Source organism: Pteronotus mesoamericanus, unplaced genomic scaffold (assembly GCF_021234165.1).
Source record: "Pteronotus mesoamericanus isolate MK-2021 breed Mesoamerican mustached bat unplaced genomic scaffold, CSHL_Meso_final contig_436, whole genome shotgun sequence".
Classification (NCBI taxonomy): domain Eukaryota; kingdom Metazoa; phylum Chordata; class Mammalia; order Chiroptera; family Mormoopidae; genus Pteronotus; species Pteronotus mesoamericanus.
Genome location: NW_026555164.1, coordinates 1,001,335 through 1,067,262, shown reverse-complemented (window position 1 = coordinate 1,067,262; position 65,928 = coordinate 1,001,335). Strand labels below are relative to the sequence as shown.

Sequence of the window (65,928 nt, the reverse complement as noted above, 5' to 3'; positions counted from 1 at the left end):
CGCTGACCTGCGGGCGTCTGCGCCGACAGCCGGGAGGGGCGGTTCAAACCGGGTCTAGAAAACCGTTTTCTAGACGACACACCGGCCCTCAGGTGTACAGCGTGCACCTCACAGGCGGTCCAGCCGCCGCTCAGACAGGAGGCCGGTGCTCCCGCAGCCTCACCCTGCGCCGCCTGCCGCCTGCCGCCTGCCGCCTGCCGCTGGGCCTCTCGTGGTGTCGCTCTTTCACCACCGAGAGCCAAGTCCGTGCTCAGACGCACAGGCCGCCACGCTGTTCCTGCTAGGGACGCCTTTGATGCGCTCGCGGAGCTCCGTTACCCCCCGGGCCACCAGGAGGTGACAGGCCTCGTCCCAGTTCAGCCCTGGGCCACCTTGGGGCCGGCAGCCAGGTGGCAGCCCAACGCGGCGTTTGCCACGCTGGCGCACTCTGGCGGCTGCACAGGCCACTGCTGTGCCCCGGGCCCTTTGGCGGAGGTCCCAGCTCTGGGTGGGTGGGTGTGGTCGAGAGCGCAGCCCCGGTCTGGACCGCGTCTCGGTCGGGGGAGCGTGGAGGGAGGCCCCTCAGCGTGGGCAGGACGTGCTTCTGGACGGTGCCGCCGGCTAGTGGCAGTCAGACCCCGAGGCGCGTCCTTTCTCGGTGCCCGCACTCCCGGGAGGAGAGCCGCGCCCGCCGCCAGCCCTGTGCCCTGCCCGTGGGGGCCCCAGCGCGGGAGCTGCGCAAGGGGGGTGGGCGCGCAGAGGCAGGAGGCCCGGCCCGCCCTCAGACGGCAGGCAGCTGGGCCCAGGCGGGCGCCCCGCCCAGCCCGGGGCTCGGCGCCGCGCCCCCGCGCCCCACCCGCCCGCTCTGTCTTCCAGGACGCCGGCTCCGAGCAGGCCGACGGCGACGCGGGGGACACCGTGCCGGAGGCTCCGGACGCTGTGCAGGTCATTCCCGGCAGCAAGCTGCTCTGGAGGGTCAACAGCCGGCCCCCCAACTCTGCCCAGGTCCGTGCGCCCCTCCCTGGCAGTGCCCCCCGTGAGCCCTGTCCCCTCGGCCGCCCGCCCGCCCAGAGCAGACAGGGCCTCGTCACCCGGTTGGGCTGAGCTGCAGGGCGGCCCTGGGGGTCCTGTCCCCTGAGCCACACCCAGCCAGCCGGCGACACAGGCTGTGCTCTGTCCTCACGGGTCCTGGTGACACGGACATGGCTGACGCGCATGTCTGAACATGGGGCAGCGTCCCAGCTGCCCCGGGCGGCGGGCAGAGGCGGCCTGGACACGGGGCCCTGGGAGGGCTGTGCCCGGCGCCCTGCTGAGCCGCTTGTGCGGACGCTGGTTGTGGTTTGTCCCTGCAGACACGTTGCAGTATTTAGTTTTGAAAAGTAAACATGCAGTTTGTATTACATACAGTTATTATAGTAACATTAATAATTGTATAATCACAACATAAGTCATTTTTCATGCTTTTAAGTCATACATTATCTGTACGTGGAACACACACGACGTGTTATAACTTTCCACGGTGCTGTCAGGCCCTACGACACAGCAAGTGTGAGCGCGCAGACCACTCAGCCCGGCAGTGCTGGGAGGCAGGCCCCCGGGCGGGCGTCGAGGGGACCTGGGGGTGCCGGGGCAGGCCAGGGAAGGCCCCTGCGCCGCCTGGCCTGGAGGGGGCGTCTCCTGGCGCAGAACCCCCGCTCGCGAGCGGGACGCGCCCAGGAGCGCACACGTGACAGGGGCGGCTCCGTTGGCCCTAGATGTACAACTTCACCAGCTTCACCGTGACCCTCAACGAGCTGCAGCCGGGCATGGAGCAGACCCTGGCGCCCACCGACTGCCGCCTGCGCCCCGACATCCGGAGCATGGAGAACGGCGACATGGGTGCGTGCCTGCGCAGGGCGGGGGGCCCGGCCCGGGACCCACACCTGGGCCGCCGCAGTGCCGGGACCTCACGGGCCGCGACACCTGCCCGAGGCCGCGCCCCAGGGTGCGGGTCCCTGAGGGCAGCGCATGCTCCGCGGGGTCCGGGGAGGGCGGCCCCTCACGGAGACTGTGTGCTGGCCTAGACCTGGCGAGCCAGGAGAAGGAGCGGCTGGAGGAGAAGCAGAGGGCGGCCCGGCGGGAGCGCGCCAAGGGGGACGCGGAGTGGCGGACGAGGTGGGGCCCGCCGCGGGGGGGTGGTTGGGAGGGCGGGGGGTGGCGTCCCCCTGGGGACGGGAGGAGGACCCCCCCACGCGCGCCTGTGGCTGAGCAGACGCAGTCCCTGCGTGGCAGTACGATGGCGGCGGCAGCCCCGTGCCCGGCGCTGGGCCTGCCAGGCAGATGGGCCGAGGCCCTCGGACGTGGGCGTCCGCCTGCTGGTGGGGGGCAGGCCAGCTGAGACCGGGCCCCCCACCCTGGCCCCTGCGCATTGGACCCTGAGCACTTTCTCAAATGTGGCAAATTTAAAGAAACGGAGCCAAAGGAAGGTGGCGACCGAGGGAGGGCGGTGCTCGGGGACGAGGCGCGGCTGTCAGGAGCCCCCAGGAGCCGCCGAGGGTCGCCTGCTGTCCCCGCCCGTCCGGCTCCTGACACAGCCGCCGCCCCAGAGGCCTCGGCCACGTCCTGCCTGCGCCTGCGGGAACGGGTGTCTCGTGGGTGTCCCTTGTTCTCTAATGGCTGTCATGTGACAGCAGCTCGTTTAGTGAGGGTTTGACCCATCAAGGGCTGCAAGTCTTCAGTGTAACTTTAAAAACTAGATGTAAGTTAAAACTACTCTCAGGAATTTCTGGGTGGTTTTGAGCAATGTGTCAGCGTGCTCCTTCCTGTCACCGTTTTCAGGGCCTGGTGGGGTCCCCTGTGGCTGTCACGTGGCTGTGGTGTCTGAAACCAGCTTCTGGTGGCTGAGCTTCCAATTTCATTTAACATTTTACTCCTCATAGAGTTTCATGAGTGGAATTTGCTTTGTTCCAGCAAGAGATAGCTTGAAACTAGTTAATGTTCCTTCATTGTTTTTTAAGCGATTTAAAAAAATATCATGAAAATACGGACACTTTGTCCCGAGGAGACAGTTACCTCTACTTTGTGAGTCCCCCACACCCGCTCCCTGGTCAGCTGTGAGTGTCCGTCGCTGTTACCACGTCAGGAAGCAGAGAGGCTGCGGGCAGGTGGCCGTGTGCGGGGGCCCGTGACAGGGACCCCGCCCCTCCCGGGTCGCAGCCTGTGACCCTCCTCCCGGGGGGGGCGCCGGGCCCAGGCCCCTCGTCTGGTGGCGGCCGGCCAGCCGCTGTGCTGTGAGGCCCGCGGTGCTGATGGGGGCGGGGGGGTGCGGCTGTGCTGCCGCCTGAGGGGACGCTCCCTGACCCCTCTGTGTTGCAGGTGGTTTCGCCAGGGCAGGAACCCACACACTGGGGCCCCCGACTGGCTGTACGCAGGGGGCTACTTCGAGCGGGATTTCTCCGGCTGCCCAGACATCTACTGAGGGCCCAGGGCGGCCCAGGACACAGACGGCTGCCAGGCCGGGCCCCGCCCGCGGCTCCTGCGAGCTCCGGGCCGGCAGGACCAGCCTCTCCGAGGGCCGTGTTCACGGAGAACGGGGCCCGGCCGAGCACGTGACCCCGATTACCTTTGATTGCCTAACAGTTACACTGTCACGGCCTCTTCATAAAGCTTCCCTTGGGATCATCATGTTTGAATTGAGGTTTGAGAAGGAAAGTTCTTTAACTCCTTTATGTGACAAGCGTCAGCGGGGGCGTGGTAGCTGGCAGCACCCCGATGAATTTGTCACTAGAGGAAGACGCAGGAAGGGGGCTGTGTGCCTCCTGAGGAGGCAGGGTCCCGGATGTCTGGAGGCCTTTAAGCTGGAGCCAGTGGCGGGACAGGGCGGGTCTGGAACGCAGCCCCGCAGAGCACCTCCCGGGCCGGCTGGAGCGAGCCTTTCCCGGCGCCGGACCGGGCGAAACGAGTGGGCGTCAGCCTGTGTGTGTGGCCAGCCTTCAATAATGTAAAGATGACTTCTAAAATATTTAAGTTAAAAGTACTTGACCAGGATTTGCTAAAGAGCGAGATACGCATTAATCGCCAGCTGTGTACGTCTGGAAGAGGCATTGCCGCGCCTGCCCGTGACCGTGGCCTCCGGGGTGGCACTGCCGTCGCTGAGGGAGTCCTGGACGGCTCTGGCCGCGGCTGCCCCCTATCGCCAGGGCCCCACGCCGCTGTGGGCCACGCCCGTGTCACAAGGCGGGAGCCACTCGTGAGCACGTGCGGCCTGTACCCGCAGCCCGGTGTCCTGGCTGTCCCAGCACGTGTGTCTGAAGTACAGGGGCCCAGGCGGGGACCCCCATGGCAGGCGCTGGGGGTCGGAGCAGAGGCTCCGTCCAGGTGCGTGCGGGCCGTGCAGCAGCAGCCGGTGAGCGTCGGCCCAGTGCGCGCCCTCCCTGGCGCTTCCTCTGCAGGGGTGCCCGCTCTTAGGGCAGGGCCCCGCTCCCCGGACGGACGGCGGCCTGCTGCGTGCGGGCGCACCTGCAGCTGTGCACACACGAGCACACAGGTGCACGCGTGCAGTGCAGGTACGCGCACACGCACGCCTGTACCTGTGTGCATGGCACAACCCAAACATGCATGTGTGCGCACATGTGCCCACACGTGCCCCCCGCACATCCCCCCCAGGGGCCCTTGGGGGGCGTGGCCATCATGTTTAGGCTTCAGCACCACGTTTGTGATTAAAACACTTCTGAAAGCGGAGACTTGCCCGGAAGACATGACTGCGTCGCCTCAGCCGCCAGCGGCCACCGGGCGGGGACAGTGCTGCGCACCACCAGGTGGCCACGGACCCAGGCCCGTGTGTCCATGAGCCCCTGGGAGGCAGCGTGTTCTATGTCAGATGTCATGTCATGGGACCCACGGGTGCCGACCAGAGCGAGCAGGCCGCCTGGTGTTGGGGACAGCAGTCGCCTCTGGGTGGCTGGGCCGGCACAGCTCTGTCCCCGAGGGGTGCTGTCCCTCCAGGCAGGGTCAGGTCTGGGGGTCACCAGCCTCTCTGGCTTCTTGCCAGGGTGTGGCCCTACGCACGAAAAGGTCTCGTAAAAGCAGGCCCTGGTCCCTCATGGACGTCACAGCATCTGGCCACTCGTCGCAGCGTCCGCTTCTCCGCGGACACATGCTCAGCTGGGACGCACTATGCGAGACCGAGCCATCACAGCCCCCTGCAGAATGGAAGTGGCCCGGGCAAGGCCCCCTGGTTGTCCTGGCCACTGTGCCCCTCTCAGACCGTCCCCAAGGCTCGGCTGCTAGTGCTTGAGGAGGGGTCAGCCCAAGACTGGCCGCACCCGCGACCTGGTCAGACCCCGGCCAGGGCTGGAGGTGGCCTAGCACAGCCGTGTGGCCTTGGAGATGTCCCATTCGGGAGGCGCTTGCTGAATGTAAAGAGGACAGGCCACCTGCCTGCTGGGTCCGCACCAGGTCACAAGGACAGGAGGAAACGCCGCTGGGAGCCCCCCCGCAGGCCCCGCCTCGGCTCCTCCCGGCTGCGCCCTGGGGAAGGTCTCCACGGGCAGGGGCTCTCGGCCTCGGGCCTCATGTGCGCACCTGAGGGGCCGGAAGGGGAGGTCGTTAACACGCTAACGAGGCCCAGACTCAGCGGCGCCGACAGCCCGCACCCTGGGCACGGGGAGCTGTGTCCTGCGTGGCCGGCCGGCCCCGGAGAGGGTCGGCGGGTCTCCTCGGGCTGCTGTCTGCTGCCTCGGTGCTCAGGCTCCCAGACGTCCCCCGGATGCTGCTGTGCCCGCCGTGGGTGCCCGGTGGGTCCCGGTGAGAGCGCGTGTAACCGGGGCCAGGCTTGAGCGTGGTGTGTCCCTGGCGGTGTCATCGCCGCACGTCTCCTCCCTGGGGGGATGGGGTCCTGCAGAGTGACAGCTCAGATGTGTGACGGCGGTTAGCACCCGTCCGCACAAACAGCCGTCCCTCAGAGCTTTTTGAGAACTGTACCGGCCTGAGAAGATCGGGGCTTAACCAGCTCTGAACCAAGGCCCCTCAGGAACGGTGGCAACGGGCGGGCGGGCGGCTCTGAGCAGTTCTCACCGTCTCAGCTGCTCCGGCCTCTGGGAGCGGGCGCAAGTCAGACCAGCACTCGCCCCGTGGACGAGGGAGCCGGGGACGCTGTGGGCCCCGGGATGGATGGGGTCTGGGTTTTCTGGGCATCGGAAGACGCGCTGGACAGCGTCTCCTCTCCCCAGGGACCAGGCCTGTGGCCGGAGGCAGCGCAATGCCCAGAACCCTGCTAGCGTCCAGCCTGGCCCTCGGCGCTGGTGGCTGCGTGCTTCCCGGGAGGGTGAGCTGGGTGGGGGCGCTCACCCCGACGGCCGCCGCGGCTCCGGCAGGGGACCGCCTCCAGGTCTGAGTGCTCTCCGAGAGCTCTGGTTCCCACGCGGCTGCTGCCCGGAGCCACCACGTGAGGCCCTGGGCCCTGGCGCCAGGCTGCTCGCTCCCCACAGCTGGCGCCCCGCCCCACCCCAGCGGCAGCGGCGGTGGGGACAGGCAGGGAGAGGCGCCACGTGTGCCGCTGACAGACTCATGCCGTTCTGTAGCTGCCGCCGCATCACCCGCTGGCGCCGGGAAGGCTGGGCGCCCACAGGCAGGACTCGCGCCTGTGCCCGCCCTGACGTGAGGCCCGAAACCCTCAGGCTCTCAGAGGAAAACACAGGGCACCAGCTTCGCGACGCTGGATTTGGCGGTGACTTCTTGGGGGTGTCACCAAGGGTCCGGGCAGTAACAGAGTAGAAAGGCGACCCGCCGAGTGGGAGGAGGAGACATCTGAAAAGTCCCACACCTGGTAACATTGAGACCGAGAATGCAGAGAGCGCTTCTAAAACTCGACGACATAAAAACTGCCAACTGGCTTCCAGCCCCAATGGCGCAGGCAGGCACGGCTCGCCGCCTCGCACAACCACCTCTAAGTTACAACTGAGATGTAGAACCACTGGGGACCCTCCGAAATCGAGTTGAATGAAGTCTGACAACTATGGGATTAAAGAAACCACACCCATCCAGCCTGGTAGGAGGGGCACAGATGCGGAACGCGCTGGTCCCTCACCCACGTGTGGTGGGTAAAAACTCGAGAGGGCTACCCCAGGAGCGAGGAGCCCCAGCCCCACACCAGGCCCCCAGCCCAGGGTTCCAGTGCCAGAAGGTAAGTCCTCACAACTCCTGGCTGCAAAAACCGGCGGGGACTGAGTGGGTGGAAGAACCCTTTGGAGCCCCGAGCAGGTCCTCTTAAAGAGCCCACCCACGGGCCCGGCGGCTCAGACTCACGCCCTCCGAGCTCCAGCGCCGGGGGCAGCCTGAAGGGCACCCGTGGCGTGTCGGGGAGGCTGACGTGTCTGGCATCAGAGCGGGCAGAGGCCGGTGTCCCTTTTCTGAGCCCGCCCCCTACAGGGCCACGGAGCTGGCAGGTGGGCGCCATCCACCGAACCTGTTTGCTCCGCCCTGGAGACCCCCAGACGCCCCGCCCCACCCAGCTCACGGCCCACCCCCGCTGCTTCTCCACAGGAATGGCTGGTCTTGGCGCCTAAATCCTCTCCAACAAGCAGGAGCCAGCCTCTCTGAGCCCCAGGCTGCGCATCAGCCGCAGCCAGATGAGCGTCACAGCTTGGCTTCACCTGGGAACCTCCAAGCCCAGCACAAGCAGCAGCCGTCTCAGGTTGCTTTACAGCTCAGGAAGGGTGGCCTGGGCCTGCACCGCCCGGGAACCCCAGGGTCTGTGCACCCAGTGGGCAGCCACGGACCACGTCGGAGCCCCGCCACCTGCCCCTGCATGGCTGACCTGCCACGGGGGGCGCAGGGTGCTGGTCAGTGCTTGACCACAGCCGGTCCGTGCAGCTGACTGGCCCGGGTAAGCCCCTCCCATTGGCCTGCCAACAGCAATCAAGGCTCAACTACAAGAGGCAGGTGTATTCAGCCCACACGGAGGGCGCACCTCGGGTACTGAGCTTGGGTGTTAGGGGAGGCTGTGCCACTGGACCCTACAGGACACCTACTATGTTAGGCCACACGACCAAGACACGGAGGCAACGCAGCTCTGCCTAATACACAGAAACAAACACAGGGAGGCTGCCACAATGAGGAGACAAAGAAACATGGCCCAAATGAAAGCACAGAACAAAACTCCAGAAAAAGCTAAACAAAATGGAGACAAGCAACCTATCAGATGCAGAGTTCAAAACACTGGTTATCAGGGTGCTCCAGGAGATTAGTGAGGACCTCAACAGCATAGAGAAACCTAGTCAAGAACGAAGGATACACTAATGGAAATGACACTTTACAGGGAAACAGTAGAGTGGGTGAAGCTAAAAAACAAATCCATAATTTGGAACATGAGGAAGCCAAAAAACAAAACAAAACAAAAACAACAACAACAACAAAAAAACAACCACTCAGAAGAAGAAGAAAAAAAGAATAAAAGAATAAAACAAAATAAAACCCCAACGATAGTGTAAGGAGCCTCTGGGACAACGTCAAGAGGTCCAACATTTGCATCATAGGGGTGATAGAAGAAGAGAAAAAGCAAGGAATTGGAAATGTGTTTGAAAAAATAATGAAAGAAAAGTCCCCTAACTTGGTGAAGGGAATAGACACACGAGTCCAGGAAGCACTGAGAGTCCCACACAAGATGGATGCAAAGAGGCTCCCTCCAAGGCACATCGTAATTAAAATGCTGAAGATTAAAGAGAGAACCTTAAAAGCAGCAAGAGAAAAGCAGAGAGTTACCTACAAAGGAGTGCCTGTAAGGCTATAAACTGATTTCTCAAAAGAAACTGCGCAGGCTAGAAGGGGCTGGCAGGAAGTATTCAAAGCAGGGACCCACAGCGAAGATCACTCTACCCAGCAAAGCTCTCATTCAGAATTGAAGGGCAGATAAAGTGCTTCTCAGACAAGAGAAAACTAAAGGAGTTCAATATCACCAAACCATTATTATGTGAAATGTTAAAGGGACTTATTTAAGAAAAAGAGGATCAAAACTATGAACAATAAAAGGGCAAAAATACAAATCAACAACTGAACCTAAAAAACAAACTAAGGAGAAGAAGGACAGAGATAGAATCCTGGATACGGAGCGTTTTGCTGGTTGCTGCGTGGGGGAGGGGTGGGGGAGGGTGGGGGAGGAGGGGAGGGGGCTGAGAACTCCCAACAGGCAGTTACAGAACCGCCACTGGATGCCAAGTGCCGCACAGGAAGCGGAGCGGCCAGAGAGCTTGTACGCATGGCCCACGGGCACGCACCACAGTGGGGGGTTGCCTGAGAGGGTGGGGGGCGCAGGGTGGAGGGGGCAAAGGGGGAAAAGTCAGGGCACAGCATAACCAATAAAGTATAATTTTAAAAAATGACCAAAAAAACTCCAATGTGATTCAGAAATGGACAAAGGGCTTGAATAGACATTTCCTTTCACCGAAGAGGATCCGCAACTGGCCGATCGGCAGCGAGAAGGTGCTCGGCCTCACTAGTCCCCAGGGAAATGAAAACGGAGGCTGCAGTGAGCCCTGGCCTGCGAGGCGTGGATGGTTGGGTGTCGTCCCGCACAGCAGAAAAGATCGCCAACTCAGTTCCTGGTCAGGACACGCGCCTGGGTTGCAGGCCAGGTCCCCGGCCAGGGTGCGTGCGAGAGGCAACTGGCGGATGTCTCTCTCTCACGTCGAAGTTTCTCTCCCTCTCTTTCTCCCTCCCTCCTCCTCTCTCTAAAGTAAAATGAGTTGAAAAGAAACCCCCTAGAATGAAATACCACCTTGCCCATTAGGAAGGCTGCTATATAAAACAACAACAAATAAACGAAAACAGGAAACAGCAAGCACTGGGGAAGACGTGGAGAAACAGGAGCCCTCGGTCACTGTTCATGGGAGCGTAAGACGGTGCAGCCGCCGTGGAAGGCAGCATGGAGTCCTCAGAAACTTAAAAATGGAACTGCCGTGTGAGCCAGCGATTCCATGTCTAGAAACACACCCAGGAGTTGAAAGCAGGGTCTGGAAGGGACTTCCGTTCATGGCGCTCACAGCAGCTAAGACGTGCAAGCAGCCCCAGAGCCGGCTGAGGACGTGTAGATGAGCAAAGACTCGCTCAGCCTTTTCCGTCTTTGCTTGAACCCCGCATCTCAGTGCCCCTCTCCCGGAACTCAGGGACCAGACAGCCGTGTGTGGGTCGCCGGGGGCGGGGGTGGGCAGGGAGGAGGGTAGAAGGGGGATAAATGGCAATAGAAAAAAAAATCCAAAAATCTATTAAAAAATAAAAAACGAGTAGAAACCATTTCTACACTTTAAAAAATCGTTCATCCTTAAAAAGGGAAGGAAACCCTGCCCTCGGTGCGGCTCACTCGGTCGGATCGTCGGTCTCTAGCCGCGAAGGTGGCAGGTTCGATGCCTGGTCCTGGCGCCTGGGCGCGCGCTGGAGGCCAGCTGTCGCCGCTCCTCTCGCACATCCGCGTTTCTCTCTCTCCCTCTAAAAGCAATGAAAATATGTCCTTGGGTGAAGATAAAAATTTTAAAAATTAAAAAAATAAGAAAAAAAGGAAAACCTGACCCGGGCACGACACGGAGGGACGTCGCGGACATTACACTCAGCGGTATGAACCCGTCACTAAAGGACTGTGTGTGTGTGTGTGTGTGTGTGTAATTTAAACCAAGTGTGTGTGTGTGTGTGTGTGTGTGTGTGTGTAATTTAAACCAAGAAATATAAAAACGCTAACCAATCAGAAATAACAAGCCCATTCCCTTAGGAACACCTACGAGACTTCCGGTGAGAAGAGGCTCTACGTTTGGAAGCAAAACAGCCTGCGACCCTATCCCGGGACAGTGGCGGAAGCCGCAGGTCGAGGTGGCACGGGCCGGGGAACGGGCGCCTTAAACCCGCAGGGACTAAGAGCGCTTTTCACTTCCCTGCCGGTTACAAAAAGCCGCAAAACACGCTCGACGTGCGCACGCATCTCCGGCCAGGCACGCATCTCCGGCCAGCCGGCGCGGGGCGCCGCGGGGCGCGCGTATCCCTGGGACGGCCCAGTCGGCCTCCCTGGAGCACGGCGGCCGCCAGTCTGTTCCCACCCCACGCCGGCCGCTGGGGACGCGAGCTGCCGACGGGGACTGAAGGGAGGCGGCCAGTCAGCACCGACACCGCGGGGTGGAGGCACCGCGCGGGGACCACGCGCTCTCACGACCCTCCGCGGGGCCGACGGGAGTGCGGTTCAGTCGTTCCCTGAGGACGTGAAGCCAGACACGATGGCCTGGTACCCCCACCCCTGACCCGGTGACGACCCCTTACGGCTTGGGACCTAGCACTCCTCTCCGACGGTGACCCTGAGAGACGCCTCCTCGCGCCCCGCAGGTGCCCCCGCCGTCGGGCGCCTGTCCGAGGGTCCAGTGCCCCCAGGGCTCCCTGCGCCCGCTCGTCATTCCCGGCGCTGCCGCCAGGGGCCGCCGCCGCACCCCTATGACACAGCAACAATAGGAGCCGCTCTGGCCCGCGGTTCGCTTGCCAGCGCTTCCACCGGAAAAGGCCGGGGCGGGGTGATGGACGGCCGACCTCGCCAATCGCCCGCGGGTCAGTGTCGGCCCCAGCTTCTGACGGGGACCAATCGGCGGCGACAGCTGCGGGCAGGGCGGGGCGGTCGGGAGCTTCCGGCGGGGCCCGGCAGGCGCCGAGGAGGAAGAGCGAACCCAGACGGCACCTCTCGGCTGCGTCTCCGTGCGGGCCAGGTGAGTGGGGTGGCCGGGGGCGGGGACGGCCGCGGGGACCGCTGGGGGCGGGGCCTGCGTCGTCTGGGACCCCGAGCTGGGCGCCGGGCCCGCGGAAGCCGGAGGGGCCGGGGGGCCGGGGCAGAGGGGCCTGAGGGCCTGGGAGCCGGGGTCCGAGAGTGTGCCGGCGCTCTCGGAGGTTGGGGGGCCCTGGGAGGGTGGCGTGCGCGAGGCGAGGACCTTTGGGGTCGGGGACCGGGTAGGCGGCTCTCGGGCCAGCCCAGGCCGCCGCCCTGCTGCATGCCGCCCCTGAGCCAGCTCGGAGCCGAGGCCGTCGGCTGTCAGGAGTGCGGGGTGGGGGCGGGCCGTGCGCACGGCAGAGGCTCCCCCCGAGTGCTCACCGGTTTCGAAGGGGGCTCCCTGCAGCCCCACAGGCGTGGGGCCAAAATCTTGTGTCCCGTTCGGTGTGGTCGCGGCGCCCCCTCCCAGCCCAGGCTTTCAGATTCTCGGGGCCCAACCTTAGAAACAAGTTTTCAAGTGAGAGCGGCCGCGGGCAGCGAGGCCGCGCAGATGCAGAGGGTGATTTCGTTCTTTGAGAAACGTGAGAAGCTGCGGGCCAGTTCCATTGCTCCGGTGCCCGGAGACTCGGCCCGCCCCCCCCTCCGTCCCCGCCTGCGGTGCTTTGAGCGGGTGTTGGGCAGCTTTCGGGGGCTCCCTTGTGCCCAGCGCAGCAGCAGCCCCCGGCTCAGCCTGGGTCGGGGCCACCCGGGGCCCAGCCGCGCCTGAGCAGCAAGTCGGCATTTCCGAGAGTGACGGGTCTGCCTGCCGGTCCCCCTTCCAGGATGACGACCTCAGGCGCTCTGTTTCCCAGCCTGGTGCCAGGCTCCCGTGGGTCCTCCAACAAGTATTTGGTGGAGTTTCGGGCAGGAAAAATGTCGTTGAAAGGAACTACCGTCACCCCTGATAAAAGGAAAGGGCTCGTGTACATCCAGCAGACCGATGACTCCCTCATTCACTTCTGCTGGAAGGACAGGACTTCTGGGAACGTGGAAGACGTGAGTGTCCGCGCGGCTCTGCCCGCGAGGGCTGCACCTGGCCGCTGGGGCGCCGGCGGCCTGCCCTTCCTCTGGGGGGACAGCCGCGTGGCGCCCGTGCGGGCCTCAGAGGGTGTGGGGGGTGGGTTTGCCGGTGTCCTGCCCCCAGGCGCTGCTCAGGGGTTGCTCCTGGGTCGCCTCAGCCCCGCCGAGCGTCTCGGTTTCTCCCGGCACTGCAGGCCCCTTAAGCTCTGAGGGTTGGTTAGGGCTCAGAACTGCAGCCGCCTTGCAAACGTGCTGACCCGCCACCCAGACGGCCGCCTCCAGGGGTCAGCTGACCCGGTGTCCTTTATCCTCCAGACTGAGTTGCTCTGGGTTCAACGGCAGGTCACAGTTGGCTTCTTGACTTATCTTGGAACGCTGTTCCCGCCATGTCTCTAATAACAAGTCCTTCCAAGAGTCGAAGGTCCCCTTTCCCCAGCTCAGTGTGAGGCCCCGTGACTGGCCCTCACGCCCTTTGCTGGGGCCTCTGACCCTGGCTCGGCCGCCCTGTGGGGGCCCTGCTGGTGAGGAGCTCGGTCCTGTGGGCCCCTGCTGCCGCTGTGCTGCACGTGGAGACAGGCCCAGCGTGTACCCTGGGAGGCCCTGGGACCCAAGGACGTGTTTCTGTGACACTGACTCCTTCCCCCCCGTGGCTGCTGCAGGATTTGATCATCTTCCCTGATGACTGTGAGTTCAAGCGCGTCCCGCAGTGCCCCAGTGGGCGCGTCTACGTGCTCAAGTTCAAGGCGGGGTCCAAACGACTCTTCTTCTGGATGCAGGTGTGTAGGAGGTTTTGTTTGCATTTTGTTTTTTCTGGTTGCTGTGAAATGAGGTCAGAGACCTGCTCGTCAGGTGGCAGAATTGGCTTTTATAACTGGCTGGCGCGGACTGACCGGGCCTGTGTGCCACCTCAGAGGTCCCTGTGTGGCCCTCGTGGGGGCAAGGGGGGCCCCTTCCAGAGCCTGACAGGTGTGGCCGGGCCTGAGTGCCCTTCCAGGCGGGGGATGCCCTGGCAGGCAGACACGGGCTTCCAGGCTGGGCCCCACCTCCGGGCCTCGAAGGGCACGTGGCCTCTGGCTCGCTTGTCTCCTGGTGCCCCTCGAGGGTCATGGGGACCCCAGGGCCGAAGCAGGGGCGGCTGCTTGTGGTCTCCGCGCTGCGCCTCTGACGGAAGCACGGCGTCCTGTGCAGGGCGTCCAGGGAGGTGGCAGGCAGCCTCCCGCCCAGCTGAGCTGCTGCCGTACTTCTGCCAGCGGCCGGCTGTTGGCCGGTCCCAGTCCTTCCGTGACAGGCAGCGGCGTGAAGGGGGACCCCGCGCTAGGGCTGCCTCCGTGTGTGAGCGCAGCCTGTGGGGTAGACCGTGGGCGTGGCTTTACGAGCAGCGGGCACGCGTGGCGTGCAGCGTGACAGGTGCTGCCGCGACCCCTCCCAGAGGCTGAGCTGGCAGGAAGGGTTTGGTCTCGGGGCCTGTGCGGAGGCGGCGGGACGTGGCTGTGTCCGGACGGGGGCGCCTGGGGCAGCCGCCGGGGTGGGGCTCGTTTCCCAGTTTTGCCAAGAAATCCCCCAGACGGTCGCAGTGCTGGCCTGGCCGGTCCTCCCAGTCTGGCTCGCGTGGCGGCTCCCCTCCCGCTGCCCGCCTGTCCTGTGTCCGTGTCCCCAACATGTGCTCAGCGACTGCTGGACCAATGAGCTCTGGGCGCTTTGCCTCGCAATTCTGGGCGCTGAGGGGGCGCTGCCCGGCCACCCCCGAAACCCCAGGGACTCCTTGTTGTGCCTGCTTGCCCCGCGGGCTGTGGGCAGCGCCCTCCCGTGGCATCTGAGGAAGGCTCAAGGTCGCCGGCGGCCACGTGGGGCCCCTGGCCCTGCAGGACGGGGCCTTGCCCTGGTGTGCCGCGCACGCTTAGCCTTTGGTCTGTAGAACGCGGTCCGTGGTGCGGGACTGCTGGGCCTGCGCTGGGCGCCGTGGGACCGTGGACGGGCGACGTCGCCTGCCCGCGCCCAGGCCCCTCACCTGGAAGCCCGTGCCGTGGAGGGCGGGCTGCTCAGCCGGGGTGCTGTCCCGCCCCCCGCAGGAGCCCAAGACGGACCAGGACGAGGAGCACTGCCGGAAGGTGAACGAGTGCCTGAACAACCCACCGATGCCCGGCGCGCTGGGGGCCGGCGGGGGCGGCGGCCACGAGCTGTCTGCGCTGGGCGGTATGCTCCCTCCCCAGCGGGCCGGGGGCTGCGTCCGGGGGGCGCTGGGCGCGTGGTGCCCCGAGGGTGTGGACCGTGGTTTGCACATGGAAACGAGGGGGCCGCGCGAGAAGCCCTCCCCCCAGTTCCCGGTCCGTCCCCACTGCCGCTCTCACAGGAGAGGACAGGGCCCCACCACGGGGTTCACTTCAGGCGACAGCCCTGGAGGGGCGGCCAGGGCCCCAGCGCCCCATCTGAGCGCGCCCCCTGCCCCTGCCCTGCTCTTGCAGGCGAGGGCGGCCTGCAGAGCCTGCTGGGGAACATGAGCCACAGCCAGCTCATGCAGCTCATCGGACCGGCCGGCCTCGGAGGACTGGGTAATGCCCGCGGCCCCGCGGCCCTGCCTGAAGCCCGGGGGGTCTCTGGTGGGGGCTGCTTTCGCGTGCGCGCACCTGCTCCTCAAGTTTCCAGTTGGCTCTGACTGGCGTCCGGGAGGCTGTCCTCGCGGAGGGCCTGCGCGGCGGCAGCCGGGCGGGCAGGCCTTCCAGGGCTCCCGGGGAGCACAGCTGGCTGCGGAGGGGCCTGCGGGCACACGCTCCACTGGGGGCTCCGCCCCGCCACCGGCCGCGGGGGTCTCGGTGGCTGCGCCCCCGGGCAGTGGGGCGCACGCGCTGCTTTGTGCTGGACTCGCACCGCCTTCACGCTGGCCCCTGGGGAGCGAATGGAGTGGGCTGCCCGGCTGAGCGGCCCCTGCCCCTCGGCTCCCGTGCCAGCCTTTCCGCTCCGGGGGCGGGGGAGGCAGACCCCCAGGCGCGTGCAGCCAGTGAGCATGCCCCTTGCTCCTCGTAGGTGGGCTGGGCGCCCTGACCGGGCCGGGCCTGGCCAGCTTGCTGGGGAGCGGAGGGCCTCCAGCGAGCAGCTCTTCGTCCAGGTGAGCGCCCCCCCAAGCCCCCGCGCCCCCTTGGTGCCACCAGGGGCTCCTTCCCCAGGGAGCCTGGACGTAGGAGACGCGGGACAAGACAGGTGTTGCAAGGGTCCTCCCACGGCCCAGGTTCTTCCCAGACCCCCGCACCGCAAAGGCCTTTGGGGCAGGGCCAGCGTGGTGTGGGGCCTGTGGGGGTGCCCGGTGGCTCCAGCTGCCCTGCTCTTCCCAGCTCCCGGAGCCAGTCGGCAGCGGTCACCCCATCCTCCACCACCTCCTCCGCCCGCGCCACCCCAGCCCCTTCTGCTCCAGCAGCCGCCTCGGCAACCAGCCCGAGCCCCGCGCCCAGTTCAGGTAATGGAACCAGCACGGCAGCCAGCCCGACCCAGCCCATCCAGCTGAGCGACCTCCAGAGCATCCTTGCCACCATGAACGTGCCGGCCGGGCCAGGAGGCGGCCAGCAAGGTACCGCGTGCTCCTCAGCTCAGAGGGTGAAGGTGCCCGCCGCCCCCGCTCGCTCGCGCGCACTGGCTCTCCGAGGCCCAGCCTCTGCGCCCCTGCCCCGCCCCCGCGTCTCACCCCACCCTCGGCCTCAGCCTCTGATGGGTGCGGGGCCCGCCCCCAGCCCCTGACAGCCGCGTGCCCACTCCCTAGTGGACCTGGCCAGTGTCCTGACGCCTGAGATCATGGCGCCTATCCTTGCCAACGCGGACGTCCAGGAGCGCCTTCTGCCCTACCTGCCCTCCGGGGAGTCGCTGCCGCAGACCGCGGAGGAGATCCAGAACACACTGACCTCCCCGCAGTTCCAGCAGGTGTGCCGCCGTGGGATGCTCGTGGCCGGTGGCGCCTGTGCCCGCTGCGGCCCGGGCCCTCAGTGCCTCTGGGCCCTGCCCAAGTGGGTGCCCCCCTCCCCTGGGCTTGCTCAGAGGTGTTGGCTCTTCCTTGCAGGCCCTGGGCATGTTCAGCGCGGCCTTGGCCTCGGGGCAGCTGGGCCCCCTCATGTGCCAGTTCGGTCTGCCCGCAGAGGCTGTGGAGGCCGCCAACAAAGGGGGTAAGTGCCTGCCCGGCCGCCTGCGGCGCAGCCCATCCCCCGCCCCCGGCGGTTGAAGAGCCCCGCTCCTCTGCCCCTGGCATGTGTGTTGCGTGGGCTGGCTGTCCCTACGGCCTCGGTCGGCGTGTGTGGGCTGGGGCCCAGGAAGGCGGCCTCACGCCCTCCCCGCCTTGTAGATGTGGAAGCATTTGCCAAAGCGATGCAGAGCGGCGCCAGGTCGGAGCCGGAGGGCGACGGGAAGGACAAGAAGGACGAGGAGGAGGACATGAGCTTAGACTAAGTTATTCGCCGTCTTTTACGGGGCGGGGCTCTCCGCCGTGCGGGTGAGCGGTGTCTGCGGCCCCTCACGTGCCCTCACGCCCTGCCCCGACTTGCTGATAAATAAAGGTCTTGTCTTTTATCTGACAACTCTGGCTCCTCTGCGCCCGGGGGTTGCTGTGCCAGCCCCATCCCCTTGCTGGACGGGCGCGCGCTGGTGCTTCTGGGTCTGGCTAAAGGGTAGAAGGCCTGGGGCGGTTGTGCCCGTGGCCCGGCTGGCAGCGCGCTCTTAAACCTAGTCAGCACTCAGTTAACTGAGTTCCTTTTTAGTTTATGTTTTAAGAAAAGAGGCCAGTGACTTACAGACTTCTCAAACTATTAAAAATCGGTTGAAGGAAAATCTCAATTATAAGCAAAGATAAAAGGTATAAAACCCCAATTTTATTTTACCATCTTTAAAAAGACATAACTTAAACCACTTCCAGGAACACGGTCACCCACAGAGTCTAGAGAAACCCGCACACACTTCATCTACGGAACTGGCTGGGGGTGGCGTCAGCAGCCGGCTGCTCGGGGGTGCGGGTTCTCCGAGAGGCAGGGCCCCGCCCGCGTGCTCGGTGTGAATGCCCTGAAGGCCCGCCCGCCCGGCTGGCGTCCCTGAGGGGCAGCTGTGCCGGGCAGCCAGCAGCCCCCACTGCACCCTGGACACCCACGGAGCGAGGCAAGGTGACGAAGGACCGGTTCACCGTCAGATTCCTCATGCAGCCCTGGAAGGCCGGAGGCCACGGGTGTGGCGGCGTGGGGGGCCCGTCCTGGGTGTCCTTGAGCTCTGGGGTGCGGGGGAGGGGGGAGGGGGTTGGAGCATGGACGGGTCTCCCACGGGCGTCCCACGACGGGAGCGTGGGCGGAGAGCAGGGCGACCCCGTGCCTGGTCCCCGAGGGGCACCCCCCCCCCCAGGCAAGGCCTCACTCACCAGGCAGGCCCCCAAGGCGCAGGGGCACCGGGGTGCGGTGTGAGGCCGCCGGCGCGGGACCCAGGGTCTGGCTGCTCTGGGAGTCCACCTCCAACCGCAGGGCGCGCCCGCCTTTGGTCACTGCGGGCACAGGCAGCCGGTGGCTGATCGGGGAGGGCCCTGGCCTCCCAGCCTCCCCCTCCCAGGCCCCGCCGCTGGGCTCAAGGGCGTCTCTGGTCACGGGGCGGGGCGGGGGGGGGAACGGCCTACCCGCCAGCTGGTGCCACTGCCCGTCACACAGCGCCCCGGGGAGCGTCACCGCCGTGGAGAAGGCGCCCGCTCCGTCGTCCGCCCACAGCAGCACCTGCGGTCGGGGGCCGTCACTGGGGGCCCTGCCAGCCCCCTCGGCCCCTTGGGCACAGCCCCCCGGCTTACCTGCTTCTCCTGCACCTGCGCCTGCAGGTAGGGGGGTGTCCAGAGGCGGCCCAGGTGGAAGATGAGGCCCGTGGCCGCCTGGGGCCGCACCTCCAGCTTCAGGCTCACGTTGGGCAGGGCCGTCTCCAGGGTGTCTGCAGGGAGGGGCTGTGAGGCGGGAGGGGCCGCCCCGGCCCCTCCCCCGTGGCCCTGGCTCCCCACACCCCGCCCAGGGCATGCAGGGAGTGGGGCCAGCCGACAGACCTAGAGTGAGGGCTCCCCTGCCGCCGGTGAAGAAGAGGCCCGGCTCCCAGGGCTCCGAGAGGCAGGGCGTGACCCCCACCGTCGCGCTGGGGGTCCTCAGGAGCTGCCCGCCCAGCACCAGCCTCTTCACACAGCCGCTGAACCGGGAGCGGCTCGCACCCACCTGAGGGGTGCAGGCGGGTCACCTGGGGTCAGGATCGGGGGCTGCCGGGGAGGGTGGGTTGGTCTGGCTGCGCTGGGGACCGGGTGGGGAGGCTCGCTGGGGGGACCATCCTCACCGGGAGCTTGTGGCTGTGCTGGCTGCTGCGAGGAAGACCCCCCACAAAGAGGGTGTGGGGCTGGGGGGCCTCCGCCCCCTGGGGCTGCTTGCCGGGCTCCTCTCGGCTCCGGACCCAGACCCCGTTCACGCCCAGCTGGATCTGGGTCCTGTCCCACCGCACGGACACCTGGGGGCGGGCAGAGGCACGTGAGGCGGGGAGCTCCCTGAGCCCCGCCCAGATCCTTTCCCTCCGGGCCTTTACCTCGTGCCACCGGTCAGCCTGCCAACGCCGGCGGCTCTGGACCCGGAGCTGGGGCCCAGGGCCGCCTTCTGTCTGGGCCACAAAGTACCGGTGGCTCAGGGAGAGAGCCAGGGCGGGGCTGCCAGGCGTCAGGGGCACAGCGAGGGCCAGGAGTCCGCTTCGCGAGCGGGGACGCACTAGCATCGAGAGGTGGAACCTGGAAGCCAAGCAGGGTGTCAGCTCGGGTGGCCCCCCCGCACGCGCCCCACCTGGCCTGGCCTTACCGGTTGCTAGAGGGCGCGGGGATGTCTGTAAACTCCAGGTAACTGGACAAGGGTCCCCCAAACTGGTAGGTGCCCCGGATGATCCCGAGGGGCTGTGGCGTGCAGGCTGGGTCCTGGGCAGGCTGCCGGCTGCGCCGGGAGGCCTGCGGGGTCAGATGGGGATGCAGGGGTGCTCGGCGGCTGCCTTTGGCCCACCCCCAGCTCCACCCACCCCACCCCCACCCCCGGTGCCCACCTTCCGAGCCGCCAGGGCCAGCAGCCCCTGAGATGCAAGTCCTGTCTGGGTGCTGGAGGCCGGGGCGCAGCCCGAGCTCACGTTGACGGCCCCCAGGTTCTCCTGCAGGTCGAACACTCGCTGGGGCCCCTCGAGCCTGGGGAGGGCGGGGGAGGGCAGTCAGCGGCGGAGGAGGCGCCCGGCGGGGCGGCAGCACCTGCCTCCCCGCACCCCACGCAGCTCACCGCTGCACGAACACGTTGCTGATGCAGCCGCTGAAGTTACGGAAGGTGTCCACCTCCGGCAGGCCTCCCAGGAGGAGCTGGCGGGGCTCCTCGGGCCGGGCCGGGGGCCGGGGGGGCGGCCCCCGGTGGGGCACCATCTGTTGAAGCTGGTCGTCCACGTAGAGCCAGACCCTGTGGGGAGAGCCGTGTCTCCTCACCCTGCCCCCCACGCCCGGCCCGCCCGCAGCAGGCCGGCCCCCGGTCCCCCGCCCCGTGCCCGGCTCACCCTGTGGCGTTGCTGTAGAAGGTGACATAATGGGGGGCTCCGTCAGCAAAGCCCCCTGGTGTCCTCACCTCCGTCCTCAAAAACTGGAGGGTCACGTGGCCCTGCTGCAGGGACACGTAGCACGGCCCATCCTGGGGACAGTGGCCAGGTCAGCAGACCAAGCCAGGGCCCCAGGCTTACTCCCTCCAGCCACAGGGCCCCAGGCTGTGGCTGCTGCAGGTCACACCCGTGGGGGCGGGGCCGGGCAGAGGTGGGGAGGAGCTGGCGGGCAGCTGGAGGTGGGGGGAGCGGGACGCACCGGGGACAGCCTGTGGTAGAGCAGGCCGCTCTCCTGGGCGCTGCGGAAGCCGAAGCCAGAGTAGACGGAGTCGGTGAGGGGCGGGACGTCGGGGAGCCTCAGGGGCAGGAAGCCGTGGCCGTGGAATGTCATGGCCCGCTCCACCTGCAGATGGGCTACAGTGAGCACCAGGCGGCCCTGGGCGGGCGCGCGTGGGCGGGCGCGGGGCGGGGCTCGGCTCACCAGCAGGTCCCGGGTGCAGCTGGCGCTGATGCCTGTGGTGTTCACCCGCTTGAGATCCACGTACTTGCCTAGCGCTTTGATGCCCTTGACGCAGCCACGCACCGAGCCCCCGGAGGGGAAGAGCCGCCGCAGGCTGCGGGCAAGCGAGTGTTGGGGCCTGGCCCTGGGGCGGGGAGGGGTGCCCCCTGCCTGCCCTGCACGCGCTCACCTCGGGGGCAGCTGCTCCGGTGGCGCGCCCCCCAAGTAGTAGGTGTCGGCCAGCTCCAGCGCGTTCTCCTGGTCCAGGTTGAACACGGTGACCCTCTCCAGGCGCACGAGCACGCGCTTGCGGCCGCCTCCCAGCAGTAACACTTGGATCTGGACGGCAGGGCCCGCGGCTTCAGAGCCTGCGGCGTCCTTGGCCGGCCCGGCCCCATCCCGCCCCGCCGGCTCCAGCCTTACCGCCTTGCTGGCCGAGGTCAGGAGCGGCAGGGGATGCAGCGGGACAGCCTCCTTCAGGCCCTCGCCGAAGTCATAGAGGAGCTGGAGGCGACTGTCCATCACCGCCAGGCACAGGAACTGGTCCTGTGGGGTGGGCGGGCTCAGCGCAGGGCGGTGCAGGCCCGCAGGGTGGGCAGGGCGGGCGGGGTCGACAAATTGGGCGGGGTCAGCCCAGGACGGGGCGGGGCCAGCAGGGGGGCGGGCGAGATGAACTGGGCGGGGCCTGCGGGCCTGCCTGGTGCTGCAGGAAGAAAATGATCCCTTTGGAAGACACCAGCCTCAGCTCCTGCTCGAAGCGCTTGGTGTTGCTGGCCGGACTATCCATCCTGATGCGGGCAAAGCCGGTGCCCTCCAGGTAGGAGCCATCCGTGAGCCACGGGTCGCCAGTCGACTTGGCGCTGCGGGCCAGAGGTCGCAGGGGTCAGCGGAGGGCGGTCCGGGTTGGGGGCGGGAGGGGCGGGGCGAGGGGAGGACGGGGCCGCGCCTACCGCGGACAGGGCTTATCCACGGCCGTGTCGAGCTGGAAGGTCCTCTCGAAGTTGTAGAGGCTGACCACCTCCTCGTTGAGTGTGCCCATCTCAATGCAGCCGTTGTAGCCGGGGAAGCGCAGCGGCTCTGGGGGCTGCGGGCACAGTGCGCGCTCAGCACCCCCCGCCCGGGCCAGGCCCAAGGGGAGCAGCACGGGCCGAAGCCAGGCCCCAGCAGGGCTCGCGGGGACAAGCGCGTGGCGGGGCGGCTGCGGCCCGGACCCGGCCAGGCTCACCGTGAAGCTGCTGGGGTAGCCGCCCACGTAGAAGACGAAGTCGTCGGGCCTCAGGTTGAGCAGCCCCTCGGCCCCAGGGGCCACTGTGTCGCCCTTGGTCTCGTGGACCATCCGGTTCTCCACTGTGACAGACATGTGGCCAAACTGGAGGGTCCTGAGGGCAGAGCCAAGGGGTTTGCGTGGACCCGCGGTCCCGGCAGGGGCGGGGGAAGCAACGGGGCGGGCGGGTTCCCACCTGTCAATGCTGATGGCTGCGAACTGCTCCCCGATGCTCTCGTCGACGCTGAGGTTGGCGGGGCCTGCGCCTCCCAGGCGGTACACCCAGTGCACCTTCTGGTCACGCAGAGCCACACCCAGGTAGTCGCCCGTGGCCTGTGTGGGTGGGAGGCCCGGTGGGACAGGGGCCCGGCAGGGCCAGCCTGCCCGCTCCCGTCAGACGCCAGCCTCCAGCCCGCCCCCCGCACCGCCTGGTACCTGGCGGCTGCCCATGTACAGCACGAACTGGTTCTTGTAGGCCTGGCTTGGCTCCGGCTCCGGGCTCTGGAGATAGAACTTGAGCGCGGTGTAGGCAGCGAGGTCGGCGAGGTCCCGGGGGGCGCGCACCTGCACCCCCGAGTTCCCATTGAACTTCATGGACACCTTGACCTGTGTGGAGGGTGCACGGTGAGTGCTGTGTGGACGGTCGGCACCCACCGGCCGCCTCCCAGGCGCCCTGCCGCGCCCCGCTCTCGTGCCCACCTTGCTGGCAGCGCCCCGGGCCTGGGCGATGAGCTCCCGCACGCGGCCGATGCTGGCGGACAGGGCCAGGCTGGCGTTGTGCACCCCACGGTTCTCCAGGAGGCTCAGCTTGGCCAGCAGCTGCGGCAGCGTCTTCTCCAGCGTGGACACTGCAGGGAGGGGAGTGGGCCCTGAGACCTGTGCTTCCTGCTGCTCGCCCGCCCGCCCGCCCGCCCGCGGGGACCTGGCATGCGGGAAGGGGGGCGCAGGGAGGCAGGGGCCCACCTGAGCGGCCGGCATCGAGCACCGCCTGGCCCAGGTCCTGGCTCTGCAGGTCCCCGTATTGGCCCTGCCACTGCTCCAGGTTCCTCTGCATGTCCCGAAGTCGCGACTGCACGCGGGCGGCCGTGTCCTGAGCTTCAGCGGCCACAGCCTTGGCATGGGCGATCTTCTTGCTGGTCTCGTCTGTGGGGGCCAGTGGGCAGGCTTGGCAGGGCGCAGTGAAGGCCGCGCTAGCCTCGTCTCCCACCGGGGCGACGGCTGAGGACCCCCCGCGACGACCAGCAATGGGGACACTGAGAACACGGATGCCCGCGCCCTATCCTGCCTCCCCCGGGGTGGCTCCTATGGCGCCGAACTCTTGGACCCGAGCGGGGTCACCCTGAGGCCTCAGCTCAGCCAGGTCTCCCCGCAGTGCCCCTGCCATCTCTCCCGTGGCCCTGCCAGAGTCCCCGCGGCCCCCACGCCCAGGCTTGCCCAGTTTCCCACGCTGGAGCGGGCAGCCACACGGGGCCGGACGTGCTGCTCCTCCGCTCCGAGCCGCCTCGGCCCCTCCCCGCGTGCCCACCCCGCCTCCGGACCGGCCCCCCACGCCCAGTGTCCTCTCCAAAGCGCTGGGTCTCCCTTCCGGTTTCCACTTGCTACGTGGGTCTGTTTTGTCGGCGTTTATCTCCCGACCAGCGGCAGGTCCCCAGGGAGCCGGGGCTGCCCACCTCGGGATTCCCTCCGCCCACCCTGGTCGCCATTTCGGACGGCGCAGGTGGGGGCGGGTCCCCCACCAGAGCCCCCCGCCGGGCCGCTGGCTGCAGCAACGCTCCTGTGGGGCAGGTGCCTGTTCGCTGGGGGGACGAGCAGTCAGGGCAAGAGCCGGGGGGCTCCGCTTACCTGTGTCCATGGCCAGCATGGCCTGCACCTCCCGGACCCGGGCTGCCAGCTGCTCCTTCCTGGCCCGGGCATCGCTGAGCTGGGTCCCGGTGCCCTGGAGGGTGGCCCACACTGCGGGGGAGGCAGCCTCAGTCCCTAGGAGCCCCTGCCCGCAGCACCTGGGTGCAGCCCCCCTTGGCCCTCCTGACCGGGGGGACCGGGGCTGACATGCACAGAGACATACAGGGAAGTCTGCACCTGGGCCTCCTGGTCCCACAGCAAAATGGAGCCGCCCCCATTTCACGGTTGAACCCCCGAGGCTCAGGGAAGCCCAGCCATTGGCCACGATTCCAGCAACAGCCCCGCCCCACCGCCGGCCAGCCCTTTCTCGCGCGGCAGCCTGCCCCCCGCCCACGGCCCCTGAGCCAGGACGGCAACAGGGACCACCAGCTGGTCCCCGTCCTCTGGCTCGGGCGCTTCCACCGTCCGAGGGTCTCCTCACAAAGCCAGGGCTCCCAGGGGTGGGCACACTGAGCCAGTGGAGGGCAGCCACCTCCGTGACCATGCACGAACCCCCACGCGTGTGCCCAGAGACTGAGAGGTGCCTGCCGAGCCCCGGCGCAGCCGGCACTCACCGCGGCCCAGCCTCCGCTGCTCCCCGAGAACGGCCTCCCCCAGGGCACTGCTGTTGGCCCGCAGCTCCCGGGCGCGGGAAGCCAGGCCCTGCTGTACCACCTTCTGCAGACAGAGGAACAGGACCGAGGTCACACCCGTGCAGTGGGAGCTGGGAGGGGGACGCAGGGCCCCCCGGGTGGGGGCGGGGCGTGGGGGGCCTCACCGCCCAGGTGCGGCTGGCCTGCTCCAGCGCCTGGCCCGCGGCGCCCTCGGCAGCCTGCACGGCTCTCAGGATGCTGCTGTGGGCGTTGGCGGCCTCGATGGCGCGCTGGATGAAGCGGTCCTGGTTAACCCCGCGGATGATGCTGTGGTGGGGCAGGGGAGGGTCCAAGCGCGTTAGGTCGGGGCCAGAGACCCTCAGGCCTCCCCCCGGAAGGACGACGGCTCCTCCCTCTGGGGCCCGCCAGCTGAGGGTGCCCCCGTCAAGGCCTGGGCCGCCCCCGGCCGGCCCTGCACCTGGAGAGGTTGTGCGCCAGCTGGTCCAGCCGCTGCGCGTGGGCCTCGGCGGCCTCTACCAGGTCCACCTTGCTGTCGATGGAGGCGAAGGTGCGGATCTTCTCCAGCAGCGGCGCCCGAGCCCCGTCCAGGCTGGCGGCCAGGCGCTCCTGCTCCTGGGGGCGGAGGGGCTCGGTGGAAGCCCCGCCCCGCCCCTCCCTGCTCAGCTGGGGCTGCGTGCGGAGGGCATCCCACCCGCCCCGGACGCAGCCCTGGGCTCGGTGCTCACCTCCTTGGCCCGGTCCATGCCCTGCAGAAGCTCAGAGACCAGGGCCAGGGTCTCCCTGGCGGCCTGCATGCTGTCCCTCAGGGTGGCATTGTCGCGGGACAGCTCCTGCTTCCGAAGCTGGAGGGGATGCGGAGAGCACAGGAGAAGACAAAAGCAGAGACAGGATGGGGCGAGGGGGTGGGCGGCTGGGGTGGAGGCGTGACGGGGGTGAGGCGGGGCCGCGGGGCAGGGAGGCGGGAGGGGCGGGGGGGCGGGGGGCGCACCAGGGCCTCCTGCAGGCGCTCCTGGTTGCGGCTGTTGAGCTCTTCGGCCTCACGCGTGGTGCCCACCGCCCGGTTCAGGGCCTCGCGCAGGTCCATGAGGCCGGCCTCGTACTGGGCCAGCTGCTCTCGGGTGTGGGCCACCAGAGCCCGGTTCCCCTCCCAGCGGCTGGTCAGCTGCTCCTGCACGCGGGTCAGCACTGGCGGAGACCCGGCATGGGGTCAGTCACTTGGGCGGTGCCTCCTGGTGCCCACCTCAGCCCCAGGGCTGCCGGCCAAGCCCCCGCCCCTCCCACCGCGGCCCTGCGGGCCAAAGCCCCCACTCACGTCTCTGGGCCTCGCCCAGCTCGGCCTCGGCTGCTGCCCGTGGGGCCCCCAGGTTGCGGGCCCGCATCTCCCGGAGGAGCTGCTCCACCTTGGCCAGTGTCCGGCGCAGCTGCTCGCCTGATGGGGCCGTGGCATTGGCTGGCGACAGGTGGTCTGTCACAAGTTCTGTGGGTTTAAGGAGGGGCCGTGACGCCCAGGGCCGGCCTCAGCCTGCCAGCTTCCGGCCGAAGACCCCGCCCGAGCGAGCACGTTCAGCACAGCCCAGGCGGCTCCAGGCCGGCCCCTCCTCTTGCCCGCACAGCCCCACCCCGACAGCCCGCTGTCGGCCTGCTCCGCGTGCTCCCCCGGCCCCTCGCCCGGGCCACCCCAGCTCCGGTCCGGAGCGCGGCTGAATGCGCTTCTTCCCAGGCCCTTGGGCTGGGCCGGGTCCCCTCTGATCTCTGGGTGACGCATTCCCGTTTGTAATTAAGGTGCTCACCAGCGAGTTTCCCCAGGGAGATAGGGTGCCTGCTGGGTGGGCACCAGCCCACCTCCCAGGGTCCTCCCGCCCTCCTGCTCGGGCCACACCGGCCGCCCCTCCCGCCTCGGCCTCCGCCCTCGCCCCGTTCAAACACCCAAGCCCGGCCAGGTCTTCAAGGCCAAGCCCCCGGAGGCAGCCCCCACTCCGAGCCCGGAGCTTTGTTCCCGGCACCCCCGGACCAGCCCCTACCGCTCAGGGTCCGGTTCAGAGCCTGGATGGTGGCCAGCAGCGTCCGTGCCCGGCCCAGCGTGGCCTCCGTGCTGTCCAGCAGCTGGCCGGCCTGCGCGCGGGCCCCTGCGGCCTGTGGACACAGCACCCCATCAGCCCACGGCCTCTGCTGGCTGCAGGGTATGGGGAGAGGCTGGGGGCCTGGGCAGTGGCCTTAGGCCTGAGCGGATGGTTAGGAGAGAGATGCATGGTTTGGGGCCCAGGGGAGGAGTCCGCTGAGGGACAGGGGCCCCCCCGGGTCCTGGGGTCCTGCCTGTCCGTCCAGCCGCTGCGCGTCCTGCCTGAGGCTCTCGCCCCGCCTCTCCAGTGTGTCCAGCTGCTGCGCGGCCTCGTGGCGGGGGCTGGTGGGGCTCCGGAGCTGGCTCTGTGGGGAGGGGACCGTGAGGGCCTGCAGCCTGCGCCGGGGAGGCCGGGGGGCCGCCACCCCTTACCTTCAGGTCCGCGATGGAGGCGTTCAGCCTGTGCAGCCGGGCCCAGGCTGCGGAGCTGGTGTTGATGCTGCGCAGCTGTTCGTGGATGGCGGGCAGGAGGCCGCCGAGCCGCTCCAGGTCGTCCAAAAGCAGGACCACGCAGTGGTCACACACTGGGCGGGTCGGGCGGGTGAGGCCGGTGAGCCGGGGGTGAGGGGGGCGGGGGGTCCGCCCGGGGTCATGGCGCTGGGATGGGGGCACTAGGCTGGGCTAAGGTGAGGGTCAGGGGTCAGCACGGGGGATCCGGGGCGCAGTGTAACAAGGACAGGAATGGCGTCCCTTGGAAAACCGAGAGGGAGAGTTGGGGCCGCAGGACTCCTCTGAAAGCTGAGGTTAACGCAGGGCCGCCGGGACAGTGGGGGCCGGTGGGCGAGGTCAGTGGGCAGGGGAGGGGCGGGGACGAACCTTCGCAGTGCACGCCCGGGCTCCCAGGCCCGCCCGGCACCAGCACCTGGTGCTGCTGGCTGCAGGCGTCGCAGCGGTCCCCGCTGAGCCCCGGCGGGCACGTGCAGCGGCCTGTGTACACGTCGCAGTGGCCCCCCTGGCACTGGCAGCCTGGGGCGCGGGAGGGCGGGGTCAGGTGGGGGGGCTGGCAGAGGGCCCCTGGGCACTCGCCTCCCCGGGGCCCCACCCCCCGGGGCCCCGCCAGCCGCACTCACGCCTGCAGCCCTGTTCGGGGCGCCCCCAGTGGCCGGCGGCACACTCTCGGCACTGGAGCCCCCCAGCCCCTGGCCGGCAGTGGCATTGTCCACTCTGGGGGTGGCACGCAGAGCCCTCAGCGGCTGGTCCACAGGCGCACGGGCGGCAACCCCTGCAGCCCTCGAAGCCGAAGTGTCCTTCCTGTGGGCGCAGGTGTGGTCAAAGCTCCCGCCAGCCCTCCCGACTCTGCTTCTTCCACGCCTTCAATCCTATGTTTCCAGCCCCGCTCACCAGGGCCCCGCCCCTCCAGCCCAGGCCCCGCCCCTCCAGCCCAGGCCCCGCCCCTCCCAGGCAGCCCTACCTGACAGCGGTCACAGCGAGGCCCCGTCACGCCGGCCTTGCACAAACACCGCCCGCTGTGGGGGTCACAGGCCTCCGTCCCACAGGGGGAGCAGTCGCACCCTGGAGGAGGCGGGGCTGTGACCGCAGCCCTCCCCCCGCCCCAGCCTCTCCTGCGGCCCACAGACGGGGAGGGAGCTCCTGCTTCCCCTCCCCCGCCCCGGCCACCCGCCCCATCTCCACCTGTCCCCAGGGAAGCCCCGAGCCCCTCACTGTTACCCCCGTCCCCGGCCCCAGGCCGGCCCAGAGTTAGCACCTCCCACGCCACGACATGCTGCGCCCCCGGTGCCCCCTCACTGTCTGCCCGTCAGAGGGAGGGGCCACAGCCCTCCGGGGACCACCCAGCAGAGGCCAGCCCCGCAGCGGCCCGTGGTCTGACGGGGCGGGGGGCCCCACCGCTCCCAGGGACCCCCACCTCCCCGCCAGGCCGCCCCCCGGGGGCGCGGCGCCTACGGGTGCAGTTGCCGGGCAGCAGGGCGTTGCCGTAGAAGCCGGGCGCGCAGGTCTCGCAGTGCGGCCCGGCGGTGTGGTGCAGGCAGGTGCGGCAGGCGCCCGTCAGGGGGTCGCAGTCATTGAAGAGCAGGTTGGGGTCCCCGTTGCCGCTGCAGTTGCAGGGCTGACAGGAGCTGCCCAGCACCAGCGGGTTCCCGAAGAAGCCGGGGGCGCACCTGGGGCATGGGCGGGCTGGCGGGTCAGCGGCCCGAGTGGCTGTGCCCGCCGCGCCCCCCCGCCCCCACACCACCCGCCAGGCTCACCGCTCGCAGGAGGCTCCCGCGTAGCCGGGTTTGCACAGACACTGCGCGCGGCCCCCGGTGAAGACGCAGCCCACTGCGAAGCTGCGGGGACAGAGGCGGCCGTCAGGTGCCCGCACCCCCCGCGGGGGCGCCCGTGTACCCGGCTGGGCCGGCCTCCAGGAGGCAGCGGTGTCCCTGCCTCAGGCGCCCACCCAGCCGCCCCGGCCAGCTCACTTGTTGGAAGGCGCCGACACGGGGCAGGGGCAGCTGACGCAGGGGGCCGCGGGGTCCGCGGACCCATTGCGCACGAAGCCGGCCTGGCAGCGCTCGCAGTGGTCGCCCTCGGTGTTGTGCTGGCAGCCCTGCGGTGGAGGGGACGGGTCAGCGCAGAGGGCGCCGGCTTCCCACCAGCGGGGTCCGGTCCACGCCCCCCCAACCCCACTGGGACTCTGCCCAGGCGCCTCCCACGCCGGCATGTGTCCGTGACCACTGACCCGCAGGTCCCTCGTGGGTGCCTTGGTGGCTGCCCTCCCTCCGCCAGGCCCCACTCACCAGGCAGGTGCCCACGCCGGGGACGCAGAGGTCTGAGTGGCCGTAGCACTGACAGGGGACGCAGCGGCCCAGAAAGAGCCCTTTGGCGTCCCGGTAGGAGCCGGGGGCGCATTCCTGGGGGCGGCACCCGAGATCAGGAAGAGAGGCGGGGCCAGCGCGATCCCGGGCCAACCGGGGACCGGGCTCACAGGCCCGCCTCGCGGGCCAGTGGGCAGACGGAGGGGCAGAGCATGGACCGAGGGCCGGCAGGGACACGGGGTGACAGTGCGTTGGCTGGTCGGTGGGCCAAGCAGCTGGCTGGGCCTCCGGCGGGAAGGTCGGGCTGCTGGGAGGGTGACACCCAGCGGGTGCAAGAGAAAAATGGGGTGGCACTAGCAGGGGCGGAAGGCAAGAGCGGGCGCTGGGGGAGGGCGGACGCGCACGCGAGAGGCACGCGTGCCGCAGCCCCTGCCCCGCCTCACCTGGCAGGAGTCCCCGAGGTAGTTGGCCGGGCACATGCACAGCTCCACGTTGCTGGCCGGAGGCCCCCGACCCCTCTCGCTGGCCACCTCCAGCGCCACCCTGCGCAGGGAGACGGCCGAGGAGACCTTGGAGAAGAGGGCGCGGATCTGCAGCTGCTGCAGGCCGGCCAGCACCATCATGAGCTCCTCGCGGGACACGCCGCTGTGGGTCTCCGCATGCCGGAAGTTACCCTGTGGGGCCGCCACAGGGCCTCAGCGCGACAGAGCCGGCGCCCAGAACAGACCCTCCCACGGGGACGGGGACACTCAGGTCCCATGGGGCAGGAGGGGGCTACCCTCGGGGTGGAACAACCTGTCACGGAGGCGGGTAAAGCGGCGCCGGGGTCCCCCGCCCCCCGTGGCGCACAAAACCCAGCTGTGTGTGGCAGGGCGTCAAACAGATGACGCGCTTGCGCTCTTAGAAAAAAACGAGCGTGAGTATTTCCTGATCTCGGAGGAACCGCCACTGTCGCAGAGGAAGCTCAGAAATGCTAAACTGCCAGTGACAAGTCCATACACTTGGGAACAGGGACCGTAAGGACTTCCGCTAGTCCGACGCCGTCTGAGAGGGGACAGAGGAGCTACGAACCGGGAAGGGTGGCCACTTCTCCGGCGTTGGGCGGGGGTACGTGTCAGGAATGACACTGAACCCTCTCAAGGAACAGACCAGCAGCAGAAAGTGGAATGGGGCAAAGACACGGGCAGGTCCCAGCGCGGGGAGCCACGGGCCCGCCAGGGAGCAGGGACCAGAAGCCAGCCCGGGCCGGGGGCATCGCCCCCAGGCAACCAGAGAGGCGCGGCCAGGTGACCGTGGGGCCGCTGTCCGGCGTGAGCGGGCAGAACCGTCGTGGGCCCCTGTGGCCTTTCCCGGGCCACGCTGGGGCCTCGAGGGACACGGGCCCCCGGCCAGCGCCACCCACCTCCACCAGCTGCAGCTGTCCACGGTGCCCCTGGCCGGGCCCCGGGTACACCGGCTCCAGGAACATGATGCTCATCTGGTTGCCCTGGGGAGGCAGGCACGTGCGTGGTCAGGGCTGCCCGCTGTCCCGCTCCGCCATGCCCGCCCACCTGCCCAGCTGCGACCCCCGCCCCCAGTGGTCACCTGCAGCACCACATCCGGCCTGCTCCCCGTGGGGAGGAACACGTCTCCCCGCGGGATCTCCGAGTGCAGTTCGTAGCGGAGGATCCCCCCGTAGGATGACACCTGGGGACCGGACAGGGGAATGTGACCTGGCCAGGCCCTGCCCACGCGCCGAGTCACCGCGGTGGCCCTGAGCACCCTCACGGAGCCCCCGCCCCCACAGCCCGATGCGCCCGCTCACCCGGTCCCCCAGGTAGGAGGGCGGCGCCTGCCAGTACAGCTCGGAGAGGCCCTCGGGCACGCGCCGCAGGTCCGCGTGGAGCAGGCTGCCCTCCTCCCGCAGCTCGTGGGGCACGACCTGCCGGTCACTGCTCACCAGCGTCCAGCCGTCCATGTCCACGAACTGCGGGGCGCGCGGGAGGGAGCCTCGGTGAGCGCCCCGAGCGTCCCCGGGCCCGCCCCCCCCAGCGAGCACCGCGGGCTGGGGAGCCCCGCGGCCGCCCGCGCGGCGGGGCCCTGCCCACGCACCTCCTGGCGGGAGTGGATGGAGCTCCGGCAGCGCTCCGTGGCCCCGAAGCAAAAGCAGCGCGTGCAGCCCTTCGGGTTGGCCGCGTCCAGGGAGAAGGTCCCGACGCGGCACTGGTCGCACCTGGGGCCCTGAACGTTCTCCTGGGGGCAGAGGTCAGGGCGAGGCGGTTGGCCGGCCCCGTGCAGCCCCCCCGCCTCGTCTCCCTGTCACCCCGTCGCCAACGGGCGGTCGTCCCCGGTCTCCCCGGGAGCCCCAGCCGCCCCCAGGAGGAGCTGCAGCGGCGGAGGGGGCGGGGGGCAGGCCCTGGCCCCACCTTGCAGCGGCACTGGCCCGTGAGGGGGTCGCACACGCTGGGCGCAGAGCCGGCGCGGTGGCAGTCACAGGGGCGGCAGCGGGGGAAGCCGTAGAAGCCTGGAGCGCAGGTGTCGCAGCGCCGTCCTGCCACGTGGGGTCGGCACCTGCGGGCGGGAGGGCGCGGTTCAGAAGCCGCTGCACCTCCCCTCCACCCAGACCCCTCACGCTGAAGCGAGAGACGGCAGGCGGCCCCCGGCCCCCCGAACTGAAGGGGAGCACGCTGCGGCACCCAGGAGCAACCATGGGGGGGGGGTGGGCTCAGGACCCTCGGACCCCAGCACCGCCACCCGGACCCCAGGCCCCCGGGAGGCCACCCGCCCCGGCCCCGGCTCTCACCGGCACTGGCCGCTGTCCTTGTCGCAGACGGGGTCTGTGAGCTCCTGCACCCCGGGCCCCGAGCAGTTACACTCCTCGCAGCCGACCAGGGGGTGGCAGCCGAAGGTCTGGGGCTGGCAGACGGTGCAGTCGGGGGGGACGGTGCGCGGCGGGCAGATGCAGCGGCCGGTCAGCTCCTCGCACAGGCGGCCGCTGCAGTCGCAGGCTGTGGGACGTGCACAGGGCTGGTGGGCCCCTCTGCCCCTCGCGGGGGCCCCGGGCTGCCGCTCAGGGCAGCGAGGCCGGGGCACCCCACCCCTGCTCCCTGCCCGGCCCTGCCCAGCCCTGTGCCGGAGCCTCCGGCAGCCCCTCCGACCTGGGGTCGGCAGCGCCGAATCACCGCCTAGGCCCTGGAACCGTCCAGACAACCCTGTAAGGCCTGGGCCGGAAGCTGCCCAAGGTCCCAAGGATGGCAGGTGCCTGGACTGGTCTGCCAGGCTCTAGAATGACCTCCTGACCCCTGTCGATACTTCCTGGGGAGCCCCCCTTTACCAGAAAGCCCCCGAGTTCAGGCGCCACCCCCAGCTGGCCAAGCGCCGGACCGAGGTACTCACGCCTACAGTTGGGGAAGCCCCAGTAGCCGGTGGCGCAGCGGGAGCAGTCTCGGCCAATGACGTAGGCACGGCAGGGACACTGGCCCCCGAAGCGCTCACACGTAGGGCTCGTGGCGCCGACTTCGTGGCACCCGCAAGGCAGAGCCCCGTTGTTATAGAAGAGGGACAGAGAGGTGGCTGCGTCTCGGCAGAACTGGGATGAACTGGTGGGGCTGGGGTGAGGGGAAGGTGGTGAGGCCAGCGCCCTGCCTGGCTCTGCCGGAGCCCTGCCCCCAGCCTCCAGTCCCGCCCAGGCCACGCCCACCCAAGCCCCACCCCGCCCACCTGATGTGGTAGCCTTGGCTGGCACACTGGCTGATGAAGTCATAGGACTTGTCCAGGGGCTCCTCCCGCAGGTAGCTGGGGCTGTAGGCGTTCTCGGGGACCACCAGCACGTACTCCTAGGGCAACCAGGGTCTGGTCATCTCCCGGGAGCCAGGGCCTGCCTGCTGGGGCTCAGCTCCAGGGACCCCTGCGACTGGCCACCATCTGGCAGGGCAGCTAAGATGGTGTTGGCGCCCCATCGTGGCCCCGAGCCCGGGCAAGACTGGGAGGGGCTGGGTCCCTCCCACGCCTGGGCCACTTGGAGGGGGGCCAGCCCCCACGGCCTCCTGGGAGCTTGGGGTGTGGGAGGAGGTAGCACCCCCTGCCTCCCTCTGCACCCTGCAGGCTCCGCCCACTCAGGAAGCCACCCTGACCAGCGGGGCCCTGGGGTGTTGGTTGGTGAGCTTTCTCTTAGCTCCTGGGCCCCCGCCGGCATCTCATGGGGTGGCTCTGGAGGTCCCCAGAGGCCGCTGCTCCCGGCACCCAGCACCCCTGGTGTGAGTACAGGCAGGGGACACACTCTGGCTGAGTGACCGAGGGCCGTGCCACCGGGGTGGGGACAGCTGGTCCCCGGACAGGTTCAGGATGTCTACCGTGCGGGCTCACCAGCCTCAGGACTCACCAGCCAGAGCCACCGGCCCTCGGGCACGCGCACGGTCACCGTGAGCTCGCTGTCGGTCACGTCCAGGACGGCCTGGCCCTCGCACACCACCAGGATGCGGCAGCCGTAGGCGTGCGGGCAGAAGGTGGCGTTCGCGTGGCCTGGAGGGGAAGAAGAGGCAGGTCAGCCCCCCGCACACGGACCACCCCCGGCCCGAGGGCCTCGGCCCAGGCCGGGGGCCGTCTGGGGGTCACTGTGGGGAGGGGCTCAGCCCCCACACTCCGTGGGCCAGCGTGGCCCCTGGGCTTGGCACAGCGACGATAACAAAATAGACAAACACGTAGCAGCACGTGGGCCATCAGCTAGTGTCCCGTGTGTGATCCCTCCATTGCCCGTGTGGCGGGTGCCGCCTAGTCCATGAAACGGGCGCGAGGAGCGGGGGCCGGGACGGGTCTGGGAGGCGGGGCTGACAGCACTGGACACCGGGCAGGCCCCGGGCGCCCCGCTGGAGCGCCGATGGCAGGAGGGGTGTGTGGCCCCGCACTCACAGCCAGGTACCGGGGCGCCAGGCCACGGAACCAGCACAGTGTCCACGTCACGTGGTGACCACACAACAGGGCCCTGCGGCTGAGACGCCCACAGGCTCCTGGTTCCGGAGCCGCCCCCGCCGCCACTCACCCTGCCAGACGCGGCCCCCGTTGATGAGGACCTCGACCGCGAAGGTGGGGTGCGCTGGCTGGTAGCCGTGCAGCAGGAAGGCGTAGCGGCCCAAGGTGGGCACGTGGGTGGCGAAGACCACCGTGCCCTGCGGGGAGAGGCGCGTGAGCGGGCAGAGCGGTAGGGTCGCTGGGGGGCTCCCCTGCAGGTCCTGCCCGCCCACTCCCCCGTCCCCAGCCCCCGGCTCTCACCTGGGGGTGTCGCAGCAAGGTGGGCTCCGCCTCGGGGTCGCCGGCGGTGGGGGGCCGGGGCTGGGGCCCGGGCGGGGGTGCTCCCGGCGTGAGCTCCTGCGAGCGCAGCAGCGGGAGGCCCGGCGGCAGCGGCAGCACCTGGCAGTCCCGGAGGATGACGGGCTGGGGCGGCTTCGGGAAGCGGGAGGGCAGGCAGGCGGCACTGGCGGGAGAGCGGGATGAGTCCCGGCCCAGCCGGTGTGGCCCCCCAGGCCGCCCCGCCCCCGCCCGTCCACTACCTGCTGGGGCTGAAGGCCCCGTGGGTGCTGATGCAGCGGACCTGCGGCTCCACAAACTCCAGGCTGAACGTCTCCATGGGCACCAGGGTGATGCTGTGCTGTGGGTGGGGGGCCAGGCGTGGGCGTGAGGGTGCAGCCTGTCCACACCGCGGCCGACCCGAGCCCAGCTCCGGCACCAAGGCCTTGCCGGGCCGCACCGGAGGAGGGGTGCGGCCCAACTCCTCGCCCTCGACTGCAGTTTCTGGGCGCCCTCCCAGCTGACCCCAAGACCACTCCTCGCCGCCTGCCTCCCCCGAGCTCCCGGGACGGGGTCCCGGGCAGGCCTGTCTGCCCTGGGCCGTCCCACTGCCGCTGGAAGCGCGCACTGACAGATACGACCAAACCGAGGCGCTGCAGCAGTGACAGAGAGAGCACCGCGTGAGGACAGCAGCACCCCCACTCGCCGCCCACACGGGGTCAGCAGAAGGACGCCCTGTGGGGTTCGTTACAGAAAGTTCCGGAATAGGCAGGGTCAGGGTGCGATCGGCGTGTGGGGGGCCACCCGGGGGGCCCGCAGGGCGTCCCGTGCGCCGTGTGTTCCCATGGAGGTGGAAATGCTCCGTGGAAAGGTGGACACAGCCCGGTCACAGCCACAGGCCCGGGAAAGCACAGGGCCCACAGAGGACAGACCGGGAGCAGCCGCAGCGACGCGTGTCCGCTGGCAACACTGAAAGCACACGGCTCTGCCAAGTGGGATCAGCAACCCTGACCCCGGGCCCGGCGGTCACTCTTTGGTGTGGCCGGTATCTCGTCAGTACCGGCCACTTTGATAAAAACTGTGCAGTTATTGCTCAGATGAGTTTCCCGAAGGCCTGAGGAAGTGGGGTGCAAGAGACCGTGCGCCACTTCTGGGGGACAGATGCCCCCTGCTCTAGCTGGTCTTGAGTGCACCCTGGCGCTTGGTTCTGGGCCCAGAACCACCGAGGCTGCGCCACGTTGTGATTACGGCGACTCAATTACCACGAGGTTACCCAGCCTGCGAGGCTGGTACAGAAGCGGCGTCCCACAGAGCTGCTGGGCCTGGAGTCTCAGGACGCCCCGCGAAGGGGCCCCGTCCCAAGTCCAGAGAGGGCCCCTGGGCGCACGGGGGCAGGTGTCGATCAATGGTACCACAGCCAGGTTTTTGTTAAGATCACTGTTTGTTCCCGCTCTCGCTCCAGTGAATCACACGCCCCCTTACGGGGCTGTGGGTGTTAGTAGGAAATAAACAGATGTTCTGTGCCCCCAGGAGGAAAACCCGTGTTCCGGAAGAACCGAGATGCGGCCCGAGCTAACGGCGCCCTGGTGACAGGAACCTGGGCCCGTTAACACTCTTCTCTCCCTTTTTTATGTGGGTTTAAAATCTGAACGATCTGCCCTGACCAGTGTGGCTCAGGGTACTGAGGGGTGGCCTGCGAACCACAGGGTGGCCAGTTCAATCCCCAGTCGGGGCACAGGCCTGGGTTGCAGGCCAGGTCCCCAGCAGGGGGCGTGCGAGAGGCAGCCGCACCGGGATGTTTCTCTCTTTTCTCCCTTTTTTCCCCCTTTCTCCAAAAATAAGTAATATCTTTATTTAAAAAAAAAAAAAAACCTGAACGATCCGACCCCCCAGGAGTCCTGAGGCAGGCGCAGACGAGAGGTCGGGGGTCAGGGCCTTACCAGGAAGAAGTGTGCCTGCTCGGCTGTGAGTCGGACACTGGCCTCTGTGTCCAGGTGGAAGGCTGCCGGGAGGTGCTGGTTGTCCAGGGCGGCGCCGCGGCACAGCGTGCTGCAGGGGCGGGGCGGTCAGCAGCCGGCAGCTCCGGGTCCAGCCCTCCCACCGGGCCCTGGGCCCCCCGCCCCCTCTGTGCGCACCTGTACAGGCAGGGGTGCAGGGTGAGCGTGCCCTGCTGCGGGGGCTGCCGGGGGCTGTGCACGGCCACCCCCAGCTCCTGGCGGGCTGCCTCGTTGGCATACTCCACCACCAGGGCGTAGCGGCCTGGCCGCGGCACCACCACCTGCAGCTGGACGTCCACCTGGGGGGACAGGGCAATCAGAGGCCCGCCCCGCCCCCACCCGGGAGCACGGCTCCCTCCCAGGACACGGCAGCGTGCGGCCCTCTGCCCGCCCCTGCCCACCCGAGGCCCAGGCAGGGACCTCAGAGGAGTGGGCAGCCGCACAGCCACACAGCGAGCCAGCTCCAGGGCTGGGGCCGGGCCCCCAAGGGCGTCCTGGGTCCCGAGCTCCGCCTTGCCCTGGTCACTCTTGCCCTGACCGTGTCTCGTCCCCCAGGCCAAGGGCATGCCTCCCCCCAGGCCTTGACCCCCAGGACACGCACGTCGCTGCCCTGGCAGAGGACCAGCGGCGGGTGCGAGGGGCTGAGCTGCTCCGTGGGGCAGGGCCGCGGCAGGCTGTTGTCACGGAGGCACAGGGCCCCAGGCCCAGGGGCTGAGGGGAAGCCGTCCAGGGGCAGGTGGGTGTAGAGGAGGCAGCTGTGGGCGGGGGACACGGTCCGAGTCAGCACGGGGCCAGCGGCCTGAGCACAGAGGGGGCTGGCCCCCCGCCCCCCCCACTGGACTGGCCCTCACTTCTCCCCGGAGTGCTGGGCAGCGGGCCGGAACCTGCAGGCCTCGGTCACCCGCAGCTGCAGCAGGGCCGCCTCGTAGTAGGCGCTGGGCAGCAGAACCACGTAGTCCTGGAGGCGGGAGGGCAGAGGGCGGGCGGTGGATGCTGTGGCCGCGCCTGGGCCCCCCGCCCGCTCCGACCCCAACAGCCCGCGGACCCCGTCTCACCAGAAGCACCCCCTCGGCCTCCACGAGCAGGGCCCAGGCTCCAGGGTTCAGCACGAAGGGCCCCCCCAGGCCCCGCTGAGGCACGGTGACGAAGGCGGGCTCCGTGCTGGGCGGGAACACCACAGGCTGGCTCTGCTCCGTGCCTGGGGGGCGGGCGGGCGGTGAGGCCGGACCCAGCCCGGGGGCCCAGGCCGCACTCCCCAGGGCGAGTGAGCGGCAGGGCCTGGCTTCCGCCCACACAGGCTGAGGCGGGTGGGGGCTCGGCGGGATGCGGGCGCGAGCGGGGGTGGGGGCCCCACCGCCCGGGGCACTCACAGTTGGCACAGGCGGCGAACTTGCCCTCCTCCTGCACGGAGACCCGCCCGCTCACGCTAGTGGGCCCGCGATTGACGTAGCGGAAGACGAGCCAGAAGAGGTCAGGGGAGGTCACGGTCAGCCTGGCCACAATCCTGGGCTGCGGAGGCGTGGAGCATCGGGGTCACCCCTCCCTGGCCTCTCCCAGCCCGATCCCAGGGCTTCCGAGGTCTGCCCACCCCGGACCCACCTGGATGGGCGCCATCTGCGCGTAGCCCCGCCAGCTGAAGTTCTCGAACTCGAGGGGGTTGAAGCCAAAGCGCACCGTGTGGCCCTCGGGCGTGGCCGCCTCCTCCAGCTCCAGGCGCAGGCGGTGCAGGTCAGGCAGGTAGTGGTTCCGCGCCGGCCTGGCCACGGCAGGGGCGTCACGGGGGGCAGGCGCCGGCCCTGTACAGCCGCCAGGGCCCCCAGGGACAAGCCCAGCGGACGAGCCACCGCCCCCCGGCCCCTGCCCCCCAGGCCCCCCAGGCCCCCAGCCCGGTCGGAATGGGACACCCACTCGCTGCAGGTGGGGCCCTGGGTGTTGGGGCGGCACCGGCAGGCGCCCGTTCTCGGTTCACAGCCCTGGCCGAGCGCACCGCCAACATCACACCGGCAGCCTGCACGGGGTTGGGGGTGGAGACAGGGCGTGAGCGAGGTCGGAGCTGCCCCCGGCCCAGGACCCCGCTCAGCGCTCACAGGCAGGCGCGGGCTCCATCTGCCTTCTCCCAGCGGCAGGGCTGAGGGGCCCGCTGGGACTCCGGACGAGGGAGGTTCTCAGCCCAGGCTCCGGGGCACGAGGTTGACCCGTGAGGTCCTTGGGCGCAGAACAAGCAGAGGCTGCCTGCGGGCAGACCCCGCCCGTGGCGCCGGCTGTGCCCAGGCCCCGCCCCAGGCCCCGCCCCAGGCCCCGCTCACCCCAGCACGTGGCCCCAGAGCCCCATGAGGGGCACTCACTGCGGCAGCCAAAGTAGTCGGCCCGGTCCAGCCCAAAGAAGCCGTCCCTGCACGCCGCGCAGGTCTGGCCGCACACGTGGGGCTTGCAGAAGCACTGACCGTTGCCCTAGGGCCAGGGAGGCGGTGGGATTGGGCAGGGGGAGGGTCCCGATGCGCCTGCACCACCGCCCCCCGCGGCTCGGCCCTCAGACTCACCAGCTGGCACTGGGCCGCTCCGCCCAGTGTGCCTCTGGGGTCGCAGCTGCAGCCTGGGGGGCGGGCAGAGCGGGCCTGAGTGCCGGGAGGGGAGGCGGCGGCAGGGCCGCGGCTCTGTGGGGACCCTCCCCCGCCCCCAGCACCCGCTGGCGGAAGACTCACGGGTGCAGCCCTCGGGGTTGCTGGGGCTCAGCCCCCAGAACCCGGGTTTGCAGCGATCGCAGCTTGGCCCTTCCACGTGAGCCCGGCACGTGCAGGGGGCCTGTGTCTGGGGGAGGACGAGACTGAGGGTCGGAGTGGCCCCCACCCTCCTACCCACGGACCTTCAGCCCCGAGTCTGGGCCCTGCGCCAGCCCTGGGAGCCCCTGGAGTGGGGACAGGGGGCCAGCAGGGGAAGGAATGCGCCCCCGAGGTTGCCATAGCGACCCACCAGCAGGGGCCGCGATGGCCTCAACCCACCAGGGCTGGCCCGGGCTCACCTGGGGGAGGAGGCTGTCGGCGGGGGCCAGGCCTGCAGGGTGGCAGGAGCCCGCTGTGGAGAGACGTCCTGCCTCGGTCACTCCTTGGTCTTTGGTCCTGATGGCCAAGCACCTCCCCGGCCGGGCCAGAACCCACGGCTCCCACAGGCGTAACCAGGCATGAAGACGTGCACCTCCACGCTCCTGCCCCAGGCCGGGACCGCGTGGCCTCCCCCTCCCCAGCACATGGTTAGGAACATGCAATGAGCACACATGCTCATGAACACGTGTGTGAGCAGACACCATGAGGACACACGCCCAGGAACAACCACGCAGAGCTGTGCGTGGGCACTTACGGGACACATGGACACACGACACGCACAGCACACGGGCCTCACCTGCACACGCGCAAACACATGGACACATGCACGGGCACGAACCACACGCACAGCGCGCGCCGGCCTCACCTTCGCAGGCGGGGAAGTTGTAGGTGCCGGGCACACACGTGTCACACCGCAGCCCTGTCACGCGGGGCCGGCAGCCGCACTGTCCGCTGCGGGGGTCGCAGGCTGCGTGCAGGGAGCCCTCCGCAGAGCAGTGGCAGGCTGCGGGAGGAGGAGCGTGTGGGCGCGCGGCGGGCGGGACGCGCCCGTCACCCCCCACCCCGTCCCCCGTCCCCCCACCCCGCCTCCCGCAAGGACACTCACGGACGCAGGCCGGGAAGCCGTGGAAACCGGGGCTGCACTCCTGGCAGGTGGCGCCGGCATAGCCAGGGCGGCAGCGGCAGGACCCGCCGGCGCCACACAGCTGGTCCAGGGCCCCGTGGGGGTCGCAGTTGCAGGCTGCGAGGGACGCGCAGGGTCAGGCCCTGGGCGCCGGCTGGAGGCGCCCCTGCCCCGCCCCTGGCCCCGCCCCCTGCCCCCCCCCCGCCCCGAGCCCCACCCCGAGCCCCGCCCCGCGCACCGCGGCAGTCCGGGTAGCCGTGGTAGCCCAGGCGGCAGCGGTCGCAGTGGGGGCCGTCGAACTCGGGCCGGCAGGGGCAGCGGCCAGCCTCGTCGCAGCCCGTCGGCAGGGTCCCCGCGGGGCTGCAGCCGCACACTGCAGGCGGAGAGGCGCACGGGCTGCTGAGCAGGGTGGACGGAGCCCCGGGCCCACGCCCACCCGGGCCCCCTGGGGAGGCCTCGCTCACGCTGGCAGAGGGGGAAGTGGAAGTAGCCGGGGGCGCAGCGGTCACACGCGGCCCCCTCGAAGCCCGCCCGGCACGTGCACCGGCCCGAGTCCTGGTCACAGTCGCCGTGCAGCACTCCGGGGCTGGAACACTGGCACGCTGCGGGGGCGGCGGCGGCCCTCGGTCAGAGAGGGGCCGGCCCCGCGTCCGTGCGGGGGGGCGGGCGGGGCGGGGCGGGGCGGGACTCACGCTGGCAGTCCGGGCCGTAGAACCCCGGGGCGCAGAGCTCGCAGTGGCTGCCCTGGAAGCCGGGTTTGCACAGGCAGCGTCCCACCCGCGTGTCCCGCTGGCAGGCATTGCCCTGGGTCCCGGCGGCGTTGCACTCACAGTCTGTCGGGGGAGCGGGGGAGAGGGTCTCAGGGGCCCTGCAGGCCCGGCCCCCCACCGGCAAACCCCCTCCTTCACAGCCCCTTCCCTGGCACTTTCACGCTGTGCACATATAAACGGGAAGACAACGCAAGTCCGGCGGGCGCCAGACTCCAGGAGAGCTCTCCGTGAGGGGACCGCTGTCCAACCGCCGTGCTGTACGTGACGTTGCAGGACGGACGTAATTGAAAGTATTTTAAAACTTAAAGGTAAACAAATGAACTTCAATAAAAACCCCAGGAAGGGAAAGCCGATGCTTTGGGGAGACGGCAGCGCGGGGCAAAACGTGGGAGACTGCGCCTCCGCGCACTTAGTCCTCCATGACCCAGACGCCAGGTCGCCGGCGGGCACTCCCACAGCCAGAAAAAATTTAGACTCAGCGTCACAACACAGGGAAGAAAACATTCCGGTCTTTATAAGTAATTCCAGGTGGTGGGAAGAAGGGAGCAAAACGTGCTAAAGCCTTAACGTGAGCATAAAAAGAAAGCAACAAGGACCGTTAGTTTCTGTTACTGAGAGAAAATAATGGTTCGGCATTTGTCCACCACGGACCAGAACTTGAAAACGATCAGAGAAGGAAACACTGACGAACCACCCAAAACCGAAATACGTATGGTTGCTCAACCCAGCAACAGGCGGGAGAGGAAAGAGAAGTGGAACAGGAGAGAGGACACTGCGCAGGTGGCCCCCGCGGCCGGCGGCCGCTGCCCTGGCTCAGGCCGCCTCTCCTTTCCTGCGATGAAGCCTCAAGGCGTCAGATGGCCGCTAAAAGGAGAATCCGGTCACATCCTTTTGAAAGGACGTGCCTCGCACGGAGGGCGCAGACAGGAAACGGAGGCGCGTGATGGGCGAGCGTCCGGCGCAGATGCAGAGGAGGTGAGCGTGGAGAGGAGGGACACAGCCCTCAGGCCACACGCAGTAGTGGGGACAAAGGAAATGTGCGCTGAGAAAACGGACTCGCGCCCCCGCCCCCCGCCAAGAGAGGTGGCAAACCCAAGTCTCTAAGAGCCGGAGAAATAGTCTCAAGGTGCAGAAGGCTAAACAATTACAATGGCGATTTTTGCCAAACCACAGCCCTTGAGAGAAGGACTGAGTCCACTGTTCTCAGAATGGGACCGACGCTAAGCAAGCACGGAGTGGCGTTAAACAGTGTAACTGACCCGTGTGCTTGAAGCGGTGCACACACAGAAATCTGTGCCCAACAGAGAACACACGTTCCCGTCAAACGGGTGTGGGTCGACCTGAACGGGGGAGAAACACAGAAAACATTGAATCCCAAGGACGAAAAGCAGAAACGGTCAGGTTCCTGGATCTGACCGCGATGCAGCGAAACATGGACTGAACCAGCAACCACACCACCAAGAACGACAAAACAGGCTTCCGAAGAACTCAGGCTGAAATAAAAATATTTCAGTTTTCAGACCGACTACGTAGAAAAGAGCAGTAGCGAGAACAAACAACCAACCCAGGAGGACATAACTGGCCAGAGCTCCCCTCTGAGGCAAACTGATAGCTTTTGCCCAGCTTTCCCCACCTTGGTGGGACGAGCGTTCTGGGCCGGTCAGCGCCTGCGGCGGCGGGGCTGTCTCGCACACTAGGACGTTTCGCACAGCCCTGGCCTCCCTCCGCCCACTGGATGCCAAGAGCACGCTCAGTTATAACTGCCAAAAAGACATTTTAGACACTTCCGTGCAGCTTGCAATCACTTCTGCTTGAGAGCCATCGCTTTAAACCTTTTGGTTGACAACTAGCAGAGACTGAAAAAGATAAACAACTCCAGAAGCTATCAAAAACAGTAATAAGCCACAAGAAAGGCGATGGAAGGAATTAAAGAATTTAGTTCAAAAGTTTCTACACAAGGAAGCAAAGCCTCTGCCCATACAGAGCCGAGAGAAGTCCAGCAATCTTGCCCTCTAACTCCGGGCTGCACTTTGAAAATACCGATACATTCAGTGCCCGGCTGTTAGCGCAAGTGAAGGAAAAAAAAGAAAAGGAAGAGAATAAAAATAGAAAATAATAGGATTGAAAAGAACCTTAAAAATGAGAACAGAATGCTGTGTATAACTTTGGGCCAATCCATTTCAAGATCCAAATGACATAAACAGCTTGCTAAGAAAATGTAAATAACCGAGACTGGCGCACGATGAGGCAGCAAACAGACATGAAGGCCACAGGAGGAAGGGCACCCGCCACCCGCGGTCTCTGTCGAGAAGCAGGGAGGAGGCCCGGAGGGCGTCATACGGTCCAGCACACTTTTCATAAATTCCTGTGAGTTTAAAGCCGATATGGAGCATAGCAAAGTATGAATCATTTCCCAAGCATTTTACAAGGTGACCTACAAAACCAGAACGAGGTGGCACCACACACAGGCGCCCTTTCCACCTGCCTCACGGGGGAGGCGTTTCCCTTCGATGGCAGGTCCCTTTCAGGAGAGCAGGAACAGGGTTCTGTGTACAGTTCACGGATTCGAAGTAAAAGAGCGCCTGCGTGGGGCCTCCTGAACCCGAAGAGGTAGCTGCAAATGGTACATTCAGTCGGGGGCGAAGATCCCAAATATATAAAGAACTCACACAACTTGACATAAGAGAGAAAAACCCAAACAACTCAGTTAAAAAAACAGGCAGAGGACCCGAACAGACACTTCTCAAAAGAGGACATACAGAGGGTCCACAGACATACGCAGAGCTGCTCAATGCCACCAATCACCAGAGAGATGCAAGTGACAACCACAACGAGGTCCCGCCTGACACCTGCCAGAAGGGCCGTCACCAAGAAAGCAGCGAACAGCAAGCGCGGGCGAGGGCGCCGAGCGAGGGGAGCCCTCCTGCACCGCCGGCGGCCGTGCCGGGGTCGGGGGGCGGCCGCGGTGGGGAACAGCGGAGTCTCCTCAAAAAATTAAACATGGGTCTGCCGTGTGACTCAGCGATCCCACTGCTGGGAAAACACCCAAAGGAAACGAGAAGGCTAACCGGAGAAGAGACCTTCACCCCCGCGTGTGGTGTGGCGTTACCCTGTACAACAGCCGGGACAAGTCCTGTGCGGGGGAGGCACCTGACCACAAGGCTGTGACCCGCCGTGCACCGAAGGGCGGCCCCCGTCCCGCGGAGACTCAAGAGGGCGAGTGTGTCTCCCGGCGGAGGGGTCCAGCTGACAATCGGAAACCCTGCTGTGTCCCGGAAACCGTGACGTGACCCAGCGTGGCGACCGGCACCAGTGGGTGGTTTTGCTCTGAGCGCGAGGGGGCGGCCACCGCCCGAGTGTCCTGGCACGCGCCGTGGGGCCTGGGCAGGGCCGCCCTCTGGAGAATCCTCCTCAGCAGCGCTAAGGGTTTATGGGAAGCTTGAGCCGCGAGGATGTTTATCTGAGCCTTACTCAGAAAGAGAAAACTGGAAAGAACCTAAATTCCCAGCAATCGGGAGCTGGCTAAATAAATGCTCCGTCTTCCTGTGCAGCTTGGGGCAAGATGCAACACGTGTGCAGGGCGGCGGCGGGTGGAAAATGCAACTCCGAGACACACGCTCGTGTGCATAAAAGCCGGGCACGCGTGTCCACGGGAAGGGTCCGGCAGCGGGGGAGGGGTTCCTGGGGGGGGGGGGGCGACGCGGGGGTGCCTCCTCCAGACGTTACGCTCCCCGGGGTTCTGGGTGAATTTCTAGTGTGAATGGATATTGTTTGCATAAAATGCAAAGGAGCAAACTGAACCGCCTGCCTCTCTGGGACCCCTCCAGCCCCGCTGCTCCGGGGGCCCCAGGGCCGGGCGGGGGCGTCGAGCCACTTACTCACGATCTGTCCGGCCGGCAGTGTCTGCGCCCCGCTGCCGTTGTGGGTGGAGGGCACGGCTGGGGTGGGGAGACAGCCCTGTCAGCCAGGCCCGCTCGGCACAGGGGCGGGGGGGGGGATGGGCGGATGAGGAGGGTCCCCGGGCCCCCGCCCCCGCCCGTCCCTTACGGTCACACCGCGGGAAGCCCGCGAAGCCCGCAGCACACTCCTCACACCGCTCCCCCGTGAAGTTGCGCCGGCAGTAGCAGCGGCCGGTCAGGTCTTCGCACGTCCCGTCTGTGAAGTCCGACTCGCAGTTGCAGCCTGCGAGGGGCCCGGAGGGAGTCATGAGGCCCCACGCCAGGGCCATCAGGCCCCGGACAGGCCGTCTCAGCCTCCCCAGGCCGGGCGGGGAGGGGGGAGCACCGTGGCCGCGGCTTCCGGGGCAGTGGGAGGGCCCCGGCCGCAGGGAGCTGGAGACCCCGGGACGCCCCGCCCAGGCCGACCCCACTCACGAAGGCAGGTGTGGGGCGAGTCCAGGGGGTGGTCTGGGGAGCGGTAGAAGCCAGGCAAGCAGAGCTCGCAGTTGATGCCGGTGGTGTGATGCTGGGGGGAGAGGGCCGGCCACTGAGTCCCGGCCGGGCCCCCAGCCACGGCGCGGCCCGGCACCCGGGTCCCCCCCCCAGCGCGCCGCGGGCGGCGCCCCAGGCACCTGGCAGTCGACGCACACGCCCCCGCCCTGGTGGACGCTGTCCTGGTCCTGGCCGGCGCCGTGCTGGTCCACCGCTGGGTCGTAGTAGCAGTCGTCCGCGTGGCCATGGCAGTTGCAGGCTGGAGGGAGGGGCGGGTGCCGGACTGTCAGCAGGCGCCCCCATGGCCCCGCCTGGCTGGGGACCCCGGGCCAGCCCCCCCGGACGACCCCCTGTGTGACCCGCGTCGGTGGGCAGAGTGTGCCGCACGTGTGCACGCGCGCATGAGCACCGTGTGCGTGGGAGCGCTATGCCGGCGGATGTGGACGTGGGCACATGCATGCAATGTGGGCGCACACACGTGTGCCCGTGAGCGCTGTGTGTGCAGGTGTGCGCGAGCACGCGCGGGGGGCGGGGCGCTCACCCTGGCACTCGTTGGCACTGTCGGGCGTCGCCGGCCTCCACGGCCGCTGGTTGAAGCCGCGGCAGCAGCGCTCGCAGGCGCCCCCGCAGGTGTTGTGCTGACAGGAGCACTGCAGCCTGGAGACACGGGCGGGGGTGGGGGGGAGGGCTCAGGGACGCGGGGGGGAGGCAGAGGGGGCCGCGCCGGGGGCGCCAGGGCGGGGCACTGAGCGGCCGGCTCCGCGGCCCCTGCCTGAGGGTCAGCCGGGAGCCCCGGGCCCTGGGGCCGCCCCGAGCTCAGCCAGATGCCCCCACGCGCCCCGGGCGCCTCCCCAGGGGCAGGTGGCCAACAACTGTTTCCTCTTCCCGCCGGGGGCGGACCCGTCGCAGGGCTGTCCCCTGCCTGCTGCCCTGGACAGCGCCTCCCGTTGGCTCCGCAGGCGGGGGACAGCTGGACGCAGCTGGCAACTGAGGTTGCAGCCACCTACTGCTCAGACACCCTCGCCAAAGCCCCGCGCCGGCCGAGACTGTACGTCAGCCTGGGCGGGGCCGCAGGGGCGCTGTGCCAGGCCGCGAGTCCCGGGCCGGGCCCGCGCTGTGCGCCCCAGGGCTCCGGGGCCGCAGCTCCAGCCCCGTCCCTGCAAGGGTCCTCAGGGCCATGGAAGTGAGCGCTGCGGTCCCTCGGGGTCCAGGGACTCGGGCCTTGGGGACCTCTGGGGGAGGGGCAGCAGGGGCAGCCCGGGGCAGCCCTTCCGTCTTGGAAGTGCAACCTCGGGCCTGTGGCTGCTGTTCGGTGTTTCGATAAGCGACGCAGCCGGGGCACCTCTCAACTAAGGCATTCCTGTCGGAGCGGGGCCAGGCCGGTGGCGTGTTGGGCAAGAGCCCCCGCAAAGCCACGGCGCAGGCTCCATCCCGACCCGGGTGTGCAGGCGCCGCATGAAGCAGCGGCGTCGGCCCTCACGGCAGACACAGCCCTGGACGCCGGGAATGTCACAATCGGGTAGAAACCGTACGATAAGCACATTTAAATATTACCAGAGAAGGAATCTAAAACCTCATTAGAGGGAAAAAAAGGAATGCTCTAAAAAATAGGCAGATGTGATAGAAGCAACCGGTGAAGACTTCTATAGACAAAAAATAAAATGACTGCGTTTAAGACTCGGCGGGTGGGCCGCGCAGCAGGTCGGACGCAGTCGAGGGGAGGCTCGGAGAGGAAGGACAATCGAGAGACAGAGGGGGGACCCAGTCGTCCCAAGACAGAGGAAAGCACAGCCCGAATTCCCGCAAGAGAACAGGGACAGGCGGGGAGACAAGGCGCCCGCTGGCGGCCGGGGGCGGGCTCGGGAGTCACAGTCTCAGGGTCAACAGCCTGAGTCCTGAGCCGGAGAAAACACGTCCCCCTTCGACACCACGGAGCACCCAGAGGAGAGCATAGAAACTTCCCGGAGATGCCCAGGCAACAGCGCGCAAGGCGGAACCCGAGGGTCCAAGACACCCAGAGACCGTGAGCTGCCACCTCTGAAGTGTCAGGAGACGTGGCCTTCGGCTGGAACCAGCAGTCGGCTACTGTTCCTCCGAGAGTGAGGGCAAAACAGCCCTTTCAGACGAGACGACGGTAGAACCAGGAAGACACGCAGGGGACTCGTTACCACTGACGGTTTTTGTCCCCCTACACCCACCTGTGGAACCTGACCCCCCGTGCCGGCCTTTGGGGTCTCGGCAGGGGGTGGGGGTGATTAGGTCAGGAGGGTGCAGCCTGTGTTAAGGGGATTAGTGTCCTTATAGGAGAACCCAGAGAGGCCCCCCTCTCGTCGTCCCTCCCACCGCCAGCTATGGGGAGACACGGAGAAGCGCCCCCTCTGTGAGCCGGGAGGGGGCCCAGCAGCCTGCAGGCAGAGCTGCGGGAAGTGAGGCGTCGTCTGCGTCTGCGGGGCTCGTTCGAGCAGCCAGAGCGACGGAGACACAGGCAGCGAGGACCGCGGGCCTTCCAGCTCAGGGTGGGGTGGGTGGAGGGCTGGGCGCTGGGTGCTGCCCTGCAGGGCGAGCCGAGCGGAGCTCACCCACACCTGGGTGCAGGTGAGGCAGGGCGGTGCCGGCGCCGCCCCGGCAGGCAGGGGCAGACCTGCCTCTCCTCCCGGACCAATTTGCTGCCTGGCAGGCGCCCCCGCCAGCCCGCCCGCCTTTCCACCTGGCACTGAGTTCCCCAGAGCCATCGCCGCGTCTGAGCTCCGCAGGCGGGGGCCCCGCCGGGCGGCCCTGAGCCCTCCCTCCTTCAGGCCCCTTGGCCACTGTGGACGGTTCGGGGTTGGCCTCTGGGTCTGGCTTTGACTGTGAGACCGGGGTGAGCCTTTGTGCGGTCTGGGCTTCACTCGCCCCCCCCCCAATAAATTGGGGTGCGGGCCCAGCAATAAAGCCCCAGCAGAAGGCACAGAGCAGGCCCCAAATACAAGCGCTCGGCATGATTTCACATAGAGAAGGTGCAGGGCCCACAACACCTGGCTGACTCGGTGGGCACGGGGCCGCCCCCTGCCCAGTGCAGGGCGCCGGGTGGGGGCTCAGGGCCCTCAGCTCCACCTCTGGGGCCCCTGCTTGTGGTGGGAAGCAAAGGTCAGCTTGTGGGGCAGGGAGGGAGGTGGGGTGGTGTGGGCACACCACCCAGCCCAGAAGGCAGGGACATGCAGCCTCAGGCCGCCCGCCTGCCTCAGTGACTCCTGGGCTCAGTGTCTGGACAAGAGCCCACCTCTGCTGGCAGCGGGGCGCAGGGCACTGCCGCTCCGCCTCGGCGTGCCCGCGGGGAAACTGAGGCCACGGGGTGGTAGCCACGGTGCCAGGGGAACGCGGTCTCCTCCCCCGGGGAGGGCGGGGGCGCAGAACGCCTCGGGTCTCACCTGAAGGGATCTGTGGGGTCTTTGGCATCGCAAACATCCGCATGCCCATGGCAGACGCAGCGGCCGCCGATGCTGATGTCCTTGATACTGTAATAGTACTGCACGCGGCCGTCAGCACCCCGACCCGCCCCACCAGCCCTGCTGCCCGCTATGAGGAGCCCCGCGGGGCCCAGATCCCGCTACAGGGCCAGAACCAGCTCCCGCGCAAGCCCCGCCCACCCGCGCAGGCCCCGCCCACCCGCGCAGGCCCCGCCCCACTGGCCTGGGCGGGGTGCTTACCCGGCGCGTGACGGTGGGGTCCCGCAGCGCTTTGCCCATGAGGTGGCCCAGCAGCGTGTTAGTGCGCAGGAAGCGCAGGCGGATGTTGGTGGCTTTGGTGAAGTCCCGCAGCAAGGGCGAGTAGGAGAAGTTCATGGCCCCGGGGCGCCCGTTCACCAGGGACACCACGATCTGCGGACAGAACAGCGCGTCAGGCCCGCACCGGGCAGCCCCCGCGCCCGGCCGCCCGCCGTGCCCGCCGTGCCCGCCGTGCCGGCCCAGCCACCTCGCCGTTCTCCAGGGGCACGATCCGGGAGTACTCCGTGCTGCAGATGACGTCGTCGTCCCGCGAGATGCGCTCCAGTGTCCGCGCACCGAACCGCTCCAGGCAGTCTCTCCTGGAGGCTGCGGGAAACGGGCGGGAGGGGAGGGGGTGCTGGCTGCCTCTGCCGCCGCAGGAGCTGCCAGGGCGGGAGGCCGCACCCCAGGGAACCGCGAGGGCTCTGGGCGCCCCCTGCCCCTGGACCCACCCAGGCCTCGCGCCAGGAGCCGCGCCGCTCGCCCCCGTCTGCCTTTGGGATGCGCCCCGGCAGTCCCGACCCACGCAGAAGCCGAGGGTGACAGAGCAGGGCGACCCCACCACCTCGGGACACGCCGCCAGCCCCTGGCCCCGGGAGACTCACAGGCGAAGAACTGCCATGGCTGGTAGGTGTTGCCGAAGTCGGTGGACCGCTCCAGCACCCAGAGGTCCGGCCGCGGGGAGTTGGCAAACTTGATGAGCACGTAGGCCACGTGGAAGACCTGCGGCGGGGAGCAGGTGAGGCCACCCCCGGGCACAGGTGCCTTCTCCCCCAGCTGTGGGCTCCCCTCTGGGCCCAGCGGCACCAGGGAGAAGGCGAACCCGCTGTGGGAGCAGCCCCCGGGCTCGCCGGCTGGCCCGTGGCCGCGGAGGCCTACACCGGACCCCGCCGATTCCAAGGGCTCCCCACCTGGGTCTGGGGTGCGCTGGCCCCAGGCCCGGCTCTGCCCGCCCCCGCATCCCCCGCGCTCAGGGGCTCACAGCCACGCTGGCCCCCCGGCTGCGAGGCGCAGACAGGCCTGGTGCCCACGGGGCAGGTGGGGCAGCCTGTCGGCAGCCCCCGCAGTCGGGCTGGGCCAGGGCAAGTCAGGCGCTCAGCCCCCTGCCCCCCGGTCACTGCAGGTCCGCGACCAGGCTGTGCAGCGGCCAGGCACGGCCCCTTGCTCCCAGCAGGCCTGGCCTCCTCGCCCACTGGGCAGGGGGCACCCCGACTCCTGGGACGGGGCCCCTGCCCCAGTCTCACCCGGTCACCCCCATCATTCTGAGGGCCGCCTCCGAACCTGCCTGGCCATCCCCGGGGCAGCCCTAGCCCCCGACGCCCAGAGACGCCGCAGGGTGCACGCGGCCGATGTGCCCCAGCCCTGGCTGCTGTCACAAGGCCCCGACAGAGAAGACAGACTGGAAAATGGGGCGCCTCATCTACTCCCCCAGGACGAAGTACAAGGCGGGGTCCCCACGTCAGTATCTGGAACACCTGACACCAGGCCACAGCCCCCGGAAAGGACTCGGGGGCCCCCGGGAACAGCGTGAGTGCAGAAGCACCTGCTCAGCCCGAGGCCTCAAGGGGGGCACGCTGGGCCACCCAGACCCCCGAGAGGGCCAGCGTGTGAGCAAGCTCCATCCTCGAACCCGGCTCATAGGCCTCCTGTCCCCCCGCCCCGGCCCCCGGGGTGGCCTCCCACAGGGCAGGAGGGGCTCCCAGGGAGCTCTGAGGACACGTGAGCCCCTCCCCTTGTTTCCAAAACCAAGGGCCACTGTCCAGGCTGGGCTCTGTGTACGATGCGCGGGCTCCACGGAGACCCGGGCCGGGGATCGGGGGACACAGACACCCCCAGTTTGCACTTCGGAGTGGGAGGCCCAGGCACACTGGTGAACACGCCACACGTGGGGGTGCCCGCCTCCCAACCAGGGCCTGGCCCACACCTCAGCCCCAGGTCCACTCCCAGGGGCTCCCCCCGTGGGCTCGGAACTGTCCGCAGACCCCGAGGGTGACGTCATGCTCCTGGCCACCGCACGCACCCCCAGCGGGGCCTGGGCCGGCCCCAGGAGCACGCCCCTTCGGGCGTCTGCGGGCCTGGACCTCGGCTCCGGAGCAGCCGAGGCAGAGAGGGGTCGGCCCCCTCCGGGCCCCTGAGGCCCAGTCGCTCCACAGCCCTTGTCGGCCTGAGGCCGGCGTGGCAGCCCCGTGGAAGGACGGGGGCCCCTTGAGGCTCCAGCCCTCAGGAGGCACAGGCTGCTCGGGGTGCCAGCGGGGGCAGAGTCCCAGGCCCGGGAGACAGGCCTGCCCTGCGTCCACGCTCTTCCCAAAGGGCCCCGTCAAGCCATGAGGCCTTTCCCCGGGGGGCGGGGGGGCAGCCTATTCACCCGTGTCAAGGCTCTGAGGTCATCTTCCCGGGCTGCTCAGCTGGGGGAGGGTTACGAGCCCCGGGGGGACAGACCCTGCACCCTGCTGGCACCTCGGCCAAACCCAAGGCATTCCAGGGGGACCCCGGGGGGGGGGCGCGTGAGTCACGGACACGGGACACTCGGGGCGGGCGTGGCCCGTCCCCACCGGACGCCCCCCAGGAGACTGCAGGCCCCCGCCGAACCCCCTGGGACCCACCCCCGCCTTTCCCTTAGCGAGGCCACCAGGCTGCACCCTCCGCTGGCCGGCCCTGCCCCTCCCCGGTCGGCGGCCGGCCGCATTTTTCCCAGCTGAGGGCACTTGCACAAATATTGATTCAAAGACACTGATCAGGCAGGACGAGGGTGTCATGGGAACTTCCCGCGCTCGCCCAGCCCGCTGGTCGCGCTTAGAGAAAGACCCCGCCCCTGGCTGCCCGTCCACCTGGCCCTCTGTCCGTCACACAGCGGCCTGGACGTCGGTCCCGAGGCTGCGCACGGGTGGGGGCAGAGGGAGGACACGAGCCCGGCGCTCCCCATCATCCTGACCCGGTGCGGCTCCCCCGGGCCGCTGGTCGGGCGTGGCCCCGCCCCCTCCGCCCGCCAGGCCCCGCCGCCAGCGCAGGCTGACCTTTCCCGCTGCTGCAGCGTTCTCTGCTGAAGGAAAGAACGTCTTTTAAAGCAAAAGCCAAACAAAAGCCTCCCGAGTTATTTTTAACAATCGGGCTATTTTGGGGCGGGCAGGTCTCCAGGACAGCAGCAGAGCAGCCTCTCCGCCGCCGCGCCCCCCCCCCAGCCCCCACGCCCAGCCTGACGGCGGAGGGGCCCTAGGAGGGCGCCTGCACCCCCTCCCGTGACGGATGCCGACGGGGGCCGGGGCCAGAGCAGGGGGCCCCGCGTGGGTCCAGGCACCAGTGGCCGTGGGGCCGCCAGGCTGCTCCCCGGGCACAGAGGCAGCGGAAAGACACACACAGCGGAGGAGCGACGCCGGGGTCAAGGGGCGGTGCGGAGGCGCCCTTGCTCAAGAACACGCCGCTGTCTCCGGGTGCACGATCAGTCGCGGGGCCACCTGTCGGACTCTGCAGAGGGCGCCTGATGCCACCGCGCAGGGACTGAGGCGGGGAGGTGCGGCGGCCGGGGCTAGGATCGGAGCGACACGGGTCCCTGAAACCCTGGCCGGGCGCCGAGGGTGACAGCTAGCCCGCAGCCGACCGGGCTCAGGCGCCCGCCTCCCCCAGGGCAGGGACACACCCCATCTCTGCCCCGGCCCATGGCAGGGCCTGGGGGACCCAGGCCCATCCCGGGGGGTGAGGGAGCACGGCTCCCGCGAGCCGCCTGAATCACCGGGCAGATGTGACTCAGCCCTGGCCCTGCCGGAAGCGGGGCCCGGTGCCAATTCCTGGGGCTGGGCCAGGGTCCCAGGTTGTGGCCGGGCGGAGGCAGGAAGCCCCTCCTAGCCCCAGTGTCCGGGCTAGCGCCCCGGCCATCGCCCTCGGAGTGGACCTTGGGCGCCCAGACCTCCTGGGACCCCCGCCAGGCCGCCAGGCCGGCCTTCTGGTCCCCCCAGCCGGGCGCCAAATGCTCTGGCCCCACCCCAGGTGGGCCCTCTCAGCAGACACCTCTCTGGGGATCTTGTAGGCAAAGATAAAGGTCACAGAAGGGGCCGGAAGACAGCCCCCAACTGGGTAAATAACCACGGCCCACAGGCTGTCCCCACGCCCTGCAGGGACAGGGAGGACCCCGCAGGGACAGACAGGGGGATGGAAAAGTAAAACAGAAATACGAGCAGACAGACAGCGGCCCCAGGGGCCGACCCTGCTGGGCGGGTCCCTAACAAAAGGCCGGCGGAGCAGAGGGAGGGACTGTCAGGGAATGGGTGGGGGCGGGGACCCCCACGGGTGTGCAGGAGCCCCCCGGCTGCAGGGGCAGGGCAGGCGGCCCGCGAGGCCCCGCACCTCAGGAAGCTGGGCTGGGGGTGGGGTTCAGGCACCCCTCACTCCAGAGGTTGTCTGGAGCCCCAGCCTGGAAGGCGGTGTTCAGGGCGGCCCTCAGCCCGGAGCTCCCCCCCGCGCCCCGCCCCCGCCCCTCTGCCCTGCGGGGGCCCAGGTCAGGCCAGATGGTCAGCCCCAGGCCGCAGGAAGTGGAGTTTATCTCGAGAGGACCCCAAACCCAAACAGTTTAGTCTCTGGTGAGCAGGATGCTGTGGGGCTTGTTTAAAAGCAGATGGAAAACAGGAGCCGCTGGGGGCGTCTGGGCCGGGGGGGTCGCGTGTGAGGCGGAGGGGGCATCTGCGAGCACCCAGCGTGAGCAGAGTGAGCGGTCCAGCCGGTGCGTACGGCGGGGGCAGGGCGCGCAGGGCCGGGGCGAAGGGGCCCACGTCCTGGGAGCCAAGGCCCCAGCAAGGCAGGTTTCATCCGTCCTCGCGGGGAGAGCTGGGCCGCTGCCGGAGCAGGAGGCGCCTCCGGCTGGCCCCCAGGGCCGCCCCCCCCACCCCCCCTCCGCTGTCCTCCCCAGGCAGCCCAGCTCAAGGAGCCGTGTCCGGTCCGGCCCCCACACCTGTCCTGGCTGCTGGGCTCTGTAACTAGAGCCTGGCCAGCCTCGGGCAAACTTCCTGCCGCTCCCCTCGAATAACCCCGCCGACCCTGCTGGGGGCCTGGCCACAGGGCCGAGCGGCCAGCTGGGCCCCAGGGAGCCAGGCCAGCAGGCACCCTGGGACCAGGAGCCCTGCCCAGGGAGCCCCGAGCCTGCCAGCCTCGGAGGGCGTGCCGCCTGGCAGGGGGGGTCCAGCCAAAGCCACTGTGCGTGGGAGGCCTTGCTGAGGTGCCACGCCCCTCAGGCGTGCGCCCAGGTGTCCTCACTGTGACCGGCCCCCCGGACAGAGAAGGAAACTGAGGCACAGAGGCCAGGTGGCCAGCTGGCGCCAAGCCCTCCGCACACCGGCACAAGGCCCTGGTCCTGCCACACAGCTGCTGTGTGTCCCCTAGGGTCCGGGGACATTCTCACAGGAGCTCTGCTCCTCAGCACCCCCATGTGCCACCTGGGAGGGCACAGGCCCCTCACCTGGCGTTTCTAGCCCCCCGCCCACACTCCCAGCCTCACCCTTAAGGCCGGCCCAGTCTCCCTCTGCACCCTCACCCAGCTGGGCACCCCCCCGGCACCCCTGCAGGTTTGGGCAGACCTGCCCCCCAGAGGGCACCAGCCAGGAGCCTTCCTGGCTCCCCTGGAGGAGAACTCGCTGCGAGGCTGGCAACCAGCAAGGGTCAGACCAACAGCAGCTCTCTTGGGCCGGAAGGCCCCTGGCCAAGGTCCATGCAGCGAGCAGGGCAGGTGCCAAGTCCCCGGCTCCTTCCTGCCCTCCCAGCCAGGGCGTGGCTCCTGGAGCCTCAGTTTCTCCCGTTGCAACTTGGGAAGGAAGAGCGTCCAACATCCACCCCCGTGGGAAAGATCAGCACAGGACCCGGCGTTACTGCGGAAAGAGGGGGCGGGTTGGCTGCCCGCGGCCAGCCCCGGCCCACCCACCAGGCGTGAGACGGAGCTGTGACGCGGCTGACGGAGCCTTTCTCCATCTTCCCAGGGGCAGGAAGGCCTCCCGATGCCCAGTGCTGGCTGCCCCACCCCCCGCCCAAGGCATCCGCTCCAGCTCCCAGAACAAAGGCGGCTGGCGGCCTGCCGTGGGAGTGCCCAGCCCTGCTGCCCGCTCAGCCCCGCTTCCTCACGGAAGCCCCAGCCCCCGCCTGGCCCTCGCCCCCGAGGGCTGCCCCCACGGGGGAACCCCAGTCGGGGGTCGGGACCCTGGCCTGGGCTGGCTTGGCCAGACCCCTCCTGCCGGGCCTATCTTTCATCTGCGCTAGGGAGTGTCCTCGGAGGGCCCTGCCCCGCGGACGCCCTCTGTCCGACTGGGGACACCCGCCTGTCCCGTCGGCGGACCCAGGCAGAGGTGAGGACGCAGACCCCAGGGCCCGGGCGGGCGTGCTCCAGGCTGCGCCTCCAAGTGCCCCCCGTGCTCCGGCGCAGAGCCCGTGCTTCCTGCCCCACGTGGGCACCGCTGCCCCAGACCAGGTGCTGCGGGCAGGGCCCGGTCCCCTCCCCAACCCCGAGGACCCCGCCACTGCTCCGCGGCGCAGGGGGCCGGGCCGGGGGCTCCGTTCCCCACATTTCAACGGGAAGCCCACCTGGGCTCCAAGGCCTTCTTGCCCGCAGGGCTGGAATCGGGGCCCACTGCCCCCCAACTCCAAAGCACACGGGTGGGCATACCCTGCGCCCCCACCCCACCCAGACTCAGGCCGGTAGCCCCTCGGTCCAAACCAAGGTGGGGCCGTGGTAGGTAGGCGGGCCGGTGGGTCCACCTGCCCAGACAGACCTGGGAACGGCCCCTTCCCCTTCGGACCGTCACAGGCGGGGAAGCCGAGGCTCGGAGAGGCAGGGCGCACACTCGCTGAGCCCCTCGCTGGCCCAGGACTGGTCTACGAAGCCAGGCTCCCAGGTGTAGGCACCGCAGCTCAGGGGTCACAGAGCCAGGAGGGGCGGGAGCCCCACCGCTGCACCTCGGCTGGGCACCGCACCCACCTGCTCTGAGGCCACTCTGGGGCTGCCGTGGAGACTGGACCTCCGTGCCCCCAGCCAGCGCCCTGGCCCCTCCCCAGCCTGGCCAGGCCTGTCCCGCAGGGAGGGGAGGAGGCGGCGTGGCAGGAGCCCACCGGCTCAACACAAGTTCCCCTGACTGACCCTGGCTGGGGGCGGCTCCCTTTCCCCACCGGCCGTGCAGCGCCGGAGAGGGAACCCCGATCTCGCAGGGCTGTGAGGCTTCCTCCCTGGCCCCCCGAAGGCAGGCGAGCAGGGACATGGCAAAAACCCCGTGAGCGGCCAAGCCCAGCTAGACCCGGGACCTGCCGGCCGGGCACCTGGGAGGGGCAGCCCCTCCCGACCCCTCCGGGCCCCTTCCCCTCTGTTCTTCCTGGGCTGCTTCTCCTGCAGGCGTAACAGCCAGGGCAGGGCCCCCGAAATTCCAGGCCACTTGTTAGGACTTGAACCCACTCCCCTCACTGCCCCCCTGACCGTGGGGCCCGGCCTGCAGCCAGGGCAGGAAGTACCTGCCCAACGCTGTACCCCGACCCTGCCCGCGAGTTGGCATTTATGGGAGACACATCACAGCCTGACCTCCCACCCCCAGGGTCCCGGCGGGAGGAGGCTTGGCGGGGGGCAGGCCCTCGGGTCACACGACTGGGCAGTGGCAAGGCCGGCCTGGACTCTGGCCCCGACCTCCTTCCCCGCCCCCAACAGGGTGGGGTCTGGCAGGATGCACCTTGTAGCCCCAACTGCAGCCGGCCCGGCCTCATTCACCCGCCGCCCCCCACGCCCCAGGAGGCAGCAGGGTCACCGGTCCATTTCACAGGCCAGGACGCCAAGGCCAGGCAGCCGTGCAAAGTCCCACAGTGAGCGGACACGCCCCACACCCGGCCCCGCAGGGTCCACCAAGGGGGCCTCTTCCAATGCTCGGAAAAACTCTGGCCTCCCCCTCCCGCCTGCACAGGCCCGAGCGGACACACCTACCCCCGAGGCGGCCCTTGCGGCACAGGTATCCCAGGAATGCCCACTCCCCCCAGCCTCCTCCACATTCCTGCGGCCCCTCCCACCCAGCAAGCCCGAGCCTGGCTCCCTGCGCCTTCCCGCAGACAGCCGGCTCCGCGTGTGGCCGCCTTCGAGCAGACCCTCAGCGCCCCCACCCCCGCTCCGTGGCCCGTGGGCCAGCAGCGCCCACCTCCTCCCTACGCTGCGGGGAGGTGGAAAGAACACACGCGAGGCGCCTGTTGCCGTGCCTCCGTCCGACTGGGCCGGCCTCCCGGCTGGCGCCTGAAGCTCCCTCAGTGGGGACGCGCCCTCTAGCCTGCGCCCCAAAGGGAGCCCCAGGCCCAGAAACACGGGGTGGGGGCGTGGCGGGCCAAAAGGGGGCCCTACCTGGCCCAGGTCCAAAGTGACGTTGACTTCGTTGTACTCCAGGCCGCGGGACAGCGGAGGGCTCTGCCACCAGCGCTCCGTGCCGTCGACGGCGTTGCTCGCGGGGTGCGCCTTGTTGCTGTTGGCAGCTGTGCAAATGTCGCAGTATTGGCCCTGTGAGGGTGGGGGGTGGGGGTCAGACGGCCGGGAAGGGCTGGGGCCTCTGGCCGCCTCCAGTCGCCCTCCCTGCGGTCGCACGGCCCATCCATTCACTCGTCGCCGAGCCCACTGCCTCCACGATGCCGGAGACAGCTGGTCGCCCCTGTTACGCGGGGACTGAGAGTGGGGGGGGCAGGGGAACACCCGCTCTACGTGGGGGGATCAAGGCGGGCCTCTCGGAGGAGGCGGCTCCAGGCAGAGGGGCCGCCCGTGCAAAGGCCCTGAGGCGGGAGAAGCTGCGGGGCGAAGAGAGAGAAGGCCAGCGGCGCTGGAGCTGGGGGCGGGGAAAGGGGTCGGTCGGGGGCAACTCACAGGCCCCCGACACACAGAAGCCCGGGATCCCTGGCCGGCGAGGGGCCCGGAGGCCTGGAACCTCGGGAGAGCCAGGCTGGCTCCCCACCTCCGACAGCCCGTCGCCCACCACCCCTGCCGGGCTCCCACCCCAAGCCGCCGGATTAGGGTCTGCGGAGAGACAGAACTAAGGCGTTCCGGCGACCTGCGTGGACAGGCGCCGAGCGGAGGCAGGGGGGCAGCCAGCAGGCAGAGCTGGACCTCCCAGCTCTGCGGCTTCCGAGCCCTGGGGCCCAGCCAGGTCACGGCAGCTGCTAGGCCTCAGTGTCCCCGTCCGAGGAGTGGGGGTGACGCTGGCACCTGCCTCAGCGGTCCCAGGATTAGCCACCCCACCCCGGGCCTGGCAGCTGCGTCTGTCACGGTCCAGACACCTGCCAGGGGCCTGTCCTCCAGGGGACAGGCAGCTCCCAGCGGCATCCTGGCCTGCCGTCCCTGTCTGGAGGAGCAGGTGCTGGGAGCCCAGGGTGGGGTGGGGGCAGGGCTGGCCCTGGCGGTGGGCCCAGTGCAGCCCAACCCCCACCCCGGAGGAGAGCAGGCCCGCCATCCCTCCGCACACAAAGGCGGCCCTCTGGGACTTGGCACTGATTGAAACCCGAGAGGCTGCGTCTGGGAAAGGCGGCCACGGCAGGACCGGTGCGGGAGTTGGAAGTGGGAGTGTGGGACGCCCCCCCCTCGCCCAGCTTCCGCTGTGCACCCGGGAGGGCGAGACCCGCAGCTGCAGAGCGGGCTGCAGGGCCCTGGGGCCGGGTGCCCGGGTCCCCACCTCAGGCCTCGTTCCCGCTGGGGCCTTTGCACCGCAATCGCCTGCCGTCCCCGCTCAAACGTGCCTCTTCCGCAGCTCGCCCTCTCAGCTCTAGACCACCCGGGGCGCCGCCCCGACACCCCCGGGCACCCCTCACTTTATTTATTCTACCTCCAGACCCGCAACCATCAGGCTGTCGGTGGTTCTGTGTTCGCTGCCTTCCCAGGAGCGGGGAGCTCGGAGTTGGGGGACGTGCCCGCCTTGTTCCTCACTGGGTTTCTGAGCCCCCACCCCGAGCTGCCACACCCTGGGGACAGGGCCACGGGGACGGGGAAGCTGCAGAGGGTCCTGCCGGGGCGGTGAGGAAGCAGGGAGCAGCGATGAGTCACCGCTCCGGCGGCCTTGCCTCTGGCTTCCCCTGCGGCCCCAGGGCCAGCCCGGAACCCCTCCCACGCGCACCTGAGGCTGGGAGGGCTGCCCGCCTGGAACCCCTCGCCCCGGTGGGCTTGCCCAGACCCTGCTAGGACCCCTGCGCCAGCTGCTGCCCTATCTCCTTGGTCCCCTGGGAGCTGGGAGCTGGCGGCCGTGGGCCCGTCCTTAGTGACCACCCCCCAGCTGGCACAAAGGGGGGCTCTGCGGGTGGACGGAAGGGGGGGCTTCGCCTCTCTGGCACCTCCTGTGCCCGGCCACTGGCTTCCAGCTGGGGTTGGCGGACAAGGCCCTACCACCAACCCTGCTGAAGGCCAGGGTGCCGGGCGACCCCCTGCTCCCAGGGGAGAGGGCGGACGTGCTGGCCAGCCCAGGGACTTATCCAAGGTCACATGGGTGTCCACGTGGCGGCCAGTCCTTCAACCACGGCTCACCCAGTGGCCTCAGCGTCGGGGTGCTGGTCGCTGAGGGCCGCCGGCTTCCGGGGACAGCTTTGGCCTCTCTTGCTCGACCGTGGGCTGGGCGAGCAGGCTGACGCTGCTCCTCTGGGGACAGATCCCTGGCACGTGGCGCCAGGGCTGGCACCGACAGCCAAGCAGTCCCGGAGTGACGGACGGTCGTTCCCCCCACCCCTGCCCCGGCTCCCCGTGCAGGGGAGGCAGGCCCTCGCACCGCGCCCATTTTACAGACGGGCAGACTGAGGCCCTGGGGGGAACCACGCCACCAAGGGGAGACAGAGGGGAGAGGCGTGCAGGGTCCCTCCCCCCAGGGGCAGGGCCAGGCACTGCGGGCGGCGGCGGAGGACTGGTCTGGGGCTGGGAGGTGGCCTGGAGCCTCCACTGCCTACAGGGCAGACTCCCAGCGGGGCCGTGGGGGCAGCTTCGGACACCCCCAGGTTGAGGCCGGCCCCTCTGACGTCAACCCGAGGGGCCAGGGCCCAGGGCTAAACCGCTCGCCCAGCCCCGTCAGGGTCTGGCTGCGAGGCTTCCGCAGGTGCCTGCACCTGTTCAGGCCTCAGTTTCCCCATCTGAAATATCGGCTTGAGGCCTCCCCTCTCAGCCGTGTGGGGGCGGGGCAGGAGGTGGCTGCGTGGGGGTTAGAGGAGGGGCCCATGGAGGCCGTGCTCTGTCCCAGGAAGGGGGCGCCCCGCGGGGCCCCTTGCAGCTCCCCCTCCACTGGGCGCCCAGGGCTGCAGTGAGGGCTGCGGCGGGGGCCACGCTCCTCCAGCGCCCACCGCGGTGAATGCACAGCAGCGAAGGCACAGCCTGACGCCCTTCTGCCCCTCCCCCTCCCAGCCGGTGGGGCTGGGAAGGTGGTGGCCTGGGCTGGGGCCCCGCCCTGGAGGAGGCGGCTCAGTTTCCATGGCCCCGGGGCCCCCAGACTCCCCTTCAGGCTGAGCAGCGGGAGTGGGACGAGGCGCAGCCCAGGGTGCCAGGGGCCCCTACGGCAGACCCCAGCCGCCCCCCCCCCCCCCCCGGCTACCCCAGGAAGCCTGCGGCCAACGAGCCTCCTGGGACCCCAGGACCCACCCTGTCCCGAGGGCCTGTCTCATCAGCCCTGCTTCCCCGGGGTGTGTCCAGGTGTGGGGCCACCGGGCCTTCCCCACCTACAGGCTCACAGCCTGGGAGGTTGTGCCCCCGAAGGGTCCCCAGGGAGACCTCGCCACCTGTGCGCCGGGCAGAGACGCAGCCCATGCCCGCCGCTCCCTGTTCCCGTCCCCAGTAAAAGTCCCTGCTCTAGGCTGCCCCCGATGCAGACTTCAGGTCCGGCCCAGCCCCTCGGCCCGTGGGGAGGGCTTTGCCCCAGGCAGCTGGCGCGGGTGCCTCCACGGTCGGCCCCTCCCGGCCCACCCTAGTCCCATCCGGGCGCCTGCGGCAGGTTCCAGCTCGTCCCGGGGGAGGGCGGAGCGGGCCCGCCCCCTCCCCGCAGGCCCGGGGGCCGCCGCCAAGTCCCGCCTCGCCCGCATCCCGGGACTCGGGGCCGCCGGAGACCGGGCACCAGCTCCCCGGGTCCCACGACCCGCAGTGCGCGAGAGGGGCGCTGCGTCCCGCTTTCCGGGGGGAGGGCGGGGGGCGTGGGGACGCGCAGTTGTCGGGCAGAGCGCGAAGGGCCGAGCTGAGGTCCCCTCGGTTCTTCGAAATGTGAAACCAAAGAGTAGGGGCGGAAAGCAGCAGCCTCGGCCGTACCTGGGCTCTCCCGGGACGTTCCCGGCCAAGTTTGGCCGGAGTCGTGGAGCCCGACCCCGATGCGCTCGGTGCGGGGTCCCCGGTCCCCGGCCCCCGCTCACCTGGATGGTCTGGACGGGGTCCCCGCCGGCCGCGGGGCCCCCCACTAGCTTGCAGTAAAGGTCCTCGGTGGGGCGCGGGGCGCCGCGGGCCGGGGCCTCCTCGCCGCAGGTGGCCGAGGCGGCGATGCGGGCTCCCTCGGCCAGATTGAAGTAGGGCGGGTGCAGACTGAAGCCGCCGTCTGCCGCCGCCCGGCACGCGCCCAGGAGCGCCAGCCCGGCCAGCAGCCACAGCGGCGACGCGGGGCGCCACCTCGCCATCCCGCAGGCCCGGCCGCGCTCCCCGCGCTCTGGGACTGCGCGCCGCGGGAGCCCCGTGGGGTGTGAGCACGGGGCTGGCCGGATCGCTCCGCCCGCGGACGTCAGGCCCCGCCCCGGCCCGCCCGGGCGACCGAACCCGCGTCCCGGGGCCGCGGAGGGGGCGGGGCCGCGGGCAGCCTTAACCCTTGGGAACCCGGCCCCAGCCTCCGGAAGGGGCACCTGCTGGCCTCGGGCCAGGCCGTGGGAACGCAGGGCCGCCCAGGCCCCCCAGGGCGTGGCTCGGGTCCTGGGCGGCAACCTGCGCCCCGCCGCGCCCCCTGTCCCCGGCGCACCCGCCCGGCTAGTCCCAGCCTAGAGGCTCCGCTCTTTGTTTTCATAACTTCGGGCACCTCTCCGCGGCCGAGCGCCCCCGGCGGTCCGGGCGCAAGCTCGGCGGCCAGGAGTTGGGCACGCTGGCCCCTCGCCGGCCCGGACATCTGTCCCTCAACCGCCCTGCACGTCCCCTCCCCCCGTACCCCTCAAAGGGCACAGCGTCCTGAGCGACCGCCGCTCGGGATCCCAGGCGTTTGACTACCCCGCCCCCACCTCCTGGAGAGGGTGCCCTCCGGAGACCCCGTGCGGCCTAGCACCGCTCCCCAGGCCGGTTTCCGGTTGTTCCCCCGCTGCTGCCCCTGCATCTGGCCCCTCTTGCAGGTGGCTGAGAAGGTGCGCTCCACACCTCATGAGTGGCCGCGTGGGGGGGCAGGGGGGCCCTGGTCGGTATCCATCTGCAGAGGGATCCGTGCTTCCAGGTCGCGTTCATTCACGCCCCTCTGACCACTCTGGTTTAAAGCGCTCTAAAACAGGGAAGTGGGTCAGGAGGGACCGGCCCGGTGCCCAGCCACACAGCGCAGGAAGGGTGTCTGTGGCCTGTGGGTGCCAGGAGGGCTGACTGTTCAGGACCCTTATCCAGCACCTGCTGGCAGGGGGGGTGAGCCCGCCCTTGTGCCAGGCAGCACCTGTGCTTGGCGGCAGCGTGGACCCCAACTTCGCCCGCCAGGCTCAACCCTCCTGCTCAGCACAGGGCGCAGGAGGAGGCCCAGGAAACGGGACAGAGCCCAGAGCCCAGCTCCCGCTTCATCCCAGCTGCTTCTGCATTGGGGAGGCGCCGGCCCGTGTTTGTCTCAAGGGAAGCCCGAGGGGGTGGGGATGGGGTCGCAGCTGCTGGGCTGGCAGCTTCCCCTACTCTCTGAGCCAGGCCAGCTGAGCTTCTGCCCCCACGTGGGACCCCCTGGACAGTCCTGGGGGCCGAGTGAGTTCATGGGGCCGCATCCAGCCGGGCCTGGCGGGGGTCCTGCCCGGCAGCTGCTCCCAGAATCTTGCACCACCGCCCACACGTTCTGGCTGCACCCGGCCTCCTGCAGTCCGGGAATCTCCAGGGGCTGGGCGTCCCCTGCTCTCTCTGGAGTGGGGACCCGGACAGTGGGAATGATCCTCCCTCTCCCCGCCCGCCCCAACTCCGTAGCTCTGACTTCACTTTGAGTTCCCTTTGCCGGGGAAGCTCTGAGTGGGGGAGGGCCCGCTCGGAGGGTGGGCAGGAGACGTGGAGGAATCCGGAGTCACCAGACAGGCCGGCTCAGGAGCTAATTTATGATCCCTTGCAAAGGACAGCCGCCTCTGGGCAGGCGCTGTCCCGGGTGGGGGACTGGGCCTGCCCGTGAGTGTCCTGCCACATCTGGCACAGCACAGCCGTCCACGCCTGCCCCCGGCCTCCTCTGGACAGCGGGCGCCCTGGCAGCCTGGGGCTGCAGCCTGGGAACCCCCTTCCCCTGACCTAGGCAGGCTTCCCCACGTCTCCCGGAGGAACCAGGGGCAGAGGGGGTGGGCGGGCGCCCTCTCAGCCCCGTAGCGCCCAGGCCTGCGCTGCGGGGCAGACAGGAGGGGCAGCTGCCCGAGAATGCGCTGAGTCAGCCGCAGCGCCCAGCGGTGGGAGCGCCCGACGGCCGCCGGGGAGCGACTGGGGGCTGGTGGGGTGGCGAGTGGGGGCAGAGGGGCAGGTGATGCCCCCGCCGGCCGGCCCCACTGTGTGCCTTTGCGCCCGGCCAGGGAGGGGGCGGCACGGAGAACGAGGGGAGCCGGGGAGGGGGTGACATGGGCGGGGGGGGCCTGTCCCATCTCTGCCCACTTCTGCCCCCGCTGCCCACGTTGTCCCCGAGCGGACCAGTGAGTGTGTCCCCTGCCTTCCTCACACTTCCGGGCCTCCTTTCCTACTTAAGAATGGGAAAACTGAGGCCAGAAGTTCCAGGGGTGAGTCGAGAGCTCCAAGTCAGCAGCAGGGGGGGAGCTGGCCCGCCGTTCGCGGCCTCCCCACATCCGGAAGCCCGGCTCCACCCTGAGTCCCCAGAGGGGCACACCCGGTCCCGGCCGGTGGGTGCCCAGGACGTCCCGTCTCCGGCACTCCACTCCACTGCAGCAGCCTCCCGGGGGCCCTGCTGCCCATCTGGAGGGCAGGTGGGAGGCCAGGCATGGGCGCACCTGGCTCAGCCGGGGGCTCCCCGGAAACAGCCGCATGGGGCGTCCCTGTGCTCCTGGTCGGTGCCGGTGGCTGTGCCTACTGGGCCTCCAGTCCCCGGTCCGACTCTGACCCTGGGCCCTGTCCTCCCGGGAAAGGCCACAGGCGCCCGTGGTTTCCTGGCCCATGCCTGTCTCAGCAGGAAGGGGGCAGGGAGCTCGTGCTGTGATGCTGGGGGGCGGCCATTCCTTCCCGGCGCATTTCCAGGGAACCCAGCGGGTGAGCGTGTCCACCCCGGGCAGGCGTGAGGCAGAGCAGCCGGGAGCAGGGCAAGGCTGCTTCCGGGGGCTGCTGACAGCCGGGCCCAAGGGCCTGGAAGCAGCCTCCTCAGGCAGCCGTAGACCAGCAGGACAGGCGGGCGGGAGCGCCTCGGCCTCTACTGGCCACTCTCAGCCTGGACCCCTCCCCCACAGCCTGCGGCCGCACAGTTCTCGGCGGGAGCCAGCCCAGTGCCCGGCAGCTCCAGGGCTGGGGCCAGCGTGCCGAGGACAGGCCTCTCGCTGCTATGGAAGGAGTGTGCCTTCCCCTCCCTGTTGCTGGCCTCCTGGGCACGTGGTCCTGGGGGACCTCAAAGGACCCAGAACAGACAGTCTGGACCCTGGACCTGCGCACTGCCTGGTCCCCCTGCTGGGAGCCTTCTGACCCCTGTGTGCCCCCCAGAGCGCCCCCCAGCATCCTGGTGTGCGGGAGGCATGCAGGCAGGCTCGGTGAGCTGGGTGCCAGAGGCCTGAGCTGGCCAGCGCTGGCCCTGGTCCCCGGGGCCCCCGTTCGGCTCTCTGTCCCCCCCAGGGCAGTGTGAACCCGGATGGCCCGGCTGGGCCCCGCAGAAAGCACACGCAGCCAGGATGTTCAGGAGGACGAGGCCGAGACCCTCCGTGGGGCAAACGGCCTGACGTCCGTCTGGACGCTGGCGGGGGTGCGTCCAACTTGGGCACTGCCCCCCAGCCTCAGAGCCTCCACCAGAGCATAGGAGAGCCCCTCACCCCGGGCCCGGCCGACAGGGGGCCTTGGTTTTGCGAAGTGGGCCGCGAGCTGGGAGGAGTCGGAGGTCAGCGCTGCCAGAGCCTGTCCCTGGCGGGCGGGAGCCCTCGTAATAGCAGCCAACCTGGGGCTGCGGGGCTGCGGGGCTGCGGGCCCCCCAGGGCGCCGGCCCTGGCTTGTCTTAAGATGAAAGCCAGGCCCCCCGCCCAGCCCAGGATGCCCCTCTTCCGGTCAGTCCTCGCCTGAGGGCCCTCCACCCTCCACCCCCACCTCCCACCCCTGGGCCTGGTGACCTGCAGCCTGAACACAACAGACCCCCCGCTCCTGCTGACGTAAGAAACGTCCAGGCCTGTTGAGCAGAGCATTTTTATGAGACTTATTTGTGCCAAACGGTGACACGGCCCGGAGGCAA

General features: G+C 69.0%; 3 protein-coding genes across 5 annotated transcripts in view; 2 read left to right on the top strand and 1 right to left on the bottom strand.

Moving 5' to 3' along the window:
• Window positions 1–4,773, top strand: part of OSBPL2 (oxysterol binding protein like 2) — a 23,673-nt gene extending 18,900 nt beyond the window's left edge. The window contains exons 8-11 of one of the 3 annotated variants that reach the window (XM_054577550.1): window positions 856–984; window positions 1,734–1,857; window positions 2,043–2,133; window positions 3,334–4,773. In XM_054577550.1, the coding sequence (XP_054433525.1) occupies window positions 856–984; window positions 1,734–1,857; window positions 2,043–2,133; window positions 3,334–3,436 (447 nt within the window). In that variant the 3' untranslated portion in view covers window positions 3,437–4,773. The remainder of the gene's footprint in view (window positions 1–855; window positions 985–1,733; window positions 1,858–2,042; window positions 2,134–3,333) is intronic. The other 2 variants (XM_054577549.1, XM_054577548.1) reach the window with 2 other exon arrangements.
• Window positions 4,774–11,587: 6,814 nt separating this feature from the next.
• ADRM1 (ADRM1 26S proteasome ubiquitin receptor) lies at window positions 11,588–17,298 on the top strand. The gene is made up of 10 exons (XM_054577504.1): window positions 11,588–11,687; window positions 12,508–12,721; window positions 13,405–13,521; window positions 14,815–14,938; window positions 15,208–15,294; window positions 15,767–15,848; window positions 16,072–16,304; window positions 16,494–16,651; window positions 16,788–16,890; window positions 17,067–17,298. Exons 2-10 carry the CDS (start codon window positions 12,509–12,511, stop codon window positions 17,168–17,170), a joined length of 1,221 nt encoding a protein of 406 aa, XP_054433479.1. The 5' UTR covers window positions 11,588–11,687; window position 12,508; the 3' UTR covers window positions 17,171–17,298.
• Window positions 17,299–17,587: 289 nt separating this feature from the next.
• On the bottom strand, window positions 17,588–62,042 carry LAMA5 (laminin subunit alpha 5). The gene is made up of 80 exons (XM_054577547.1): window positions 61,727–62,042; window positions 57,720–57,872; window positions 49,987–50,104; window positions 49,590–49,708; window positions 49,325–49,495; window positions 49,046–49,143; window positions 46,180–46,295; window positions 45,779–45,897; window positions 45,582–45,672; window positions 45,256–45,390; window positions 45,087–45,146; window positions 41,131–41,271; window positions 40,903–41,040; window positions 40,677–40,811; window positions 40,421–40,555; window positions 40,181–40,318; window positions 39,735–39,787; window positions 39,418–39,523; window positions 39,256–39,308; window positions 39,061–39,166; window positions 38,624–38,723; window positions 38,315–38,471; window positions 38,086–38,224; window positions 37,771–37,913; window positions 37,567–37,673; window positions 37,317–37,470; window positions 36,854–37,014; window positions 36,659–36,767; window positions 34,982–35,079; window positions 34,704–34,905; window positions 34,474–34,600; window positions 33,817–33,956; window positions 33,156–33,271; window positions 32,832–33,043; window positions 32,239–32,443; window positions 31,862–32,006; window positions 31,548–31,688; window positions 31,261–31,422; window positions 31,041–31,142; window positions 30,859–30,942; window positions 29,900–30,130; window positions 29,439–29,552; window positions 29,121–29,248; window positions 28,908–28,988; window positions 28,606–28,820; window positions 28,115–28,215; window positions 27,774–27,954; window positions 27,520–27,669; window positions 27,076–27,227; window positions 26,898–27,008; window positions 26,606–26,717; window positions 25,897–26,061; window positions 25,573–25,769; window positions 25,310–25,426; window positions 25,042–25,196; window positions 24,749–24,890; window positions 24,546–24,648; window positions 23,932–24,042; window positions 23,053–23,232; window positions 22,789–22,937; window positions 22,525–22,695; window positions 22,286–22,422; window positions 22,051–22,204; window positions 21,776–21,909; window positions 21,523–21,685; window positions 21,249–21,371; window positions 21,016–21,164; window positions 20,808–20,940; window positions 20,586–20,729; window positions 20,288–20,418; window positions 20,023–20,193; window positions 19,799–19,934; window positions 19,564–19,706; window positions 19,301–19,496; window positions 19,058–19,225; window positions 18,780–18,942; window positions 18,537–18,670; window positions 18,372–18,465; window positions 18,123–18,242; window positions 17,588–17,977 (listed from the first exon to the last, which is right to left on the bottom strand). The coding sequence occupies exons 1-80, from the start codon at window positions 61,982–61,984 to the stop codon at window positions 17,676–17,678; spliced, it is 11,208 nt and encodes a 3,735-aa protein (XP_054433522.1). The 5' UTR covers window positions 61,985–62,042; the 3' UTR covers window positions 17,588–17,675.
• Between the last annotated feature and the right edge of the window lie 3,886 nt (window positions 62,043–65,928).

Bases quoted from the DNA above. Each gene is read 5' to 3' on its own strand.
- ADRM1 (XM_054577504.1), top strand. From the start codon at position 12,509: ATGACGACCTCAGGCGCTCTGTTTCCCAGCCTGGTGCCAGGCTCCCGT. The intron at 12,722-13,404 runs GTGAGTGTCCGC...TGGCTGCTGCAG, and splicing joins CTTCTGGGAACGTGGAAGAC to GATTTGATCATCTTCCCTGA. The intron at 13,522-14,814 runs GTGTGTAGGAGG...CGCCCCCCGCAG, and splicing joins GACTCTTCTTCTGGATGCAG to GAGCCCAAGACGGACCAGGA.
- LAMA5 (XM_054577547.1), bottom strand. From the start codon at position 61,984: ATGGCGAGGTGGCGCCCCGCGTCGCCGCTGTGGCTGCTGGCCGGGCTG. The intron at 45,898-46,179 runs GTGAGCGCCCCG...CCCTCCCTCCAG, and splicing joins CAGTGCCAACGAGTGCCAGG to CCTGCAACTGCCATGGCCAC. The intron at 26,718-26,897 runs GCAGGACCCCAG...CTGTGTCCACAG, and splicing joins CGCAGCGGCTGGACGGACAG to GCCGCAGGGGCCCGCGCGCA.